Here is a 72089-nt window from a genome sequence, read left to right as displayed (position 1 = left end):
GATGCAGGGAGGCAGAGGCTGAGATTTATCCGGAATCCCTGTTCATAAATGAAAACCTGTTCACAGTGAAACAAATTTCCCATCTATGGTATCTCCGCATCTCATTCGACATCTCCCGTCTCTTGATTATCACCGCGGGTTGTAATGTACACTCTATTAAATGGGCAATAAACACAGCAAGGGTTATTGCTGCACGTAATAGCTAACAGAGATCTTGTCTTTTACCCCATTTCAGAGCCTTCCACGCCTTCCTCCTACACCCTTCCCATCTCTGCACGAAAAGAGAAGAGCCAGAAATATGCCTTGATCTACGGCATAAAGTCTCATTATTCATTCAACAAACTGAACACGTCATCACAGCCCCCAAAACATGATCTCCCTCCAGTCTCCTCATCTCAGAAACTGCATCTCCATCCACCCAGCTCCTCAAGCCAGAAACCTAGGAAGAATCCCTGGCTCCTCAAGCATCACTGATCCCATTAAGTCCATCTCAAAATCAAAATCTACCTCCTGAATATTTTTCAAATCCATCTTCACTGTCACCATCCAAACTATCAGTGTTTCTCCCTTGGACAGAGACCTACAACAGGTCTCTCTCTCTCCCACCCCACCATTCTTTTCCTCCCCCTACCACCATCCCCCATCCATTGTCCATTTATCTTTGAAAAAACACAAATCTGATTGTACTGCTTTCCGTCCTTACCATTCAGTGTGGGCCACTGTGGACACTGGGCCAGGTGTTTTTCATTGATTATTCATTAAAGTGTCCCCAGATCTCCTCTTTTTTGTAGGGGGAACATCTCCTGTACCCTCATGTCTTTACCCTTATGCCATGCCCTCCAGTACTCACATCATCCTGTTTGACCTGTCCAAGGTAACTTCCAGGCTGTGTTCCTTTGACCTGAAACATGGTTAGTCTTTGCTCCGAATCAGATCTGCCCTCTAATGTATGAAAGTGGGTAGATGCCCAGATGATGGGATTTCAGGGATTCCTGTCCTAAGGTATCTCCCTCATTCCAAATTAGATCATGTCCACACCTACACCACCAGTGAATGTTTACTGAGTGTTTGTTCTGTGTCAGGTACTCTGCTAAGCCTTTACATATTTTGTCACATTAAGCATCACAAGGTCAAATGGCTGATGATCACAGAGCTGGATTTGAACCAAGAGCCTAGAATATTAACTATTATTCCCTTCCTTTATTACTTGTAGCTCCTTAAATGTCCTAGGGTGCTTTCTCCTTGCCCCCCAGCCCCACCCCACCAGCTGCTTTCTAAATTCTATGTTTGGCATCTGCTGTTCTTTTTGCCTGTTGTGCACTTCCACTTTGTTTTCCTTGCAAATCCCATTTATCCTTTAACATTCTCTGGGAATCTCTCCTTGAACCCTTCAGAGTCCTCTGTGTTCTTCTGATTTGTTTATATTCTTCTATCATAACACTGACCACACCTATCATACTTAACTCTTTATCTGATTGTTTCATTCATACCTATAACCACTGGGTGTGAAGTAGAGTGTGGGCCCCATCATAAAACTGCTATCTGACCCTAGGCGACTCAATGAACACTCGGAGTTTTATTGTCTGACTCATGGGATTAGCGAGAGATTAAAAGTACGAATACATGTAAAGTGCTTAGAATAGTTCATGGTATATTCATGGTATATGGTAAGTCCTCAATAAATGTGTGTGTGGTGTGTGTGTGTGTGTGTGTGTGTGTGTGTGTGTGTGTGTGCACGCGTGCATATATATATTGTTTGTTTGTTTGCTTTTTCTTTTTTTTTCCCCACTAAATAAGGAATGTCTCAGGAATGAGTCTTGGTAACTGTGTTTCATTCAATATATGACAGTAAGGAAGATAAGTACAAACATATTAGTAACTAAGTTATCCTTTAAAAAAAACAGGTTTCAGAATTTACGAGCGCCTGCCATATACTGGAAATTGGTACTGCCCCTTTAGAAAGCAATTCGGTAATATATATCAAGAGTCTGGCAATATTTACATAACTTGATCTAATAACTTTCACTTTTGGAAATTTGTTCAAAAGAAATGATAGAAATGTGCAAAGATTGATTTGCTCATTCATAAAATACACAGAAATGTCTATTAGATGTCATGCACTGTGCTAGGCTCAATAATTACTGAATTTTTAATTATAAGGAAATATTTGGAAACAGCCTAAATACTGATCTATAGGGACTATATACCATGAACTATTATGTAATTATTAAAAAATATTTTTCAGGGAACATTAATGCCATCAAATAATGCTGTTTTTAGAAAATTAGGATACCAAAGAGTCATAAAATACAATCCCAATATTGTGTTACATTTACATGGAACCGAATCCTTGGAGAAAATGCAAGCAGAAAGTTGACAGTGATTTATTTGGATGGCAGAATTATGGGTGATTTTTTTTAAATAAATAAATTTATTTATTTATTTAATTTATATTTGGCTGCGTTGGGTCTTTGTTGCTGCGTGCGGGCTTTCTCTAGCTGCTGTGAGTGAGAGCTTCTCATTGCGGTGGCTTCTCTTGTTGCGGAGCACGGGCTTTAGGTACGCGGGCTTCAGTAGTTGTGGCACGTGGACTCAGTAATTGCGGCTCGCGGGCTCTAGAGTGCAGTCTCAGTAGTTACGGTGCACGGGCTTAGTTGCTCGGCGGCATGTGGGATCTTCCCAGACCAGGGCTCAAACCCATGTCCCCTGCACTGGCAGGCGATTCTTTTTTTTTTTTTTTTTTTTATTTATTTATTTATTTATTTTTGGCTGTGTTGGGTCTTCGTTTCTGTGCTAGGGCTTTCTCTAGTTGCGGCGAGCAGGGGCCACTCTTCATCGCGGTGCGCGGGCCTCTCACTGTCGCGGCCTCTCTTGTTGCGGAGCACAGGCTCCAGATGCGCACGCTCAGTAGTTGTGGCTCACGGGCCTAGTTGCTCCGCGGCATGTGGGATCTTCCCAGGCCAGGGCTCGAACCCGTGTCCCCTGCATTGGCAGGCGGACCCTCAACCACTGCGCCACCAGGGAAGCCCTGGCAGGCGATTCTTAACCACTGCGCCACCAGGGAAGTCCTGGTGATTTTAATTTTCATCTTGAGTTTTTAAAAATATCTAAAATTTAGATCATGATTATATATTACCCACGTGCAAAGAAAAAAATAACTGGTATGACTGAGAGATATAGAACTTAGAGAAATATATTCTTTCAAAGGGTATGAATCTCCCTTCTATGCCCCACAAAAGGCTCAGGAACAAATAAGAGTTGTAATAAGATTTGGGGAAAAGAGCATGGGCTTTGGAGTTCCACAGCTGGCTCTATGGCTTTGCCACTTACCAACTATGACACCTCAGGCAAAATACTTCATCTCTCTGTGTCTCAGGTTTCTCACTAAAGAAAAAAAAAAAGATAACCTGTCTCATTGCAGAAGCTTAACAAAAACATGAGCTCCGGGCTTCCCTGGTGGCGCAGTGGTTAAGAATCTGCCTGCCAATGCAGGGGACACGGGTTCGAGCCCTGGTCTGGGAAGATCCCACGTGCCGCGGAGCAACTAAGCCCGTGAGCCACAACTACTGAACCTGCGCGTCTGGAGCCTGTGCTCTGCGACAGTGAGAGGCCCGCGCACCGCGATGAAGAGTGGCCCCCACTCGCCGCAACTGGAGAAAGCCCTCGCACAGAAACGAAGACCCAACACAGCCAAAAATAAATAAATAAATTTATTAAAAAAAAAAAAAATGAGCTCCTTTTCTTAAGAACCAGTCTGTTTCCAAGATGCTCTGGGGGATGTCTCTGCAATTCTCCCAAATGCAAACCAAGTGTTAGAAACCTTAGGACTAGAAAATGAGTAAGTTAAAACAAACCCCACCAACTTAAGTGGGTGACTTAGGCCCCAGACTCTGGCTCCATCCCCACAAGATGGAAATGAAACCCAGCATTTCACTAAGTGACCTTGACAGTTCTCAACCATGACACCAGGGGAAGAGATCAGTGACCACACCACAGTCCCCAGTGACCTGAAGTACCCCGGGTCCCCTATCCTTCTCTGATCTTCCATCCCCACTGAAGGATACATAGAACAACTGCATTTATAATTAGCATTTTTGTCATTTAAGGTTCACAAGATTTGTAGTCAATTATTGGCTAAAAAACATTTATTATTTGCAATATATTATTAGTTTATTATGGCTCATTGCTCTAAAATACTTTGTTTAATCCTTTGCAGGTCCTTAAACATAAATATGGCAGCTATTAGCAACCTCTTCAGTCAGGCATAAAATTGTACCCAGAGGCCTCATAAACAATAGAGTGCTTTGCAAAGATTAAATCAGTGTACACAGCTGTGAAGGAGGCCATTAGGAAATGCATTATCATTTGGTTTTACTGTTACTTTGTGTGCCACCGTGCTTGCGTCAGTCCATCAGCTAGCCCTGCCCTCTGCCCCATGAAGTGGAAGGGCCACCACATCTTACCAGGTAAGAGGCAACCACCAGGAGCCATAGGGCCCCGGCCGCTCCGTGTGAGGTTAAGGGGACCTGGGACCTGTCGGACAGAGTCAGCCCAGAAAAAGCACAGCATTCCAGGTCTCTTTCCTTCAAGGAGGGAGGCTGTCCTTATTCCCAAGCTTCCTGAAAGATGCTCATTTCAAATAAAATAATTGTTTTCCTGTTTGCCTTTGATTATTAAAAATGTCTGCTGCCTCCAGAAAAAGAAGGGGGAAAAAAAGGGAAACTATTATTTATGGAGCCCCTGTTATGCTGTAGGCCCTCTCAGATGGCTATTTATTCATTCACCAGGACACACTTTGTAGACGGTTCTGAAGCCACGTGGAAGAGTAAGCCGGGGGCTCAGCATCAGGTCAGGGAGGCAAACAAACAACTTGGGTACATCCAATGCTATGTGATGAGCGTAAGGCTTCCTAGTGAAAGGATTAGCTAAGCCAAGTTAAGAAAGACAAAGGGAAAACAGGCAGCAAGAGATAAGGGGAGCTGTGGGGATGGGAGAGAGGATATTCCAGGCTGTGAGATCACCATACGCAAAGGCAAAGAAGTATGAACAAGAGCGTATCTTATTTCATGAAGTCCTCCCAACAACCTTGCTAGGTGGATAGCATCCCTTTAACAGAAGAAAAGCCTCTTTCTGCCCTAATCCTTCTACCCCTGACTGTCCTGTCCTTTAGTGGCCCACATAGCACAATGGCAAGAATAATTTGGATTCATGTCCAGTTAAGTCTGAATTCAGCTTTGGTTATTACCCATTTGGGTGATCTTAGACAAGTCACTTCTCTGAGCCTCAGTTTCCTATCTGCAAAATGGGGGTAATAATACCCACTTCATAAGATTACCATAAAACTTCTATAAAATAATACATCAAAAGCACCCAGTGTATTATTTGTCACATAGCAGAGACTCAAAAAATTGTTGGTTTCCTTTCTTCTATACTTAGGTTATCAGTTCAAAATTTGTCTCTCCTAGGAAGCCTTTCAAGATTCACCAATTTAGAAACTACCTAAGGGAAGGGACATATTCTGTATTGATATTTTCCAGAAAAACTTTGCACACAGAAAGCTATGGAGAAAGGTCAGTCAAATTGAATGAACTTGGCTTTGTAGTCTGCTCACCTAAGAGCCTCTCCAGTGTACCTTCAAGCTCTTTTGTCCCGACAGGTGAACACCCTGGGCCCTGGGACACCCTTCCCTTTTGCCTTCTCTTAGAAGGCTGTGGAAGGAAACAGGCAGGAACAGCAGGGCTTGACCTTTTGGGACATATTTCCTCCTGACTTGCTATATTGGAAGAAGAAAGAATTCGACCAGGTTTTAACTCCCAGGAAGCTCTGTAGCCCCATGAGCTGGTAGCTCCATCCACAATTACTCTCTAGCTGTTCCCTGAACACACCATCTCTTTCCAATCTTACACAACACGCCATGTGCCATGCCGTCTTCCAGGAACGGTCCTGCCCTCTCCTGCCACTCTAAAACTCCAAGTCATCCTTTAAGACCCAAGCATCACTTTTCTAAATTCTCTCAGGGAGGGTTACTCACTCTACCTACGACCCCACAGACCAGCATTCATACTTTCATCTTATATCTAAAACCCTGAAATAATTGATTCCCAGATCTGTTTCCTTTCGTGTCCTGTGACGTGCTGAAGGACAAGAGTCCTACCTTTCTCATCTCTGTATTCCCAGTATATAGGATAAAGGATGGCACATCGTAAATCTCTGGTGAATGAATGAGTGAATCCTAACATCCAGGAGTAATCCTGCGAGAGACTCAGACACACTGAAACCAGCCTGGCGTTTGGCAGGGGCTGCAGTGTGAATGGCGGCTGCCTCAAGAAGAAATCATTACAGAATTCGCTAACCCCTTCCTTTCTGAAGGTTGGGCCTGGAGAAGCAGAGTCCCTGCTATGATGATTCAATGCGGGCTTTCCCCCTCAATTCAGCCCACCAGATCACTCATCCAATCTCCCCTCATGAGCTGGTTATTTTCTGTTTGGCCCCTGCCCCATCCATTCTTCACCCATCTCTGCCCTGCTTTGTGACCCAGGATTCCTGTGGACAGCTTCATGGGAGCTCCTTTGACTCACGGCTCTTTGCTGGGTTCTGCCAATGGGAAGCTCTGAGGGGAGGTCAAGGGGCAGTAAGGAAAAGAGGCTGGGGTATTTCTTCCCCTCTCCTGCTCTGCTTTACAGCCTCATCCGCAGCAGCTGTGCCCACCCAGGAACACTTAGAGAATTGGTCTTGACAACATTCACCATCTGATGGTTAGAACCGTGAAGTGTCTAATTTTGTGCAGCACGTTGGGGCTGGTTTGGGGGTTGGCAGAGATGGATGGATAGACAGGAGGAAGGGAAAAGGGAAAGAACAATGAGGGAAAGGTGGGCTGATGGATTTTTCAGTCTTGCATCCAATTTCTGGTGGTCATACCGATCTGATCCTCTATCTGTTTTGGCAGACACCACAGTCAAGTGGAAAGAGAGTGAGTTCTGCAGAGAACAGAGAGGTTGGCATTTAAGCCATACTCAGTCAGGCTGTTGTTCAACTTGGGCAAGCGACCACCTCTTTGAGCCTCAGTTTTTGATATCTATATAATGGGATAATATGCCTCCTTACACAGTAAAGAGAATGTCATGATGTTAAAGTTTGTGAGAGAGTTGACCACAGTATCCCAGACACAGCAAGAGCCAGATCAAAGGCAGTTTTCTCTTCTCTGGCTCCTGAGTGATGAATAGATTGATTGAGTGAATGAATGAACAAACAAATCCTCTTTCAACAAACCTTTTGTTCTATCTTAGGTTGAGGTAAAATCTGCCCTCCTTTAACTTTTACCCATTGGACTTAGACTTGCCTTCTGGAGCCAAACAGAATAAATCAACTCGCTCTTCTAAATGAAAACCCTTCAAATATTCCTGTTTAATAAATTGAATAAATAGACTCCACTTTAATAAATTCTCCCTAGGCCTGCAGCCCTTTGCAAGGCAGGCAATATAAATGAAGAAGATGTCTGCACATGAAGTGCTTTGCAGACCACATGACTGCTACCCTACTAGAGATGGAGGGGAAGTAAGGGAGGCTCATTTAAAATGAACCAGCGGTGGTAGTCACACACACAAGCTTTGGCTTTTCTAAAGAGAGCCTAGATATCGTACACCTTGATTTTAAAAAGGACATCATGCATATTTAAAAATCAATCTGTCCTCTCCCCCTTGTGTATTTCTTCTTTGTTTGTTTATTTCAAATACACAGAATACCTACTCTGCGTCATGTACTCTGCTAAGCTCTTCCAATGCTTCTCTCATTATCTCATTGGGTCCTTACTCTAAGGGAGATATAATGTCAGCATCCCTATTGTACAAATGAGGGAACTTTGGCTCTAAGTCAGCAATTGTATCCAGGGCACACAGAGCTACAAGGAAGGGAGCTGAAACTCAAAGCCAGGTAGGTTTATCCAGTGAGTTCTGCTACCTAATGGTATCTATGGAAGAATGGGGCAGTATAATGAGAAGGCAACACACACATACTCACACACACTGCATTGCATCAGGTCTTGAAGGGTGTTTTCAGGCAAAAAGGAAGCAGCCTGAACCAACATGTGGAGATGTTTAAGAATCGGTCTGATTTGGGGGATGGTTAGTAGTAGATCTGTCTGAAGCACAGAGTACTTAGCTAAGGCTGGCAGGAGATAGGGCCAGATAGGTAGGCTGGGACTTAAGTGTGAAGCACAAGAATGTGACACAGATTTAAGGAGCCTGGGCTTCATACAGCTGCGATAAGGTGGCTCAGGGAACAACCATCACTATTCCTCTGAGGTTTAGGACCGATTTTATTGACTTCCATGCTCAGTGGCCTGGCTACTCAACCACCATTACACTTCTGTCACTATTGGAGCTCAGAGATCATTTTTTAGGTTCACCCAGGACTGGCTAAAATCAGACATTCAGCTTTTAAATCACTAGAAGGGGAAAAAAAGTAGGAAGGTGAGCTAGCCCATATAAAAAAAGACAGGAAACAAAGGAAGCCCCAAGAAAGTATAAAGAAGAGAAAGCATAAAACAAAAAGACAGGAATAGGACCAAACCTATCAGTTATGACAGTAAATATAAATGGTTTAAATCTCCCCTAATAAAAGATAAAGTCTTTCACATTGGGTTAAAAGCAAAATCCAACCATATGCTGCTTACAAGAGATGAACAGTAAAATAAAAACAAGAAAGAAAAGGGGGGAAAAGCTGGGCAGATATTTATCAAGCATAGAACGCGAACAAACAGAAAGCAGCAACTGGCAACATTTCAAAGTAGAATTCAGGGCAAAAAGCATTATATGAGACAAAGAAGGTTATTTTATATTGATAAATGGCTCATTTTACAATAAAGCAATAAGAGGCGTGCTGTTACATAATGGCAAAATATATAAAGCAAAAACTCTTAGAAATATGAGATAGTGATAGAAATAACCTTCTTGAAATTGACTTTAACAACAAGAAAGACAAAACTAGAATATCATTTTTATTAAATTATGTATCCATCTCTAAAAATTGCTAAAAACTAATTTAATTGAGTACTTACAATGTTCCAGGCGCTGTTCTAAATATCCACATATACTATTATCTCATTTAATCCTCTCAATAACCCTGTGAGTTAGAAAATTATTATCCCTGTATTAAAGATAAGAAAACTGAAGCACAAGGTTAACTAATTTACCCAAGATTATAACACAACTGCATTGTCATAAGAGATTAAGTCTCGTTCTAAACTGAAGCAGGTATTCCCAGAGACTGCCCTTTCAGCTAGTATGTTAATCTGAAAGAAAAAATGCATGTCTTTTGAAAGCAAACTAGGACATTGATCATTCAAAGTAAGAGTATGCCAAGATACAAAGAAAACCTCAACAAAATCAGAATGGACAGAAAGTATAGTCTAAATAATCTGACAGAATAATGTAGATTAGTAATGTAGTATATCAAGACATTATAACACCAAAACCTGACCAAGATAGAACATGTGTGTATGTACATGTATACACAAACACACACATGTAGGTTAATCACAGGAATGTGATACCAAAATTCCACATCAAACATTTGCAAACCTACTTCACCCACTTATTAAAGAAGTATCATGACCAAATGTGACTTTTTCCTGGACTACAGGGATAAATACATTAATATAATGCCTCTTACCAGTAATTCAAAGGAAAAAAACACATGGTCATCTTGATAGATCACTTGTTCCTATTGAGTTGTAGCCTTATAACATGGTGAGCAGGGCTGGAGGTGTTCAGAGGCCAGACAGAAAGGGCTGTTATACCACATGAGTTACCAAAAACAACCACTCAAACACAAGCAACAGTGCAGAAGTGATCAGGAGTGGCTAAGCCAGACTAGTTGCCAAACAATCTAAGGTTGAAGGAACCTTCTCAGTTGGTTCTTGACTGTCCCACATCAAGGTCAAGGCCTTGCTCTGGATCTGAAGCTCTACGTGGTCATCACAGGCAGGGTGGTGCTGGTGGGTGTGTCTGTGTGTATGTAGGTAGTGGGGGCAACTATATGATCCGGTTTTGTGAAGGGGGTGCCCATGAGGTTAGACACTTAACAGGGCCTGGAAATCCCAGGAGCGTCCGTTCCAAGACGCAATCCTCACACCTGAAGGAAGAGAAGGCCACATCAAGATTGGAGGTTATGCCTGAAGATATTCCTAGAAAGTTAGATGTTACCTCCAGGCACTCTTTGAATTTTCTACAAAAGGGGCTTCGGTTTCTACAATACTGTAAATTTAAGCTGCTATTCTCCTGAAATTGAGCTTGCTTCTTGTGCAGCTAAAACTTGAGACAGGACAATAGAGATGGTCAGAGGAACTTATGTTTCTCTCAAATACCAGTCCTGGAGGACCGTGCCACCAGGAGTGCCCTCACAAGGGACAGGACACAGGCTGCAAAAAGCAGGGTTGAGACCCAGGTTAACTGACTTCCCAGGCAAATACAGTCATGTTTTTAATGTTGATTTTTTTTTTAATTAAAAATAATATATCCGTTGTGGACAGTTTTGGAAAATCCCAACAATGACCAGAATTCACATCTGGTAACATTTTGGCTTTTTTCCTTCCAGTAATTTATTTTCTCTGTGTACAGAGATGTGTATGCATGCATATGTACATAATTATAAAAGCAAAACGGAAAATATCTTTCATGTTTTATATCCTACTTCATGCTCTATTTCATCATCGTTTGTGTGGAAGGGGGAGATTTTAGGGAAGAATTGAGCATGGAAGGTGAGATGCAGACAGCAAAGCTGATGCTGGATTTAGCTAGAACGTCCCTGTTGACGAGGTGAGGGCACACAGGTGGGGCAGACTACACCTCTGGACACAACTCAGAGAGCTTCTCTGAAGAGAAGGGGAGAAGCAGGGTGGAGGGCAAGGGGATTAAGGCAGAAACATGTAACACAACCAGGAGCCACAGTCTGCACCTCAGCTCAACCACTTACAAACCACAGGACCGAACAAGAACATGAGGTATGGACTGATCAGTGCCCGGGGGTGTAGCACCTTTCTATCAGCACATCACATTGGATCTGTACTATCAAATCTGGTAAAGGAACTGAGGCTTCAAGATGTGAAGGTCACGTTGTACAAAGGGGCACAGCTGGCGTTGAAGCTCAAGATCACCTAACTCCAGACAATGTAGGTGTTTTGAAATAAGAAAATTAAACCATGTATTATAAAATACAATTCGATAGCTTACATAATTAGGTCTTAATAAAGACAGAAGAAGACATACATCATAGCTGAAATCCTTTGTTTTTAACCATTAGGCGCCCTAGGTGCTTGTACGGAGCCTGGTGGCCTGGCCTGGTCCTCATCAGTCTAATGCGACTGTGTGTTCAGTGTGATACACTCCCACACAAGGATGCCTCCTGCCCCTCTGTATCTCACACAATCTTGCTTCCCAACATCATTTTTTTTTCCCATTTGACTGAGTGGCCTGACCTAGAACAGCTATGCGTGATTTGAAATGTAAGCATTCCTCTTTCAACTCTGATAAGAATCTTTCCCCTTTAATAATGCTCCCAGTGGTTCCTCGCCCATTCCTTTTCATTTCTGCTAGGTGCTTTCAAGTTTGGTTTTCTTTCTACCCCCTGCAAACTCCCCAAGGCTTAGCTTCAGAGACTGGCCTCTCTCCAGACCCAATCAATCCCAACATTCAGTTAAGCTAATTAAGTTCCGGTTGCCATCAATATATTTCTTAATTATGGTTTAAATATAGGTAAAACCTAGAATTGTTCATCAACAGCCCTTAGCCTCAGCTGAAAGCTACCATCTACCGTTATGAATTCCCATGGGTCAGATCGAGGTTCTGACAATAGTTAGAAAGACCACATGTGTATTTGCATAGGATTTGCATATATCTACACAGGTTAGTCTCTTCACAGATTTCCAATTAAAATGTTATTATTTCAGGCTTGAAGTTGTTGTTTCCTGATTTTCCTAGTCTCTCGTACCATTAGCAACACCTGTTCACTTTGACATTGACTTTTGCCTGAGGACAACAGGATAGGGAAGAGATGGGGCAGCTGCCATGATCTACGGCGCGTAGTGAAAGCCCCAACTACCGGTGCACACCTCTGAGGTGGGCTGACCCTAGCAACTGGGAAGTTTTGTCTGGTGGAAAGAAGACCCCAGGCAAGTCTTGGAATAGCTGCTGAGCAGAAGAGGACTGCGATTGTTCTGGATGGCTGGGCTGGTCTCCGCCTCTCCTTCCCTACTACCTGCCCTCTGCCCTTGCTTCTGGCTCATTTCTTTCCTCTCAATGAGTCTTTTTTTCCCTGCAAACCATGGATACCAGAAGAGCCTTTCTGAAACACAAGATCTGGTCATCTCATTCTTCAGTTTGGAATGTTCCCCCAATGCTGGAGGTGTGAAAGCTACAATCTTAGCATGATATGTGAATTCCTTCATCATAGCTCTTCCTTCACGCTGTAGCTCTTGACTCCACTTTGCATCCTGGGCTCCAGACAAGGCGAACCACATGCAGTTTTTTAAACCTACCAGATGCCTTCATCCCTGCAGGTCTTTGCAGGTATGGCTCCCTCTGGCCATCAGAATGTATTTTGCCCTGACATCCCACAAATGGCTAACTCCTATGCTGTCTCCTACCTTGAAGCATCCTTCCTAATTGCCTCCTCCTACCTCTATGTTCCAAATACTTTCATATGTATTTCCATAGCGCCCCATGTTTCCCTCTTCCCTCTGCTGGTAAAAATCATGAGGGATCCAAGGATTTCTGTGAGATCCAAAGAGGACCAACTCTTCACCAGCCCCTGTATCACCACTGGCAGGAAAAAAGATGGCTCACCCATGGACCCCACCTCTCTCCCTGCCCCATCACTCATCATCTCACCACTGCCATCTTGCTTGAGGCCATCAGAAATAATCTCTCTCTCACACACTCACACACACACACACACACACACACACACACACACACACACACACACACACACACAGGCCATCCCTCACGCAGGTTCTAATCATCATGGGGTTTTATAGGCAATGATGTAACCGCAACCTCTCTTTATTTTTCTCCATTGCATTTATTATATTTATTATCATCTGACACACTGATGCATTTTTTACCTATTTATTTTTTTTAATCAGTCTATCTCCCTCCTCCAGAATGTAAGCTCCGTGACAGCAGGGAATGTTGTCTGTTTTATTCATAGTAGTATCCCCAGCACCTAGAAAAGTGAATGACACGTAGTATGTGCTCAATAAATATTTGTTGAATGGACAGACTACCAGCAGGAACTTCTGCATGGCTGGTTGGGATGACAGATGTGGCAGAAGCTTTCCAAAGGGCTATTAGATAGCAGTACATATGCAAGTGTTTGGCGCTACCTGGAGAAAAGCCACTTTGAATAACAAATGAGAAAAGAGAGGTAAAAATCCAGGTGGCTGGCAGGAGGGGGTGGTTACTTGAGCTGCTGATTTATTGTATAGGTTTATTAAGGTAGATATTTGGAAAGTAGATTTTCAGAAGTTCTAGCTGCATACTGTGATGGGAATCTCTCTTTGCTCGAGAAAACCTTGAGTAAAAATCCACATTGATTTTCACTGAATGTGACACATAATAATGAAGAACTTAAAAAGGAAAAAGAAAGGCCATCTGTATATCCCAACAGTGAAGATTCAGACAAGACATAGAATTGAGGCTCAATACATGTAGTGAATGAATGGATGAATGAATGAAATGAACCACAACCAACCGGTAGAAACTTAAGGGTGTGGATTTTGTCTCAATATGAAAAACTTCTTAAAATCCCCTAATGTCCAGAACTAGAATGAACTGTTCCCTTTTTATTTTTTCAATCAGCAACAGGAAAATCATCTCATCAAAAATGTTGGAGGAGAAATGTCTATAGTAGAAATGGCATTAGACCAGATTACTGGTTTCCAAAATGTTATGAAGTCTAGAAGATTCTAGGGGTTGTGCTTCAAAGGTTATTTCCTGGGATGGGGGAGGGCCTAGAATGCAGGCTTCTCAGACCTCAATGTCTGTTTTAACCAGAGCAGCTATTTTTTAATTGTATTACATATTCATTCATTCATTCAACATACATGTTAATACTAAATGCCTACTATGTGCCAAATACTGCACTGGTTCTCTGCAAGTCTTTTTTTTCTTTTTTTTTTTTAAATTGAAGTATAGTTGATTTATAATGTTTCAGGTGTATAGCAAAGTGATTCATATATATATATATATATATATATATATATATATGTATATGTATATTCTTTTTCAGATTCTTTTCCATTATAGGTTATTACAAGATATTGAATATAGTTCCCTGTGCTCTGCAACTCTGTTTATGAAAATAGTTTTCAGCTTAAAAAAATTTCAAATGATACTGGAACCCTAAGACTCCAACTCTAAGACTGATGCTTCCACAAGCTGAGTAAAAATTATTACCCAGTATACTACTGTAGGGTGTCTACAAGGTCCCATGAGTGGGCCTATGCCCCTTTATCTGGGAAAAAAAAGGGAGTGTGAAGTCACCATGGTCCAAGCAAGAGCCCATCGTGGGAAGGAGGAGAGGCTTGCATTCATCAAGTCCCTCTGAGCGATGCACTGTTTGAATGCTTATTTATTCTAATCTTCATGACAACCCTGAGGAGGAGATTTTACAGATGATGAAGGGTCCCAGACATTTATTCAAGATCATAAACGTGATACACTTGGATCTGAACCCAAGTCTCTGCAGCCGGTGCCCTTCTCTTTTCACCACACTGGGGAACAGTCAGGGGGTTGCAAGCTGGTGGCCTGGTTGCCTTTTGGTCCCTAACATACAGACTACACTTGGTGTGCAAGTGAATGCAATGAGCTCCACTAGAAGATGAGAGCAGAAGATTGATGTGTTGGGTTACCTGGAGAAGGTCTGGCCAGGGCGGCCATGATGCTGAGACCAGGAATTCCAACAATAAGACCCTGAAGGTGGCCGTTTATGTGCATTCTTCACGCGGGATAGTTATGTTCAAGCCTTGGATACAAATCTCCAGAGACATGAAGAAATGAAAGGAAAGCCGATGACTTGTCGACTCACTGTAAAATGTAATGATCACTACATTTTTCTGTACTTTTTCTTTCTTAAGCTCAGAGGAATAAATGTCACAGCCTCGACAAAACAGAGGAGCAGGGGATTTCAGAGTGAATGAGCCTGAGGAGAGGAATAACAGGAGGCTGGATTTTAATTACTTCCTCATGAAATGGAAAGAAGGTTGTGAGGCATCTGTGAATGCACAGTACCCTTAGCCGGGCCTGGGGGCGGGAGAGGGGGTGGTGGCGGTGACTGAAAGGGGACAGAAAGGGGTGAAGTGAGGCAGGAGCAAAAAGCAACCAGTGCTATAAACGCAAAACTTGAAGCTTGGCATTTCACAAATATGCTCTTATTTCATCCACATTCGTTCATTTATTCATTAAGCAGATACTTACTGAGTGCCCACCATATTGCCATATCTTCCTGGGGACACATGAATGAACAAGGCTGACAACGTCCCTGTCCTCATGGAGCTTATATTCTAGCTGAGGGTCATTTAATAAACAAATAAACAACTACTGTAATGGATGACAGCCATAGATGCTGTAAGTGAGTTTATGAAACGTGATGGGGGTACTAGTCAGGGAAGGTACTAGGCTCTGAGAACGTGACAAGGGTGCAGAGACTGAAATGGAGTAAAGGAGGGCCGGACAAATAGGTGGAGGGGAAGTGAGGGAGGAAGAGAGAAAAGGTGTGCACACCTGAGGGGACATGTGTCAGGAAGATTAAGGAAAAAAGGAGAAAAGTGGTAGGTGGAGTCCAGACCACGTGGGCCCTGTAGGGCCTTTTACAATGTGTTGGGTTCTCTCCTGGGCATAATATGGCGACCACAAGGAAATCTGAGAAGGGGATGATGCCATCTGACTTCAGTCTTGAAGTTACCTCTCTGCTGTGTAGGGAGCTGACAGGAGGTGGGCAAGGACATACGGATGGAGACTCCGGAGGTACGGCAATAATCTCATGAAGGTGGATGAGAATGTCAGATGTACAGTAAGAATCAGGAGAGTGAGCAGAATTTGCTGTTGGATTGATGTGCGGTGTGGAAGGAAGAGAAGCATTAGAAATGACTACAAGGACCTGGGCCTGAACGGGGGCTGGGCTGGAGGCATCCACAGAGGGTTGGTATCCACAGCCATGGGCCCGCATGAGATCCCCTAGACAGGAAGTGTAGGCAGAGAAGAGCAAAAGCCGAGGGTTGCCTCACAAGAATCGAGGAGATGAGTAAGATTACGCCCACTTTATCGATTAAAGAAGGTGACCTCAGATAAGCATGATGCTTCTGTTCAGCCATGAAAATTGTTCCTCCGGAAGCACCTTGCACCTCAAGACGCTTACCATGGCATGCTGCAATCCTTCCACAAATCTGTCCCCGCCCCATGAGACAAAGAGCTACTCAAGGGCGACCAGCATGCTGTATAGTGTTTTATTTCCAGCACCTCGCCCCTGTCAACGAAGTAGCTACTGTACATACAAAAAGTTTATGACCAACATCTATAGAAGTGATTATTATACCTCTCACAGAATGGTCTCAGTGGGGATGTGTTCATCTGAGGACTGGGTCTATGAGGGGCTTTGGATGATACACTCGGGGTGTAAAGCTAATAATCAGCACTTAGAACAGAGCCTGCACAAAGAAGATGCTCCATAAATGCACTTTCACTGACTGAATGAAAGCTGCTGTGTTCACGTGACCCATGCAGATATTTGATGGGAGCCCCACTCAGCTAAAACAAAAGCGTCTCTAAAGGTGTTCACTGGTGTCACTGATGTTGTCTCAGAAGTTAGAGGGAGTAAGGAAGGGCCTTGTCTAAGCCAAAGAAAGAAGTTGGTAAGAGTATAGAAGGCATAGGGCTTCTCTGGTGGCGCAGTGGTTAAGAATCTGCCTGCCAATGCAGGGGACACGGGTTTGATCCCTGGTCCAGGAAGATCCCACGTGCTGTGGAACAATTAAGCCTGTGTGCCACAACTACTGAAGCCTGCGCTCCTAGAGCCTGTGCTCTGCAACAAGAGAAGCCACCGCAATGAGAAGCCCGCGCACTGCAATGAAAAGTAGCCCCCGCTCGCCGCAACTAGAGAAAGCCGCACACAGCAACAGAGAACCAAAGCAGCCAAAAGTAAATTAAAAAAAAAAGTACAGAAGGCATGAGAAACTTGAGAGTAAAGCAACTATGTGACACTGTAATTGGAAATAATTTAAGAAAAGCAAGAAAGGCAAGTAGGTATTATCAGACAAAGAAAAATTCACTTCCAAAAGTGCTGAGAAAAAATCTTAGGTTTAATTCTTAATATGGCTAAAGAGGGTTAACCATAAAAGTGAAACACTGACCATAGCATCGTGAGGAGTCTCAGGAAAGTAACATCTGGATTAACTCAATAACACTGACATCTGGAGAAGGGTTCTGAAGGCAATGGAAATATATGAGGAATAACAGAATAAGTATGTGATGATGGTGACAATGATGATAGTTAACACTTATATAGGGCTTTCTGTGTGCCAGGCGCAGTTGTAAGCACTTTACATATAATAACTCATTTTATCCTCATAACAATCCTTTGATACAGGTAATATTATGACCTCCATTTTATAGATGATGAATCTGAGTTTAAAAGTTAAGCAATCTGTTAGCAATCCACAGAGCTAGAAAGTGGAAGCAAGTGAAAAATATAAGATGGATGTAGGTGGGAATTATCCATTCACCCAACTACCATTTACTCAGTACTAGCTGTGTACCAGGCACTATGCTAAAGGTTGGACTTGGGATTTATAGAGAAAGGTTTAAGGTGTGATAAAAGTCATTAATCAAGATAAAAGTATTTTAAAAGTATTACAATTTTGTCAACGTGGAGCCACAGAAGTTCACGTAGGAAAAGATCTCAGACATTACCTGGTCCAAGGTTCTTATATTACCAATGCGGAAACTGAAGCCCAGAGAGTGGAGGTGACTTACCTCACTGGCACAGCTGATTAGCGACAGAACAAGATCATTCAACTCTATAATCATGCAGGATGTTTCATTTGTTCTCAGTTTGGAAAGGTAACATGAGTTGTCAAGAGGGAACTCTTTTCCACAGTAGTTGTACCATTTCATATTCCTACCAGCAGTGTATGTGAGTCCCATTTGTTCTTTATTCTTGCCAACACTTAGTACGATTAGTCTGTCTACTCTCTTTACTCTTAGTCTAGTGGGTTATAATGGTATCTTATTGTGCTTTTAACTTGTAGCTCCCTATTAATGATTTTTAGCATCTCTTCATGTGTTTGTCATCTTTATCTTTTCTTTGGTGGAGTTTATGGGATTATCATATTTTTGAGTGGTAAGAATTTCTTTACTTATTCCAGATACAAGGTCTTTGTCAGATAAACCTTTTACTGATATTATCTATTTTTTTATGTACTTATGTATTTATATTTTCCCTTTTATTTTATGATATTTTTCAGCTTTTTCAATTTTATATTGGAGCATAGTTGATTTACAATCTCCAGAGGCAGATGGCTGTGTTAGTTTCAGGTGTAGAGCAAAGTGATTGTTATACATACGCATATATCTATTCTTTTTCAGATTCTTTTCCATTACAGGTTATTACAGAGTATTGAGTTCCCTGTGCTATACAGTAGGTCCTTGTTGATAATCTATTTTATATATAGTAGTGTGTATATGTTAATCCTAAACTCCTAATTTATCCCTCCCTCCCACCTTTCCCCTTTGGTAACCATAAGTTTGCTTTTCTTCTAGTCTGTGACTTGCCTTTTCAATCTCTTTTCCAAGTTCCCTGAGTGGAGCAGTTTTCTTGCATTCCCTTCCATATTGCTAGAAACTAGAACACAACAATCTTACATATTGAAAATATTCAGTAAATTTCAGTTCAATGAATGAAACAAGCTCTAACTTTAAATACTTCAAGCCAAGCACGTGAAAGGTGACTTTGTTTCCTCAATTTTCCAATCTGTAAAATCAAGATAACTAATTCAGTGGATTGTTGTCAGAGTTAAGTGAGTGAATGTGAATAGATTTCTTTGACCGATGCTAGGAATAGTGCATGAGTTTAATAAGTATTAGCACTATTTTATTCTGTTATCTGAGGGAGGAGAAGTGGGCCCAAAGGGTTGAAATCATAGGGAGGCAGATTGTCTCAGTTTAGTGAATTATTTTCCATTGCTGTCCAATAAATGGAATGAAATAAATGGCCACATGAGCTTCTGGGCTGCCCATCAATGGGAGCATTTAAGCAGAGAGAAAATAACCATTTGGTCAAGTTCTAGAAGAGATTATTGCTCCCTTGAGAAAAATCCCGGACTTCTGTGTCTCTCCTGTTCCTAAAAAATGTTTGACTTCTGGTAAGAAATGATGGTAATAATAATAACAATATATTGTTATTATTAATATTAATAATGGTAATAATAACATGTGTATATATCTTACAGCACATATAACACATTATAACACGTAAGATAGTGTTTATAATATATGGTATATCATACATAATATATAATGTATATTATATGTAATATAATAAATTATTATTATTAAGGATATACTGTTGTGCTGAGACTTAAAAAGTATTATTTAAATCTTGCAACAATCACCTAAGGTATCATCTCTATTCAATAGATGAGAAAAATAGGCTCAGACGTGGTAAATAACCTGCCCAATAACAAACAGCTTGGAGGAGCAGATCTCTGAGCACAGGAGCGTTTGCGTTAAGTCCATGCTTGCAACCCGGGTACTCTGTGGCCAGCCTCCTTCTGCTTAGTCGTAGCCAAGTGCTGCTGAAACAAACGAGTCCCCAACACCTGTGCCCCAGCCCCACTGCAGCATGTCTCTGAGCCAGTGGGCATAAGTATTTAGGTCTTGGTCCACAGCTGCAGGATTCCTCTTCTGTTGGCTCAGCAGGTCACCCAGTGAAGTGGCCAAAGACCAGGACTAGGGCAGCCATGCCGGAGGTTAGCCACCTGGATTGCTTTCCACCAGGCACAACCAGCTTCCTGGGGGAATGACGTTCACCAACTCCAGTTGGAACAGGCCTTTCCTGGGCTTTTTCTTCTGGCACATGGGGTGTTTATTTGTTTTGGAAGTCCTCACTAGTGGCAGCTTTCTCACAAGGCAGTAGGGAATATCCCCATTTGGTGCTTGTCCGTCCAGCCTACAATATTTATGCTGTCATTGTAAAGCTGTGGGACCCTGGATCTTAATCACCCAAAGATACTTCTGTGGCTTTTCAAAACCAGGCCCGGTCTTCTGAAAACAATTGCCTGCTTAACCACCATCCTGATTACCCACACCTGTTGGCAAGATAACTATGAGGATATTTACCGGGTGGAGCCAAACAGACGTTACCTAGCAACCAGAGGGATAGGCTGGGGTGCGCCCTTGTGTTCTGAGTGCAATTCTTTAGGCATCTTGGATACTATGGAGAATAAAAGCATGCCACGCCATGAGGAAGCCTTGAGGCTTTGGAGTCGGACATTCCTCTGTGTAACCCTGACTCTCTGACTCCTATGACCTTGGGCAAGTTGCCTAAACTTTCTGAGCCTCAGTTTCCTGACCTAGAAAATGAAGAACATAACAGTACCTACTTCATGCTAATGCTCTGAACATAATGGATGAATGTAATGCATGAAAATAAAATACAAGTGACAACATTCTGTATTAAGTAGGTATTCAATGAATACTAGTTCCCTTCAAAATACTTTTTCTTTTTTTCTGTGCTACATTTGACAAAAACACAAATCTAAGCATCTGAAGGACCAGGATCTAGTTACTTCTACACTTTACTTGACTACACAGTAAACTGTTGTGTCCTTAAGGAAGTCTTTTAACTTCTCTTTGAAATATTTTCCTTGTTTGAATTATGGGGACCATAATAAGTGTTGTTCTGGAGCCCACTTGAAATTAGGGATATGAAAAAGCTCTGAATATCAGAATATGAATGCAAGAGGTAAACTAAATATATTGCTGGTGTTATATTTAGTTGAAGGGACGTTAGCATACTAGGATGCTAACTAGAGACCTTTATTTAATAGTAGTTTTTACCTTCATCTAGGTATGGCCCTGGTGTTCATATTGGTGAAATGGATATTTGAAATCACGTTGAAGTTTATCTACCCACACCCCCTTATTTATTTTCACTTTAATCTCTATGTTGGTTTCAGGAAATGTTTCCCATTCCTAATACCAACAGAGCTCATTGTCAGGGCAGGTAAAAGTGTTCCAGGGGTTGTAGTTGTACTAGTTAGCTTGGAGAAACCAAGAGCAGAATGACCCAAAGGATGAATGTGAATTATACAGCATTATGCAAAGTTTTGGAGCAAAGCAGACATGGCTTGAAGGCCCCCTGGTCTACTGCCTCCTAGCTCTGAGGACTTGAATAAATCATTTACCTCAATAAGCTTCAGTTTTCACATCTGCAAAGTGGGTGTTTTACAGCTTATCTTGCAAGGTTGTTGAAAGGATGAGAGCAGTGAATATAAAGTACCTATTAAATTGGTTGGCAAATAGAATATTCTTAATATATAATACGTATTAAATACAATATTAAAATGGCAATAATAACTATAGTTGAGAAGGAAAGTAGAGCCCAAGCAGAGGAATGGTTCCACATGTTTGGTCTAAGCAGCAAATTTGAACAATTAAGAGGAAATAAATGTGGGAGTCAAGAGGCAGGGAGATGAGAAATATGTCAGCAGGTGAACTGGTGGAGATAAATAATTTGGAGCCCAGGCCAGGAAGTAGGTCCAAGTTTTGGAATCCCAGTTAAAAGGCACAGAGCAGGACAGACGTGTCAGCCACTTAGGGAAGCTCTGTCCTCATGTCTTTGCCTTTACAGGCCATCTCTTTCTCCGTCAGGACTCAAATGACAACCCCCTGCAGAAGTGCCTGATGGAAAATAGGTTGTTAGCTAGAGAGGAGGCTGGGGTGCTCTGGGCACAGGGTTCTGAGCAATGACAGGTCTGCATTCCGCACTTGGAATCACAATCCCTGAATGTCAGGGAACGGGAATTCCCTTAAGAACTGCCCGCGTGACTAAGTACCCCTCAGGTTAGTGGAGTGACCAGTTTCCCCGAATTCAGTTTATTCTTAATCAGGTAACACTAAGATGCCTTTTGGCCATTGTCTCCCTGACTTCTTACCTCAGGGAGCCTGATTCGAAGGAGTTGCTCGAAGCAAAGAGAGAGAGAACTTGAAATGAATTCCATCAGTCATTCAATCCTAAGTCTCAGCTTCCTGGCTGGGTTGGCTACTGCAGCCAGACCCCGAGAATCATTCACTTATCCACATCACAGAGCTTAGGGAACTCATGGAGCAGCTAAGACCAATAGTGCACGTAAGTGCCTTACTTTGCAATAGCTGGACTAAGAAAAGTGGTTCGGAGTTCATGTGTACAGATAGTTGTCTTTTTACTGCTACTAAGTCAAGCAGATTATTGAATCCACTATGGGAATGGAGGTTCTCTAAGCTACCAGGAAACTGGGGCAGGTTATTTAAACGTGTTGAGCCATAGTTTCCCAATCTTTTAAACAGGGATGTAAACAAATAATTCCTAAAGCTCCCTTAGCGTCTAAATACACACACACACACACACACACACACACACACACACACACACACACACACACACACACATATATATATATATATATATATACATACTTCCAAGTGAAATATTTGTCAACCAGACTTGAATGGAGGGACCAGTGACAGATCGTGACACTTCCATAAGAGCAACCCACATTCAACATACACCTATCACACAACCCAGCAATCCCATTTTTAGGTTATTTGCCTGAGGAAAATGAAAACATATGCCTACACAAAGACATTATACAAATGTTCATAGGAACTTTATGGGTTATAACCGGAAACTAGAAACTGCCCAAGCATCCAACAGTTGAGCGTATGAACTAACATGGTGAATCCATATAATGGAATACTAATCAACAATAAAAAGGAACAAACCATTGATACACTTGATGGCATGAATGAATGTCAAAGTAACTATGGTGAAAGAAAGAATCCAAAGATTTTATAACACGAGATTCAAATTTTATAAAATTCTAGAAAAGGCACAGTAACTGGAGGGACAGCTATCAAACCTGTGGTTGCCTGGGTATGGGGGCTGTGCGTGTGGGGTGGTGGGAGGTTGAAATGAGGGGAGTTAGATTATAAAGGAGCATAAGGTAAATCTGGGCTTTGACGGAAATGCTGATTATCTTAATTGTGGTAATGGTTTCACAGGTGGATGCATATGTCAAAACTCATCAAATTGTACGCTTTAAATATGTATATTTATTATATGCCAATTATACCTCAATAAAACTGTTAACATTTTTTTGGTGGAAGCATGTGATCACATAACAAGATGGCCCTGTGGTCCAGGGCAGTTTTCTGAGCCATAATTCTAATCTGCAGGCTTTGATAACCTGGATGGTGTGGAAGCACGTAAATTCCACAGCACCAGCATGGAATGCCACAGGGACCTGCCAGGCACTCAAGACAGGGTCTGTCACCCCTTCTGGTAAGGCTGCAGATCCTTTGTCTCAGGCACGGGGTTTCTGTGGAAGCAGATTAGGAACTGGAGATGGTGGGGGGTGTAGCTTTCAGAGAAGAGAAAAAGAATAAATTTGTACACAGGCTTTGGGTTGATAAGTGATCCACTAGGGCACCACAGAGGAAAAAGGAAACAGGAAGATCTGAAGTAAAGCTAGGACTTGGAACATAGTGCACATGTGATAAAATCATCATTAATTCTTCTCTGTATTCATCAAATCTGTACTGGGCTCCTACTCTATGGCAGACACTATTCTAGATGCTGGAGATACAGCTGCGAGCAAGAGATAAAATCCCTGCTTTCACAGAGCTCACATTCCAGTGGAATGAGACAGAACATCAATACGTCAAGGAAGACGTATAAAATCAGGAGCGACATTTGCTTGGAAGAAAAAGTGAAGCAGGGCAGGGGGCGGTGGTGGTACCAGGCACTGTTTGAGGTCGGTAGAAACCAGAATGAGCCAGAGCAAGCCAGGTGGGGATTGAGGAAGAAGACTCCCTTCTGGAGAAGAAGGGATAAGGGCTATAATTCATAAGAGACTGAAGGTGAAGCCAGGGCTCAGTAAGTCTTTCCATAATGGAATACTGATAACAATAACATAATGATTGCTTCTGCTTATTGAGTCTTTCCTATGCACCATGATGACTAAATGCTTTCATCCTTACAGCAACCCCACAAGGCAGGTGCTCGTGTTACTCTCATTTCGCCGCTGATGAAACTGAGACTGAGACCACGTAAGGTGCAGAAAATGCACCCACAGGTGATGATCAGCTGAGGAAGGGACTCAGATCCGGCAGATCTGTCTGACCTTCAACCCTGAGCTCATAATCACCTAGTAGCCACGTCAGGGTGCATCGGTTCGTGAAGCCCCAGCAGTGGACTTGGGATGAGTCATTTTTACTTCACAGTTAACTGCCCCGTATCCAGTTCCTTCCTTGCTCGTTTCTGATGAAACGTTGCTCTGTCATGGTTTCATGTTCCACTGCTTTCATGTGAATCATGAAAGTACATACTACATAAAGATAAAATACCTAGAATTACTCTGGAAAAATTGAATTTGACATTTTTGCAAGTCACTCCCTCTGCTTCATGTACCATCAGGCTGGAGAATTTAAAGAAGTCTTGCTGTGGAGCGCAGGGCTGCTGGACTCTTAGGAATGGCCTAAGCTACCATCACTGCTCGCCTGGACCACGGGTCTTCCAATCCTCTCTTGCTCTTCTCCATTCTTTCTACTGTGTCAGAGTAATCCCTTTAAAATACAAATCAAGTCCCCGTAATTAGTTATCCTCATGCTACCTACTGTATCAAATACAGTTCAACACTTCAGTGGCTTAAGCCTGTAGAAGTTTTTTTTTTTTTTTTTTTTTAAATAACTTTATTTATTTATTTTTGGCTGTATTGGGTCTTCGTTTCTGTGCAAGGGCTTTCTCTAGTTGTGGCGAGTGGGGGCCACTCTTCATCGCGGTGCGCGGGCCTCTCACCGTCGCGGCCTCTCCCATTGCGGAGCACAAGCTCCAGACGCACAGGCTCAGTAGTTGTGGCTCACGGGCCTAGTTGCTCCGCGGCATGTGGGATCTTCCCAGACCAGGGCTCGAACCCGTGTCCCCTGCATTGGCAGGCGGATTCTCAACCACTGCACCACCAGGGAAGCCCAAGCCTGTAGAAGTTTATTTCTCATTCACAAAGCAATCCCATCCTCACGGAGCTACGAGCCCCATGGTGAGTTAGGGACCCAGGCTGCTTCTACCTTGTGACTCAGAGTTGCCTTCTTCGAGAAGTGGAAACATCAAGAGAGCCCAGAGAAGGCATACCTGCCTCTTCAAACCCCCAGCCTGGATATACATCACTTCCATTCACATTCCTTGTCAGCCAATAATCATGTGCCCACGTCTTGAAAGCAAGGCGGTGGGGCAGAAAAGGCAGTCCCTGTTTAGACAGCTGCCCACAGGGCCAAGCCCATATTATGGAGTGAGGACCACACAGTTTTGGTGGCTTACTAGATGCTCTCACACAGCCCCTCCCGCTTTGGCTTAAGCTCTATATGATGAAATTCAAAAATCTTTAACACAGCCTACTAGGCCTATGTAAGTTGCCTCCTGACCCACATACCCAGCTTTACATCAGGCTGTCCCCATGGTCTCAACACTCCCGTGACAGTGGTCTCGCTAGGCCTAAAAACTGTCACGCTCTTCAAGGCTCACTGAGCATGATAAACTCTCCCTTTTCCTCAGTTCCCATTCTTCACGGGATTTCCTTTCACTCCCTTGCACTTTGGGCTCTCTCCTTGTACCCCCAGACAAGGCTACTTCCTCCTGTCCTAAGCACTCATCACCTCCATCTCCATACCCCTCTATCTGCCCCCTGCCATGCTCTCAGGGAATCTCAACACACTTGCAATGACTTATTCCGTTTCTGAAAACACAGCTAGAATCAGGCCGTGGATTCAAAGCATCCATCTACAATCAACCGGTGGGGTCTTAATACTTGGCCAGGTTATGTATAACTTTCTTTGCCACCATCTCCTCATTTGAAATATATGGATAATTATAATGCATCCTTCATTGATTATAGTGAAGATTGAACAAGACGAGGTAGGTAAAATACTTAGTGTAGCCCAAGGTGTATAATAAACCATAACTAGTGGCTGTCGTTGTTACTGCCATGAGGGTGAGCTCTGTAACCGTTCATCTTATTCGCTGTTATATTCTCAGAACTTACACAGTGCCTGGCCATAGTGGGCATTCCCTAAATAACTGTGAAATAAAGTAATGCTCTCCTTTTCCTTGTGTATGGTGGGTTCCCTTAAAGAAACACGTAACTGTGGTTTGTCACTCTTCCTGCACTGCCCCATGTTCATCTATGAATGAGACAGAATTGCAGGATAGCCGAGGGGTGAAGTGTACAGCTTTGGAACGAGGCTGTGAGGCCCAACTTGGTTATTTCCTAGGGGTCCAACACAGAGGAATTTTCTTCTCATTTCTACACCTCAGTTTCCCTGATTGTACACTGGAGATAATAATCGGGCATGCCTGGTAGAGCTCTTATGAGGGGGGAACAGTGCCTGACACAGAGGAGGCCCCCCAGAAATCATAGTTGCTATTTAAAACAATTAGTTGTGAGGGTTTCTTTTGACACCAGGAAATGAGCATGGGATTCATTTCACATGCTTTGCCCTTCCTTCTTTCCCTTGGGTGGATTTTAAAGCCATGATATTTGCGGACTCGCTGGGTTGTATGCTCCTTTGAAAAGAGGTAGCTGAGAGCAGGCAAAAGCTCCTGGACCGTATTTATCTGAGGTCATGAAATAGCACCTGATACAGTCTCCATCTCAGACTTGTCCCAGGCCTTGTCTTCCCTCTCCGCCACTGAGTGTGGGACAGAGGCATGGGGGCAGTAATGGAGGAATTATCACGTCTAATCTGAAAGAAGGCATTTACCTAATTGCAAAAGAACACATCCTGGCCGCAGACAATAAATGGTGTGTGATGCTTCCATGAAGTGAGATGGATGGAGCTCTCCGTTGCTAACCGGCCCGTAACCAGGGTCATTAATCACACGTGGCACACCCATTGCCAGTAATGGACTTCACCCCGGAAAACTCCAACTCACGGTGCCAGTGGGTTAAAGGGAAAGCCTCGCCTGTTATGGAAATATAGATCTCCCATCAGGATTAACCCTGGGCGTTTGCCACCCCTCATTCCCTGAAAGCCCCTTTTAATTGATTTTCTTTCTTATTCTCTCCGACCTGGCGGAGAGCTTACCTGCCAGCCTCTGCCTGGACCCAGAGACTTGGCCTGAACTGTATGAATTGCTAAGAAGCCTCTAGTGCACAAGAAATCTCCCCTCTCTCCTGCCCTTGACAAGAAAAGTAACTTAACCTCAAGAGCAGATCCTCATTTTTTCTGCCAGACCCCACAGCCCTGCAGACAAATCTGGATGGGAAAATGATCTGACATCATCAGTTACAATTTACCGAGGGCTTGCTCTGGGCTAGGCATGGTGCTTCGTGCCCATTTCCTCACCACAATTATCCTAACAACAATTCTAAGAGGAATTTGGCTCTCCGTTTTTCTTGGTAAAGAGACTAGGGTTCAGAGAGGTTAAGAGACTTGTCCACGGTTGCAGAGTAAAAGGCAAAGCTGGTGTCCGAATGGGCATGCCAGATTGCAGAGCCTGTGCTGTTTCTGAGATGCCCACCTCGAAGTGCCTGATAGCTATCTTGTCTTTCTTGGACTGCCATCTGAAGTTTCCTCGAAGCCACAACTAAATCCCTGTTTCCCTCTTAACCAGCAGTAGAGAAGCAAAATAGCACTGGATACTCGAGATGATCATGAAAAGTAGACTTTCATTTTAAAAGGCAGTTAAGTTCCACCATATTGACACTCACAAGCTAGATCCAGTAAATATTGCTTAACTTAATAAATAGACTCTGGCCCAGCTCCAGTACTTCAAAATGTTCAGGGTGAAGAGGGTTAGACATGGTTTAGTCTATTTCCTTTTCAGGGGAGAACCATGAGATTGGGTCATTTGTAATAAATTCCTTAGCTGTGCAGCAGAGATACTATTTACTTAATTTGATTAAGAAGGAAGAAGCCATCCCTTTGGGGGTGAGGGAGTGCGAGCGTATATTCTCATAAGCCCTGAGTAGTCCTGAACCAGAGGTGGTAGAATTGCATTTTCAGGTCATCCCAGGCCTGTAATAAAATAGCTGAGGCAACTGGAATGATGTCTTTTGTGCTGGGAGGTCATCTGCAATGGAAAGGGTTTGCTATTGTCATTTCTGCTGTTATGTTTGGTTGCATGAGGTCACCTGATCTGGAAAAAGCATGGGCAAATTCTTCAACCTGGCCTGCAAGGTTCTTCATGAGCTGTCCCCAGCCTGTCATTCCACTAGGGCTACTGACATTTTAAAAGGACCAATAATTATTTGTTGTGGGGGACTGTTCTATGCATTGTAGGATATTTTGCAACACCGCTGGCTTCTACTCACTAGATGCCAGTGATACCATCCCAGTTGTCACAAACAAAACTAACTCCAGACATTGCCAAATGTCACCTGGGGGCAAAACTGCCCTCAGTTGAGGACCCCCGCACTAGAGTATTGGAATTTGTATTGTTCATTGTGTCCTTCCCAGAGGCTGTAACCGTGCCTGACACATAGTAGGCACTCAACAACAATTCGCCATTGAATGAATGCAGCACAGCACCCAGTCTTATGATCCACTAGGCTCTCTTTCACACAGCATCCTCTTCCTCACCCATGCCCACTCTTTGTCTTTTCTACCTCTATTTCCTTATTCTTCCACCTAAAATATTTCCTCCTCCATCTTGACAGATTAAAAACCCATCTTTCCCTCAAGATTCCATTCAAACACCATCCTAACTAAAGCTATTCTGGATCACCCACATGGAATATATCTCCCCATCCCATGGCCTCCTTATGATCTGCTGTCTCTTACTTTTATGACTTCTAACACTTTCTGAAAGAGATGATCTAATCCAGTGGTTAAGAGACCAGGCTCTGAATTGAAATTAGAGTTCCATTCATACTGGCAGTGAAGCTGTGGAAAAGTGACTTAATGTCTCAGAGACTATTTTTCCATCTCTAAAAGACAGATAATACTATCTCAAAGGTCTCTTGTAGGAATTGAATGAGATAACATATTTGATGGGCATGGCCAAGTCCCTGGTACATAGGAATAAGTAGCGGTTATTATTTTTCTCCCTACTAGAATGAGAGTTCCTTAAAAACAGAGACCAACGGACAAAGGATTCATCTCCAAAATATATAAACAGCTCATGCAGCTCAATATTAAAAAAACAAACAACCCAATCAAAAAATGGGCAGAAGACCTAAAAAGATATTTCTCCAAAGAAGACATACAGATGGCCAAGAAGCACATGAAAAGCTACTCATCATCACTAATTATTAGAGAAATGCAAATCAAAACTACAATGAGGTATCACCTCACACCAGTCAGAATGGCCATCATCAAAAAATCTACAAACAATAAATGCTGGAGAGGGTGTGGAGAAAAGGGAACCCTCTTGCACTGTTGGTGGGAATGTAAACTGATACAGCCACTATGGAGAACAGTATGGAGGTTCCTTAAAAAACTAAAAATAGAACAACCATATGACCCAGCAATCCCACTACTGGGCATATACCCAGAGAAAACTATAATTCAAAAAGACACATGCACTCCAATGTTCATTGCAGCACTATTTAGAATAGCCAGGTCATGGAAGCAACCTAAATGCCCATCGACAGACGAATGGATAAAGAAGATGTGGTACATATATACAATGGAATATTACTCAGCCATAAAAAGGAGCAAAATTGGGTCATTTGTAGAGACATGGATGGACCTAGAGTCTGTCATACAGAGTGAAGTAAGTCAGAAAGAGAAAAACAAATATCGTATATTAACGCATATATGTGGAATCTAGAAAAATGGTACAGATGAACCAGTTTGCAAGGCAGAAATAGAGACACTGATGTAGAGAACAAACGTTTGGACACCAAGGGGGGAAAGCGGGGGGGGTGGGTGGTAGTGGGATGAACTGGGAAATTGGGATTGACATATATACACTAATATGTATAAAATAGATAACTAATAAGAGCCTGCTGTATAAAAAATAAATAAAATAAAATTCAAAAAAAAAATAAATAAAATCATGAGATAGGTTCTGCCACGGTCAAAAAAAAAAAAAAAAAAAAAGACAAAGACCAGTTCTTACTCATCTTTATACCTCCAGTATCTAGGTCAATGCCTGATAAACAGTGGATACTCAATAACTGTACTGCATATACAAAAGCAGTTGGTGCTTCAAGCTGGGAAATCCTCCAGGACAGTAGATTCATGGACTCTTACTGTGTAAGAGAAGAAAGAATCTAGTCTGAGCTCCTCATTTTACAAGAGGGAAAAACCAAAGGCCAGGAAGTGCAAAAAGCTTGTGCACAGCAGCACAGGGTGATACAGAACCGAAAGCCATGTGCCAAACCCGCTACCACCATCCCCTTGCAGATCATTTTCCTTAGGAGAAGCCCAGCAGAGTCCCTCTCTCTCCCGTTTGCAAAGCGGCAACAGGAGAAACGTGCCTCGATGCACGGGAAAGCTAATTAGAGCTAATTTATTATCTTTCCTCAGAACTACGATGCCGGCTGGAATCTGCTGGAGGTCTGCGCTGCAGAGAGAAATGTTTCTGATTATATTTACACATCTGATTTGAGAAACACATGGAAACCTAATCACAAGTGTAATAGCAGGCTCATTGGCCCTCAGCAGACTTATCTTGTCTGCATGATACGTTTTCCAAGGTACAGCTCAGGCTTCACCTTTTTCATAAAGTTTTCCTAGACAGTGTTCTATATAATTCAAACCCTCTCTGAGGCATCTGAGAGAGTAAATAGTGCTTTGGAGTTGGGCAGACTAAATGACTTTGGGAAAGGTACTTCTCCCTTCTTAGCCTCTGTTTCCTCCTCTGTAAAATGGGGCAATAGTATCAACCTTGTAAGTTTGATGTGAGGTTGCAATGCAATACTGTATGTAAATGGCACGCCCAATGCTAGATGCATACAGGAGGTGCTCAGTGTTAGCCTATACCTATGTATAGGTCTAGGCGTTTGGCACAGAAAACGCTGACCCTGCCTGTGAGTACTGACACATCTTCAGCCTCGATTCCAGGCTCTGTGCTTGGGTCTGGAAAGAGCTCTGGGTCCAGCATAATGGGAAGATGACTGGAGTACAGCTGAAAGGCCATCTTGTAGGAGGAAGACGAAGGAAGTAGCATGATAGAATGGAAAGACCATGGGCTTAGGCATTACAAAGACTTGTGTTTGAATCTCAGCTCTGGCACCATCCAACTGCAGGACTTTGGGAAATTCACTTAACCTCTCTGAGCTCAATTTTCTCATTGGCAGCACTAGCAAGGGTCTCTACCTCATGCGGCAACTGTGAAAATGAATTTATATCGTGTATATCAAAATGCACAGCACACAGTCAGATCAAAATCAATGAGTATGCAGCAGAGACTGGTCCAAGACTCTTAGGCACTTAGCACAGACTCAGTAAATGTGGTCAATGAGTAAATGATCTGGATGGAGCTACTTATAATCTGGGATGTCTGGGGAAAGGAAACAGAACACTGGATTAGGAGACAGAACCATATTAGTTTATATCGCAACTTGGCCAATTCAGCAAATACTCATGTTGCCAAGTCTCAGTCTTCTCATCTATAAAAAGGTGATCCTAATGAAGATAAAAGAGTTGATATTGGTGAAAAGGATTTTTAAACAATAAAGTGGAATTGCATGATATTTGGAAAACATTTAGTATAGCACCAGCAAACAGCAAACCATTCAAATAAATGGCTGACAATACCATTAACGAATGTTTACAAAGCACCACTTAAGGGCCAGTCATGGGGATTCCATTGTGAAGGAGACAACCCCTGCCTCCTTGGAGGACCATCAGCAATACAACCCCTTCTCCTCCTCCTCCTCCTCGTCACCGATGGAGGGATTGGAAAGGCTAGGGTACGTAGTACCAATCCAGCTTCCGATGAAACAGCACACATGCAAAATGCATGTTTGTCTGTATGCCAGTCTGTGGCAAACGCCCTCATTTCCCCTTCATTGTAGGATTTATTTTTCATTTTATCATAGTTTTTCATGTTTTGTCTTTTGTCATTTTTCCCTTTTTTGTTGCCAGGGGACTTGTCTCTGGAAACAATTCCATCTCTCAAACATTCTTCTGATTTCTTGTGTGAAGCGTATACTAACACTTGGTTACAATGTTGTAGAAAATGAGGAACGTGTTCTGAGGGGAGGGCCTGAGGGCTCTTCCGAGAGTAGAATAGGTGAGTGTCAATGTGCAAAATTACTGATATCCATTTCGCCTCTTTAATACCCACTGACACCAACTCAGATCTATAGCCCATGTCACCTCTTCTATTAATGCTGTGACAGGCTACCCCTTTGTGGCCCCTGATGAATCTCTCCTCCTGCATTTAGACCCCTACTTCGTCCCCTCCACAGCCCTGAATCTGGGCTTGTTCTGCAATTTTAACCAAGAGAATATGGCGGAAGTGACATAGTACCAGTTCTGAGCCTAAGCTTTAGAAGTCTAGATGCTTCATGAATGTATTAAACGTTTAATTCTCACTGCATCCCTCTGAAATAGATGTAATTATCTAAGAGCTAATTATAGTTTTCTGGGTGTCAGGTACTATTTTAAAGGCTTCAGATGAACTGACTCATTTAATTCTCACATCAGCTTTATGAGGGAAATGATATTATTATAACCATTTTACAGGTAGGGAAACTGAAGCACAGAGAAGTTAAGTATCCTTCCCAAGATCCCACAGATAGTAAACTTAGAGCCAGGCCACCTGATTCTCACACATTAATCACTATGTTGAACTTCAGAGGGGTTAAGTGGCCCAAAGTCACACAGAGGCCATGGCAAGGCTGGAATTAATACCGGCTTTATTGACTACAAAGTCTGACCCTTCTGGACTGCAAACATCTAAAAGACTGTTCTGGATCTGCCAGCAACTTCACCTAAACCCAAAGGCAACTGCTACAAAAAATAAAAACATACAGCTTGCAGCCAGTGGTCATCTTATCAGAATTTTACAGAATCCTTCTCTGGCTTCCGTGTGTCCGTGTGTGTGTGTGTGTGTGTGTGTGTGTGTGTGTGTGTGTAAGACTATATATGAAAGTGAAAGCACTTCTAAGATCCCCACTTTACTCCAGACTCAAGATATAAGTTCACTGTTCATTCCACCAACATCAAAGGGTACTGGCTACAGAACATTCATTCATCCAGTCTACAGGGTTTGATCGAGTGTCCTCAGGGTTACTGTGCTCGGTGCTGGGGCAACAACGGGGAGCAGAGAGCAAGCAGACTCCGCTCTCATAAGCCGTACAGCAAGTCCCCGCGGGATCTAGACAGGCTCTGCTGCTTAGAGGCGTGCGACCTGGGCAGGTACCATACTCTCTCTGAGCCTTAGTCTCTCATCTGTAAACTGGAGCTTCTCTATCATAATCTACATTATAAGATTCTTATGATTGAAAAATGTAATAAAACAAGTGAAATGCTTAGCAGAGTGTCAGATACAGATGGCAATCAGGTGCTTTCAAAGTTACTATTATTAATAATAGTTTAATTAAAAAAAAAATAGAAGTCCAGTATCTACCAGGCACTGTCCTAGGTTCTTCAAATACAGCAAGCAATAAGGCCTGTTCCTCACCGTCAAGGGGTCTGCAGTCCTAGTCAGGAGAACAAACGTGCACATGGACCGCTGGGCTTGGAGTCATAGACGCTGTCACAGAGGGGTGTGTCCAGTGTCCCTGGAGCACAGAGGACATACTGACCGATTCCTTGTTGGTGGGAATGTGGGTAAGGGGATGTTGGAGCAGTTCCACGGAGAACAGTGCTGGAACCTGGCCTTAGTGTTTGGAAAGGACTTGAATAAGGAGAAATGTGAGAAGGGAAAAGTGAAAAGGGAACTTGAGGCAGAGAAAAAAGGCTGAGCTAAAACACGGTGCTGTGATTGTGCTTGGATGGTTTCCAATGAGGAAACATTTTCTGGGAGATGGGGTCTGGAGGGGGTCACTGGAGAACAGGAAGCAGGAACTGGTAGGAGATAAGCCAGGAAAGTTATCTGAGGCCAGATCATGGAAGATCTTAAATGTGAGGCTCTGGAAGCGAGCTTTTTCATGAAAAGAGGCAGAAGAAATTGATTGGAAAAAAACCTTAATATCAGTGGATTGATTCATCAATAGATAAAGAGGCTTATAAATGTAGATCCATAGATATAATTTATAGATATGTATATATATAGCTATCTCTGACTCCTTCTGTCTTTCTATCTGCCTATCTTCTGGCTTATTTTTCTTTTCTCAAAAATAAGTAGGGAATGGACCTAGAGTCTGTCATACAGAGCGAAGTAAGTCAGAAAAAGAAAAACAAATGCCGTATGCTAACACATATATATGGAATCTAAAACAAACAAACAAACAAACAAACAAACGGTTATGAAGAACCTCGGGGCAGGACAGGAATAAAGATACAGATGTAGAGAATGGACTTGAGGACACGGGGAGGGGGAAGGGTAAGCTGGGACAAAGTGAGAGAGTGGCATGGACTTATATATACTTCCAAATGTAAAATAGATGGCTAGTGGGAAGCAACCGCATAGCACAGGGAGACCAGCTCAGTGCTTTGTGACCACCTAGAGGGGTGGGATAGGGAGGGTGGGAGGGAGATGAAAGAGGGAGGGGATATGGGGATATATGTATATGTATAGCTGATTCACTTTGTTATACAGCAGAAACTAACACACCATTGTAAAGCAATTATAATCCAATAAAGACGTTAAGAAAAAAAAAATAAGTAGGATGAGAGCAGGATCTGCTTGCTCTTTGCTCACCATTGTAGCCATAATGCCTAGCACAGTAACACGGAAGGCACCTGATAAAATCTTGTTGAATGGATGAATGAATGGGCTATAACCACTATGTTTGATGTTTGTCAAATGAACAAATGAACTTATATCGTGCATGTGGAGGAAGTTGGGTAGTTTCACAGAGCAGGTGACATTTAATCCTGACATTGTTGATGAGTACAACTTAGCTTTGCAGAAATGGGCCATTTCTGGGAACGTGTGTACAGAGATCAACAGTCACTGCCCAATGTATGGTATGGTGGTGAAGAGCATGGATTCTGAGGCCAGGGTTCAAGTCCTAGCTCTGCCATTTAACAGCTGGGAGCCCTAGGGCATGTTCCTTAACTTTCTGTGTCTCAGTTTCCTCATCTGTAAAATGCAGACAATAAGAGTACTTACCTTACAGGATTATTGTGAAGACATAGGTGATTATTACCACACTGCCTGGCACATAACCAGCTGTACATAAACACTCGCAATTACCAGTAGTATTATTGTTGAACCCTGAATGCAATCAGCAGAACGAACACTCTAGAGTCCTATTACACATAAATCAGTTCTTTCTCCATATATTATAACTGAACAGTCTACATGAGTCTCTTTGACACAAATCTCTTTGGTACAGATGAAGACCAAACAGCCTGGGAGTCATTTCTGAAAAGATGAGTAAAAGAGTATAAACAAAAAGAAATGAGGGAAAAAAGAACATGTTGAATGCCAGGATTCAGAGGGATTGTTGCAAGACATTAATGAGCAAAGAGATCTGGAGAAACTGTGTTAAAGCTTTCTGAGAGAGAGTGAGAACAATACCTGGGGAATGCCAAAAAGAGAGATGATAAAGGAGAGATGACAGCTCCCTGCAGGCCTGGACCAAGTGTGACACAGAATAAGCAACAAGGCCAGAGGAAAGCAGTGTGTCTTGTTAAGATCCTTTGAGAGGCTTTAAATCAGCAGTGGCTTCCTGGCAGGGTGAGGCAGGGCTCCAACCATTACAGGTTACCCAGAAGCCACCAGAGAAAAATGGAGAAGGAAAGCCTTGAAGAATGAGCATGGTCCCCAATGTGATGTGGTTTCCATAGAGACCACTCTCTCCATGGTAGCCAGGAAGGGCAGTGCCTGTCCTCAGAACAGTTAACAAGCTATTAGACCAAACATGAAGATGCCAGCAGGTGAGTAAAATGAAGCTGCTCTATAACAGCTGTCTGTTTGCTAAGATCAAACATGGAAAGAAACGGCCGTAAATCAGCCCGGCCACTGCAGCCATTGAATCAAGTTCAGGGGAGTGCGACAGAATTTCTAACCTGTAAGTCAAGGCCCAGGGACCACATCCCAGAGGTACACGCTCAGAAGAGTGATATTCAAGATTACCCAGACTGGCCTGACGATCCAAACAAGATTAAAACAAAAGAAAACAAGATGGCAACACCAATGAACAGGAAGACAGTAACAAGAATGTGGGAAAGACGAGCTGAGGAAGGCAGCAAACAGAGGGAGATTTCACATTGTTTTGCCCAACATTCAGTCAGAACTGAAGACAGAGGCTGCCTTTGCAACAAGCAGCAGTATCTGCTCAGCGTAGGATGGCAGGACCAGGATTTGAAACTAGATCTTTCTCAGAGCAGGCACTTTGGTTCTAGGGCTGTGCCTCTTCAGGAAAGTGTCCAAAGGAACCCATGGGCAACTACCTCCTTCACGTACGATCTACTCTCTAAACACAGAAAATAATGTAGGGGCTTCCCTGGTGGCGCAGTGGTTAAGAATCTGCCTGCCAATGCAGGGGGCACGGGTTTGAGCCCTGGTCCAGGAAGATCCCACACGCTGCAGAGCAACTGAGCCCATGCGGCACAACTGCTGAGCCTGCGCTCTGGAGCCTGAGAGCCACAACTACTGAGCCCGTGAGCCACAACTACTGAAGCCTGCACGCCTAGAGCCCATGCTCCCCAACAAGAGAAGCCACCGCAATGAGAGGCCCGTGCACCGCGGCGAAGAGTGGCCCCCGCTCGCCGCGACTGGAGAGGGCCCGCACGCAGCGACGAAGACCCAACGCAGCCAAAACTAAATAATAAAATAAAATAAATAAATTTATTAAAAAAAAGAAAGAAAATAATGTAGCAGGACGAGGAATCTGCTGTGTGGTGAGACCTGTCCTCTGAAGGGGTGGCAAGGCCCCTTGGGTCCACTCTGCCTTCTATGAGGATGTCTGTTTGCACAGGTCATGGCTCAACACCCAAGGTCCTTATGTCCAGTTCTTGACTCCCTGGAGCCCACCTCTGCTTCCTTTCACAGCTGCGCTATGTTTAAAACATCACACCCCCCTGTCTTGGCAAATGCTTTTCCTCAGCCCCAAACGCCCTTTACCTCTTTTTCCATTTCTACTTCTCTTCAAATCTCAGCTTGAGGGTCATCTGATTCACTCACTCACTCACTCATTCATTCACTCACTCATTCATTCATTCAATCAACAAGAGCTAAGTACTCACCAAGTACACAGGATGCCTCTGATTCAGTCCTCATTACTTCCACATACCTTGCACTTACGTCTAACAAAACACATCACACTAGGCCAGGCTTATTTATCGATGTGTCTGTCAAGCTCATTAGATTTTAGATTCCTTGAGGGCAGATTGGGTCTTGCTCACTGTCTAGCGTAGTTTCTAGAACTGAGCACGTAGCGGGTGCTCAATAAATATTTATTAAAGGATGAATAAAAGAGTAAATGAATGAATTGCTTTTCTAATTCTCTCCAGGTTGCCGTACTCTGAAGGGGATTCTCCAAGCCATCAAGTTGGCCTGGGATGAAATGTTTTTGTGCACATTACTTAATAAAAAGGGCTCTGGGTCAATCGAAAAATTTAAAGTCAATATGAAATTGATCCTCATCAGCACTTTCTCCTCCAAACATATAGACAAAAGGACATTTCTGAAACATACGTATTAGTGTTGCATTTTCTGCTCCAGAGACTCAGTGATCATTGTCACCTCCAAGTCCAGCCCTCATTAATTCATGGAGCAGCCAGCATAATCAGCCACAGGCTTCTTGGCAGCGTAACTCACAGACCAGCCTAGAATTTGGGGGAGTCACTAAGCTGCAAACAGAGCAATTTCCTTTCACGCTCTTTTCTCTTAGAAGTCACTGAGCACCATTTAAGTTAAGCTGAAAATCTTTGGGCTGAATTTCAAGGGCATCCCAGCAAACTAGTCCTCCTCAACTATGCAGGGAAAGAGGGTGTAGACACCCAAAATAACACATCCCATAGCACCTTCAGGAATTCCCATCCCACCTTTGCTCAGTTTAGTAGCCATATAACTAAAGATGCGCCTAGGAGGGGGAAAAAAGCAGTCAGCAGAGGAGAAAAACAAAACTCTTCTTGCTGGAGGAAACACAATACAATGAGAGCCAGATGTACCGCGTGTGACGATGCTTGGGCACAGTATCTGGCACATAGATGTCTTCATCACTAGAGGAGATGGTTGTGACTATCCACTTAGACTGGCTTCAGACAGAAGTGGGAAAATGATGCAGGACCCCTTGCTTAAGCAGCAGGGATGCTGATATGGACTGCATGCTTGTGTCTCCCCAGAACTGATATGTTGAAATCCTAATCCCTAATGTGATGGGTTTAGGAGGTGGGGTCTTTGGGAGGTAATTAGGTCATTAGGGTGGAGTGCTCATGAATGGGATTAGTGCCTTTAAAAAAAAGAGACAGGGAATTTCCCTGGTGGTCCAGTGGTAAAGAATCCACCTTCCAATGCAGGGGACTCAGGTTTGATCCCTGGTTGGGGAACTAAGATCCCACACGCCGTGGGGCGCCTAAGCCCGCATGCCACAACTACTGAGCGCGCGCGCCTCAACAAGAGAGCCCGCGTGCCACAAACTACAGGGTCCACAAGCCCTGGAGCCCCCATGCCACAACTAGAGAGAAAAAAAACACCCGCACGCCACAACTAGAGAGAAGACCGCGCGCCGCAACAAAAGATCCCGTGTGCCGCAAGCCGCTCCTAAGACCCAACGCAGCCAAAAAAAAAAAGAAAGAAAAGAAGAGACAGGACAGCTGGCTTCCTCTCTCTGCTCTCTCTGCCAGGTGAGGATACAAGGAAAGGATGGCTGCCTAAAAGCCAGGAAATGGGCCCTCAAGACACTGGACCTGCCAGCACACTCATCTTGGGCTTCCCAGCCTATAGAACTGTGAGGAATAAATAATTGTTGTCTAAGCCACCCGGTCTATGGTGTTTTTGGTACAGCAGCTTGAGCTAAGATAAAGGTGAAGTCACGGCTTCCGGGGCTGGCTGACTTTCCTCTCCTTCGATTCTGTAGAATGGTGCAGTGTCGCAGCCCGAGTGCCCCCTTACCCAGAATCACCTGGTGAGAACCGATAAGGCCTTAGAACGTTTCATTCAGGACGCTTCACCTTTCTCCTGGTTGAGGTGCCAGCTGGACATGAAGTGGGCCCTGACTGCCTGCATGCCAAGTTGAACACGCAAAGAAAAGATCGGGGAGACTTCCCAGGATGAACACCCCCAAATTTCAGGTGAGGGTCACAGTGACAGAGACTCCTTCAGACTAAGGCTCCAGGTGGTCCTGGTGACGGTCCTGTGGGGGCAGGGACAGGGTGGGGAATGAAGGCAGGAGAGGACTATGAAAAGCTGCCATGAGGAAAGGGCTTTATCCCAAGGTGCGCCCCTTTGAGCGCGGTGGGAGATGCCAGGCTCTAGCTTCCACGGTGTCACAGATAATCTGCCCCAAGCTTCTGTAAGCCAGGCTAGATTCTGTCTCTTCTGTTTCCCCAGAGGCCAAAAGGATCGCAGCTAATAACAGGTGTCGGTCAATGCTGTCAATAACACCACACCGCAATTCCATCCTTACCTCCTTGTTTTCTAGTTATTTGAAGAGAGTGTGTTCGTAGGTCCAACCACTGAAGCCCCTCATATTCTGACCCCGGGCCCTACTTGGCATATATATATGTACGATGTGTGTATATATATAGTATTGTGCAGCTTCACAGCCCAAGTGCCCCCTTACCCCATATGGTATTTGAAAATAACGGTCACATTTAATGTCACAGCAATACTGTAAAGAATGTGGTTTTATTTGCATTCTAAAAATGAGGTTCAGAGTGGTTAAGGCACATGCCCAAAGCCATACAGCTAGTAAGCAGTAGAGCCAGGACTTGAACCCACTGTCCTAATCTTAAATTTTTAAATCGGTTCAGTTTTCCCATTTTGAATACCAGTTAAGAGATGACATTTATGCTCTCTAGCCCAGTTGTGGGCCCCTTAGTTTGCAGAAATCCTGACCTTTATGATGTCCTCTGGTCTCCAGCCCACTGTTCCCTCTCTGGACTTGACACAGTTCTAGAACACGGCTTGCACACGCCCTTTGGCTCTTCCCTCCTGAGATACTTGAGATCTCCCCTACATGAGTCAGTCCTGATCCAAAGCCATTCTTCTTCCACGTTAAAATTCTTTTTAATGATTTACTTTTTTATATTCATAAAAGTGATGCATACTCAATCATAGTATCAGATTTAGAAGAAAAAATATAAAGAGGGAAATAAAAGTCCTCCTTATCCTACTACACAGAGAAATTCACTCCTAATATCTTAATGCCTTGTCTTCAGCCTTTTTAGGGGCCTATGCCTATACACCTAGAGATATGTTTGCACCAAAATTGGAATTGTGTTGTCCATAAAGTCCTGAAGCTTACTTTCATGTCCATATGCCATTAAGAACAATAAAAAATTCTTTAGAATGTTTTATTTAATGACTACATTATTTGAATATGAAAAACTTCGGTGAAGCATTTTCCTCCTTTTTGGAAATTTTGGTTGTTTTCCCTTTTTCAAAACTACAAGTAATGTCGAAATAAACTTGTTTGTTCATACATCTTTGTAATTTCTATTTTTAGGATGGAATACTGACAGAGGAATTCTGAGGTCAAAAGTTATGAAGACATTTCAGGCTCTTCCAGATGATTTTTATTAATTAAATCCTCACCAGTAGAATTCCATTTTACACTGGAAGATAATTTTTCCTGGAAGGTCCCCTCAAAGTGGTAGCAAAGGGCAATCTTTCAGATGATCTTGCATTTGTTTGAGTAGGAACTGAGTTTAAGGGAATGTCAAGACAAGACTCTGTTCATCTAGGCTGGGAGGGGTTACGGTTAATGCAGCTAGCATTACTTATCCTAACTAATCCACAGGGAGTGTCTGATTTACTCAGTAGTCCCCAAATCAAAAAGCCTCAGCTGGTTCTCTGTGTATCCATCCACGAATCTGCTTTTGACCAGCATGGCTTTTCAGAGAGGCATGGGTGATGTGTAGCCCCTAGCATCTAACCTACTGTTCAGCATCTAGTAAGGTTTACCTGGGTGTGGGTTCATGTGTGTTCAAGGAATGAATGAAAACATACAAGAACCTCACAATTCCAACTGGCTGATATGTAAGCAAGGTGCACTCTGCCAGCTGAAGTGGATCATCATCTGGTCTCTGTGTAAAGAGCTTCACCCCCAGAATAACCCCATTTTAGCTACACAGGGCATCTGTACACTGCCTCTCAACAAGAAAAACCCAATGCTGGGGACCACCCTTAGGAACAGAGGCTGTTGTGCAGAGGAAAGTGGTATTTCCCAACACAGTTGTTTCTCTTCTCCCGCTGATGCTAATTACAGTTCGCTAAATGTAAACTGGGGAAACATCTCGCCCACCCAAAAGAGTTCCAGAAATGGGCCCGCTGTCTTCACAGTAACCTGGGAGCAGAAAACTCTGCCTCCTTCTAAGTCTTGTATCTGTTTTTCCTCCCAGTACGACACAGACAGGTAAACACAAAGAGGTCCACTCACAGACAAGGTGAGTTTGAAATTGCAAATCATCCCAACCTCAGGGCCTTTCTTTTGGTCACTTGCTCTGATGCAAAGCTGGGGCATGAAGTGGAGGCATGAGGAAGACACTGCCTGGCTGGCCAGGGGTTTAATTACACGTGTGTGTGGAGCTACGGTGGCACTCCGGCAATGCAAGTTACACAACTAATTATACTGAAACAACAAACTCGAGCTTTCTTGAAGGGGCCCTGCCCATGGGACCACCATATTGTCATTTTCCCACACAATCATTCCTTTCTTCCATTTTAGCATCACTTGTTGAATTTTCACCCTCTATTAAAATCCTCCTCATTTTAGGACATTATCAAGGGTCACCACCTCAGGGCAGCCCTCCCTGGTTTTACACTCCATATGAATACATTCACCTTTCTTCAGTGTTATCATGACACATTGCTTGGGCCTCTTTTATACTATTTTCAGTGTCTGCGCCTCTGTTGTCAAATCTGGAAAACAAGACTGATGGGTCTCTACGGTCTTTTCATGCTTTTCTTTTCAAAACTTTATTTTTTGCATTCTTAGGAATAATAATCAAATGCTTTAAAAATGGTACAGTATAGCAGTGAGATTGTGGCTTTGGCACCAGAAAAACAAAGTTGGAGCATCAACTGAGTTGCTTCTAGCTGAGTGACCTAGGCAGGACTAACCATGTCTTTGGCCCTCCGTTCTCCCATCTGTAAAATGGCAAAAATGCTGATGTGACATCACAAGGCTGCAGAGTAGATTAAATCAGGTTGTGCATGTAAAAGCACTTTATAAATAAATAGGTGTTTGTATTAGCTATTTTAATAAAAAGCCCTGAATGGCTCTTTCCCTACTCTAAGGAAACTACCACCATTTCTGGATTAAACATCTTAAAATCTAACACCTCTGATTCTCAGAATCATGCCCAATAATCTACACTGTCTCTCTGTCTGTAGAACAAAGATTCTTCATTAAAAACCAACTTTGGGGACCCTCTCGTGTGTGCCTACTTTGTATTAAGCATTTGCCAAGCTCATGCCACATAAACAGAGTGAAAGAATTAGAGAGGCTTAGTTTAGGGTCAAGTCCCAGGTCTGCAAATGAATATTTGCGTGATCGTGTGAAAATGGCTTCGCTTTTTGAATCTTCGTTTCCTTGTCTATATATCAGTGGTGATACTGCCTGCTATAAAGGACTGCTGTGAAAATGACCACGTGACAACACTCAAAGCACACAGACACGACACCTGGCATAGAGCAGGCACTCCACAAAGACCAGTCCCTTTCTCCTTCTTTCCTTTCCCTTTGAGCACCGAGGTTCTAGAATTCCACAATATAAAACATTCATACACATAGATGAGGGGTAGATGATGGGTGGTCTCTAGGAGAGTGATGTCAGAGAAAGATTTTACCAGAAACTTCATTCCAGTATCAAAAACGGGCCCCTGCTTGAGGCTGTCACCCACTGTGCTCATCACCACAATAGTTTACAGTGAGCATTTAACTTTTTTTTTTTTTACAAAAAAAGAAAGATTATTCTCAATGATGCATGTGATAAATATGCAGACTTTAAACCTTTTAGAAATATTAAAGGTTTCACAGCTCAATGTTTGACAGACTTGATTAATCCCTTCCACACAAATATATTCAGGAGGATAGCTGCAGTTGGGTTTTAAAGCTCCAAGAGTGTTCTTTGATAAAGGTAAAGAAAAGGTAAAGAGCTTTTAAAAAGAGAGAGGTTCTTGTGCTGCACGGAATAGACAAAGAATACGAAGACCCAGAAGGCTGCACGGGAGGATGGAGAGCTGGAAGCTGGGGGCGGTGGGGGAGAACAGCGCTTTAAAAGCTCTCTTCCTTGGAGGAGTTTTCAAATGAAAGGCACACATTCTGCCTGACCACAGGCCATTCGTCCAAGAGTTTTCTTCTCTGCTGGGTTCCAAAATGGATGATGTGGGAGAGGGTGGGGGGGGGCATGGCAGACCAAGGGCAGAGCAAGCTTCAGAAGGGAGTAAAATGGAATTTACCATCACCCCCTTTCATAGTCCTGGACCACTCAACAGCAGCCTGCTTGCTCTTTCAGTCACCAAGGCTACTAGCCTATTTCCCACACCAACCTCTCCAATTCCCAATAGGATTTTGAGCTCCTCGAAAGAACAGGGAATAATTTTTGGCTATTTTTCCCCCTCAGCACCTACTTTACCTACTTTACTTTTTGTTATAATAAGTGCCTAATAAACATTTGTTAAATGGACAGAGTTGGTGTTTAAGAAATCCTTGACAAAAGGGTCGAATGACAAAAGTGGGGGCAAAAAACCCCTACTTAAGAACAATGCTTTAAAAATTACTATCAGATTCCACGTCCTTCTGATTTCCAGTCTACAAAAGAAGACTGAGTTTAGAACCTAACCACTGAAGCTTCCAAGTAAAGCCTCATTCAACAGATACTGACTGAGTACTACGACCATGCTACGTGAGTTGGACACAGTTCCCCGCTCAGCCACATGGCCTGGTAAAGGAGACTTGTCATCACTGTGGGAGGCGCTCTGATGGAAGGGTGTATGGGAAAACATGGGGGACAAAGGAAGCTATACCAAACCCAGCATCTTTGTTCATGGGAGATGTTAAAAAAAAGCCTTGAGAATGAGCGATACACGCTTAGGCTGAAGGTTGAAGGACAACGCAAAGGGAGACTGGGGAAAGCATACTTCCCCGTGTTATCATGTACAGAGTTTTGACCTGCGAACTTCCATTTAAACTTCAAATGGAACACTTGCTCTGCTAATCAACCTCCCGCACAAAATCTCAAAATGTCAGCCCACCCTGCCCCTAGGTTTCCTTTGACACCCAGGTCAACCTCCAACCCCAACCCCTATTTTACTTTTATGGAAGCATTTTCCCAGAACGAAATACCAACATATTTGCCACAAGATATTATGGGGGGCAAAGGTGTAATTCAATTATGTGACTTAATCAATTCAAATGGCTGATGTACAAGGATCTCGGGATGCCATCCAGCTTTCAACTCAAGGCATATAATTGTTCCATAATTTCTTAATTCTCCCACAAGACAGTTTAAATTAAAGGATGTCAATTTGCAAAGCCAGACCGCATTGTATTCTTAAATTGGGCCTGAAATAGCCACAAGATGAAGGGTAATAAGGCAGAGAGCAGAGCCCAGGGTGCCTGGTGCTGTGCAAAATTGTTTAATACGCTCAGACCCTTTAATCTTCATATCTACTGATGCAGAAAGCAGCATATTTCTGTCACTTATGATAAGAAACATTACTTTTTAAATTCCTTGGTGAGGCCTCCAGATCTTCCAGGCAGCCAAGATAGCAGGAATCTCTATTTCTGTGTCTGTGAACGTTTCTTTTTTTCCCTTAAATTGGTTTTATTTTAATCCATTTAGTCTCCAATCTAAGTCAGAGACAAGTAACCTGAATGGAACCACACAGGAGGAGAACAAAGGCTTCTGCCTTTCAGTTCTCAGATTCTACTGCCTACCTGCTCCTTGAATAATCAGTGATTAAACAAATGCTGAACCTGAGGGTATAAACTTTAGGACAGGCAGTTAGTTCCAGAATGGGAGAGAGTTGGAACAGCATCTGAGAGAAACAAAATCATGCTCCAAAGTGGAGTGTACAGTGGAGGGGAGGGGATGATTTAAACTGTTTTCATGGAAGAGTCAAGTATTTTACTCACACGTGTCCTAGGAAACGCTTGGGTCAACGCGTCCAGGCTGGGTGGGGGTGATGCTGGGGAAATGGAGGCCCCAGGATGTGGATCCAAAAAACTGGATGATGTTTTCCCAAGATTGCCGGGGCCACGAGTCAGGAATAGTCATGGAGAGAAGCCAAGGGCATCGCTATAATGAGAGAAGTGTATGTCAATTTTGAAAGCAAACCAGAGTCAGCAGTCACAACGGTGTTTAGAGTTGAGTGGCTCAGGATGAAGCATCATCTAAAGTGTACGTGGTGCATGTAGGTGGGCTTGGGGCACAGGGATCCGAAGGAATTGTACCAGGCTAAACAAAAGGACATTTGTCAGTGTCTCTGTGCCAAGTGTTGTGTCAGACTACGTGGAGGGTACAAACAAAGCATAACATATTCATCGACCTGTATTTAAAAAATTTGGACTAGGTTATACACACACAGGTTAAAATTCAAAAGGTACAAATTCCACATTTCTCACTTCTATGAATCTATCTGTAGGATAAATACCTGGAAGTGGAATTATTGGGTAAAGAAAACATGTATTATAATATTTGATAGATATTGTCAAATTACCATCTACAAAGGCTGTGCAATTTTACATTCTCTTCAGCAATATATGAAACGACAACTTTCCCATGTCCTCCCCAACAGAGCTGGTCACAGGTCTTTATTTGGGGAGACACAAGATATAAGGCATAATAATGACAACAATAATGCTAATATTTAACGAACGATCATAGCATTTTAAGAGCAGTTTTTAGTCTTTATATGGAATAATCCATTTATTTCCAGCAGTAACCCACTGACATAGGTACCATACTGTCACAATTAAATAGATAAGGAAACAAACAGAGAGAAAGTAAGTATCTTGTTCTTGACCACAGCTATGAAGGGTGGGGCTGGGCTTCTAACCCTGGCACCTGGCAGTACTTCAACACCCAAACTTTTAACCATTAGCTGTTATGCTAGGAGGTGGGGTGTTTATCTATGGTACCTGTTGTAAGAGGTACACACAAATAGGAAACCGGAGTGGGGGTATGTGTCAAGGGAATCAGGGAGACCGGTTCTTTCCATCTTAATAGAAGTAGACACAGCCTATTAAGTGGGAAAATGTTGGGCTATAGTGGTTGATAAGCAAAATTCTAAGAAGAACACGTTGACACATTATTCTTACTTTTTTCTCCTACCCTTTTCACTAGAAAAATTATTCTATCAGTATTCATGATGCGTAGAAAGGTCAGAGCTACAAAGATGAAAGCGTGGTGTAGTCAAATGAACATGGTACTTTAAGTTACCCATAGACTTAAGAACCCAACCCATAGACTTGGGTTCGAGTTCAAGTTCTACCACTTCTTAGCTGGATGATGGTAAGCAAATTATGTAACTTCTCTGAACCTCATTTTCTTCAAATGAAAACAATGAGTCTATAACCCCAGGAAGATGTTTACGATGACTCAATAATACAAAATATAAACAGTGCCAAACATTCAACAAACATCATTAGTTATAAGCAATTTCTAACTACCTGTTTGATTTTATTCTCCCTCTCTTTACAGACCCTCTGCTTTCAGAAAATTATTCACTTTTCTCAAGCATGATGGAATTTTCCAGTCTGCTTGCATTTCTGCATTCCGTTCTCTCTTGCTGAAATACTTCCCTGTCCCAAGGTCCTACCTATAGGAATTCTACCATTAAGCCATCCAGGTTTCTATCAAATGCCACCAACTCCACAGTGTCTCTTGAATAATGACCTCTGCAGTAATCTACCCCTAAGTGGTTTAATCCCTGAGTACTATTGAATTCCTATTTATTGGGCTCTACTACTTTTAAGACATTAATCATCATACTAGTTTAAAAATGCTTTCCTATGTACCAGGCACTGTTCTAAACACTTTCTATATCTCACTTAGTCCTGCCCACAGGTGACAGATAGGTACTGCTATTATCCCCCCTAGACAGTCCTGTCAGTCACTATTAGCATGTCTTATCTGCACAGCTGGACTGAAGGCCCTAAAGGGCAAAGAGGCCATGAGCATAATACTTAAACTTGTAGGCTTTGGAGTCAAAGAACATGGGTTCCAGTCTTGGTCCTGACCCTATCAGCTGTGTGATATTTAGCAAATTACCAAATCTCTCCAGGCATTGATTTGGATTTGTAAAGGGGATGCTGATAATACCAACTTCAAAGAGTCATTGTAAGGCTTAACTGAGTTTGCAGATATAAGAATTTGAAACAGTGTGTGACATATGGTGAGCACTTAAATATCAGCTCCTATTATTATTATTTAAATAAATAGCAGGTAGCTGGTTTCCAATAAAAGGCGCGCAGTCACCACTTCGAATTTCCTATTCCCTCTGCCTGTACTGCCTTTTCCCACCCTCACCCATCATTTCACTGCCAACCTGAAGAACTCAAGGCCCAGGTCACTGGAATCTTGCTCTAGCATCTCCTACTCTGTAAAGCCTCCCTTGATAGCCCCCTCTGCAGAGAGAGAGCTCCCTCCATCCCACCCTCTATTACCATATGCCCAGCTCACCTGTACCACTCAACTCACTGTATTGCAATTCCTTGTTGCCAGTCCTGCTCAGAACTATGCGCTCCTGGAAGATGGGGATGATGCCTTATTTATTTATTTATTTTTATAAATGTATTTATTTATTTATTTTTGGCTGCGTTGGGTCTTTGTTGCTGTGCGTGGGCTTTCTCTAGCAGTGGTAAGCGGGGGCTACTCTGTTGCGGTGCGCGTGCTTCTCATTGCGGCGGCTTCCCTTGTTGTGGAGCATGGGCTCTAGGCGTGCGGGATTCAGTAGTTGTGGCACACATGCTCAGTAGTTGTGGCTCCAAGCGCTAGAGCGCAGGCTCAGTAGTTGTGGCACACGGGCTTAGTTGCTCTGCGGCATGTGGGATCTTCCTGGACCAGGGCTTGAACCCGTGTCCCCGGCGTTGGCAAGCGGATTCTTAACCACTGTGCCACCAGGGAAGCCCACTTTAGTTATTTTTAATCCCCAATACTTAGCACACTACTTGCATAACTGGCTGCTCTGTGTCTATTAAATGAAGAAATAGATGAATTAAAAATGTAAAAAAAAAAAAAGATACAAATGAACTTATTTACAAAGCACAAATAGACTCACAGACATAGAAAACAAACTTATGGTTACCAAAGGGAAAGGAGGGGGGATAAATTAGGAGTTTGGGATTAAAATATATACACTACTACATATAAAAGAGATAACCAACAAGGACCTACTATATAGCACAAGGAACAAGATACAAGATTATTACAAGATATTGAGGATCTTAATATCTTGTAATATCTTGTAATAACCCATAATGGAAAAGAATCTAAAAAAGAATAGATATATATATATAAAGAATTAGATACATATTTGTTGTACTCCTGAAACTAACACAACACTGTAAATCAACTATATTTCAGTAAAAATTAAAAATTTTTTTAATTTAAAGAAGTTAAAAAAATCTTAAGACAAACAAAAAAACCCTGAATGATAAACAAGGGAAAGTTACCAAATTCTTAACTCACTACTACATAATTCACTGAAAAGTCACTCAATCTCCCAATCAAAGCATAGAAAAGAAACTCTGCTAAAAGTAAATGTTTTATATAAATAGATGAGAAGTTCTGTAAAGGGACCCATCGCATCCCTACCACCTGCATCTTCACTCACCACACTGCCAAGCTATTGATATTTTAGTGACAGACACAGCAAAATGATAGATTCACCAGCAATTCATAAACTCAAGACATTAATAGACACACTGGCTGCTCAGATATAAGTAGAGCATTACGGAAGGAAAATAATAATTAACTCATAAGGAGAGGGGCAAGTAAACATTCTATTAAAAGGGAAAAAATCCCAAATGAATATAATCTCTTTCCACTACATTATGAGCATTAAAATTAATGGTGTTGGCTTTTCTGTGGTTTGGATCATCATTGTATTTAACAGGCTGAAGTTAACTTCACAGCGAAAAAAAATAAATTAAATGTGCCAGTGTCTCAGGAAACTTCATTTTCTGAGTGAATAGCCAAGTTGATGCACATCACCAGAATGACTGACAATCAGCTTTCCATACTGGTGTGTTCTAAATGGGAAAAGAAACTGACTCTTCATTTAAATTATATTGCAAATTACTTCTTGCCTGCTGAATGGCAGTCAGCTGCAGTAGGTGGCTTTCACATAGGGCCCCAAATACAACATTGGTTGATTAATGTTAATTTCAAATGTGTGTTTTTTGGGGGATGGGCATGCTACCGTAGTGCACATGATGCTGAGGAAATTTTACAGTGGGTGACTGACTCAAAGGTCAACGGCATATTTGCCATCAGATAAAAATGCACATTCACAAACATACCAAGACAAGTCAATTATTCCCTGATTCACTATTCCCTGGGTCCCTTTGTGCAAAGAAAACTATTTATACTCCCCATCAGATGGATATACAGAATCATGGTAAACAAGCCCCTGATTCCACTATTCTATATTATATTTCCCAGGGCACCTTCCACTGTGGAAGTCATTAGTTTTGGTCTTTTTGTTCCCGATTTATCAAAACAGACATTTTGCTACTGAGCTCAGTTTTACCCCCGGATGCAGAACAGTTAGGAGACACAATTTTTGACCAACCGAACGAAACAAACAAAACATGCTTTGTAATCTTTTGGTGAGGGTGCCTGGGAATTTCTACTTCTCTACCTTGATGACTGGTATGTTGATAAATACTAAAATCAGTGCTCGAAATCTTGCGATTCTTTTCCCCTTCCTCGGTTAATAGTTCAAAGAAACAAACCAACACATCCTTGCCCTCTGAATTACTTTCAATACAATGTACTCGAGTCCGATCATTCAAAATTAAGGAAACTGATCAGAACCAACATCTGAAAAAAAATTAACATGAGCCATCATATTCCATGGGTCAAATCAATAATACTCTTTTAAAAAATAATACACAGTGTGGGCAAGGGTTCTGGGGACAGTTTCCCCTGCACTGGAGGTAGCCCTGCTCCCGGGATGACGGGTCACACGCAGCGTACCCCCAGCACACTGTTGTCACTGACGATCAGGAACTGATCAGGAACGTGTGGCACAGACGGGAGCGTTTTTTTGCTCAGATGGTCTGGCATGGAATCCTAGCTCTTGCACTTGTAACTGTATTATTATTCTAGGTAAATTCCTTTTTTTTTAAATAAGACTGAGTTTCCTATTTGCAGGGCTGTTGTGAGGATTTGGGGTAAACACCTTGCAGTGCAGTGCCTGTCATAAAGTAGACGCTCCATCAATGAGAGCTATTATTACAATAGCCTTTAAACAGAATCCCTTTCTTCATTTACGAGTGTTTCTCACCATACTACCAGGATCATCAGTGAGTACTTGAGATATCAGGATCCATATAACTAATGGACTAATAATTTACAGATGTGTAAATACCCGGTGTGCCCCGAGACCACATTTTCTGTTGTGTGTAAGTCAATGTATTTCAATAGCTGAAAGCTAATTTCCACGTGGGTCTTTGACCTTTAAAATTACTGAATGCCTTGCTCTCAAGTGACAGGATCTTTTCTGTACCTGACACTGATTTGCAAAATTAGATGTCCGGAAGGCTAAAACATAATTTTTTATGAACAAGACCATAGCGTAACAAGCCTGGGACTAGCTTATTAAACCTAACTACAGTAAAGTCTTGGTGACCATCGAGGGACCAGGCTTCTGCCGTGGCAGGATCTTTAGGCAGGGGAGCCACAGAGAGGCTTCTGTGAGAAAGTTCCAAAGCTCCTGTGAGGGCATGAGGCACTGTGCACATAGAGTGAAGCAGTGGTTCTCAAATTGCATATTTGAGCCACCTGGGGAACTTTACAAATTACTGATATCAGGCTCCACCTGACCTAGTGAATCAGTCTCTGGGGGTAGAGCCTGTACATTAGAAAAATTTTACAAGCTTTCCAGGTTATTGTAATGGGGAGCCCAGGTTGCAAAAATTCACTGGAGTAAAGAAATGTTCTGACTGGCTGATGGTCTTTAAAATTGGTGGTCTTTCTTTACGTAAGAAGGTTGCAAAGTGTGGAAGCAACAAGAGGAAAAACAGAACACACGAAAGAAGAAGAGATGGAGAGCAGGAAGAATGGTCTGGATCTCGTGGTTAGGGGAGGAGGGGAAAACGGTAACTAAAGCAGGGGGTGGTGCTGCCCTGAGGATGGGGGAGATGGGGGCCAGGGCAGGTCTGCAGTCTGGGGGAGGAGAGGCTGGACAGTAGCCATGGACTGACACACCATCTCTCCAGCTCTTGAGAAAGTAACACCACTCTCAGGACCAGGGAGGAGCACCAGCAAGGGGTGAATGGGGAAGGGAGCGTACGGGTAAACTGAGGGAAGAGAGTCACTTCTGCTGCCAGGTCTATAGCCCCAGCTTTTCACCTCCGACTGCCCCAGCCTCTTTCATACTTCCATACTTTTCCATGTTCTGTTCCTTCCACCTGAGATCACTTTTCTCCTCCACCACGCAAATGCCATCAAATATCACCTCCTGCGTGAAGTCTTTCCTGATTTCCTCCAGCACAGTTTACTGTTCATCTATTCAGTCCAGAGCATTTCTCCCAGAACACTTCATGTGTTCCCCTCAGACACAACTCATCACATTATAATAGTCTGTGGTTTATGCGTATGCCTTGCTTGCTCAATTCTGGGTGTTTTTCTGTTTCATCCTTGGTCTCTGCCACAGGACCCAGTACGAATCCAGTATTTTTTTTAAAGGAGCCTACAGCACAGTAGTAGACTTATATTGCTGTCATCTGCCCAGCATCCTTTTTATAGCTGGCCCACCCTATGGGATTCTAGAACAACTGTCAATCACGATGACTTACCTGACCACTGGCCTTACAGGTCAGCATGTGACCCAGGCAGGGTAATTGAGTGCTCCCACAAGAACTGCTACATGGATATTGAGGAAGAGGGTTTCTGTTCTGAGACCTAGAAGGATTTTACCTGAGTCTAACAAAATTATCTTGTTTGCAGGAAGTCTGGAGCTCCCTTTGGCAGGAGTGAATATTGCTAAATGTTGACACATTTAGAAACAGAGAGAGGTCGAAATCGATAGATGAAGAGAGAGGATGAACCCTGATGAAGGTATTTTATTTAGCACCTGGATACAGCCAGGCCAGATATACAACCATCACTCAAGTCTTCCCAGTTACATGTGCCAAAAAATTCATCATTTTGCCGGTGTTAAGAGTCGGATTCCTATCTCTTGCAATGGAAGTTATCTGTACCAACTCAATCATATCACATTAATGATATTGAAGACAAAGTCCCCAGTCATACAAAAACATTACATTTAATTCTTTTGTTTAAGAAATCAGTAGAGAATAAGTTCATTTTAAAACAAAGGTGTTCAAACTGTTTGACAGGGTCCAAGGTATGTGTGGAGGACTCTCAGGAAACAAATTATGGAGAAATTAGAAAGCACGTGCCAGGGGCTTGGCCTGCTCCTTACTTCTTTAAAGTAACTCTTTATTCTGTTTTATATGCTGAGATTCTGTAACTCTACTTGAAAAAAAAGGCCCCATTGCTTTAAGAAAGAGTATGAAAACGAATGCATTAAAATATATCCTCAAAAACAGTATAATATTTTAAATAAAATTTTCCCACACATTAAAGATTAGTCCTCAGCTACGTGAAAACTTTGCTTACATGAAATGATTCATTCTGTAAGGGGCCTGGGGAACTGAAGTTTTGCTATAATTGAACAGATGGCTAGAGACATGAGACAAAGATGGAAGGATCCCACCATCATTCCTGGGATCCAATAGGACATTTTGTCCCAAACCCTCGTATGGCAGGAGGCAATGCCAAATGCTTGTTGAATGTGTTGCAAGAAATCCCTAGGTGGCTAGGAATAGAAGGTTCTGCACTGGGCAGTCTTTGGGAAACTGAACTAGAGAGAAACCCTGGAAAGGAGTTAGGAAAAAAAACTTCCAAAGAGCAGCTTTTTAAACTTAGTCACGTGAGTTCAGAGCCTGAGTCACGCTTGACTCCTCTGCCTTTCTTATTTCCCATGCTTAGTCCTGCGTGCCTGCGTCATCTTCTCATACCCCTCAACCTCATTTCCTCCTCTCCACCTTCACCGCCTCCGAGTCTCATCTTTTCTTTCAGGGCAGCTTTAAGGCCCTCCTTCCTCTAGCCTTTGCAGGGTCGCCATGTTGAGCTTCTCAGATAAAAAGGGACCACAGCCCTGGCCTCACTGCTGCAAACCTGCCCATGGATGAGGTCCAACCCTCCCGCCCTGGCCTTGCTCGTGTACACCTCCTCTCCCCGCCACCACTTCCTGTCGCACAACACAGACCTGTAGGCGTTTCTGTCCCAGGAGTCTGCCTTTGCCTGTATATTCCCTCTTCAGGTATGTGCAGCCAGGGCTCAGAATCACTCTTCTACACCAGTGGTTCTCCATTTTTAAAATTTGCTTTAAAAAAAAATTACTTAGGGGGACTTCCCTGGTGGCACAGTGGTTGAGAATCCGCCTGCCAATGCAGGGCACACGGGTTCGGGTTCGAGCCCGGGTCCGGGAAGATCCCACATGCCGCGGAGCAACTAAGCCCGTGCGTCACAGCTACTGAGCCTGCGCGCCTAGGGCCCGCCCTCCGCAACAAGAAGCCACCGCAATGAGCAGCCCGCGCACCGCAACGAAGAGCAGCGCCCGCTCGCCGCAACGAGAGGAAGCCCGCGCGCAGCAGCGAAGACCCAACGCAGCCAAAAATAAATAAATAAAATAAATGAATTTTTTAAAAAATTACTTGGGGATCTTGTTAAAAGGCAGGTTGTGATTCAGGAGGTCCAGAGTGGGGCCTGAGATTCCGCATTCCTAGCAAGCCCACAAATGCTGCTGACGCTGCTGGTGAAGGGATCACACTTTGAGTAGCAAGATCTGCCAACAATTACAGTGGAGACCTTCCCTAAATAACCTCCCCTCACGCACCGCCCTGATGATTAGGTACATCTGATAGCCTTTGCTTGCAAGCCGATGATGTTGAAATGTCAATTAATACTTATTGAGTACTCACAATGAACCAGGCACTGTTTGAAGTGCTTTTCATTTATTAACTCATTTAATCAGCACAACAACACTATGAAGTAGGTTACTCTTAGTATTATCACTTTCATTTTTAAGCTAGGAAACTGAAGCACAGAGAGGTTAAGTAACTTACTCAGGATCACACAGCTGGTAAATAATGGACGTTGGCTTAAACTCAGGCCAGTTGTCTCTGAAGCGCACACTTTTGTACCCTTATCCTATGCTACTCTCAAAGATTCTCAGCTGAAAGAGTCCTGCCCCCGCCTCCTCAGCTCTTTCTGCTTTCCTCCATCCCAACACGCACAATAATATATTGCAATAGACTGTTTATTTGCCATTCTCTCCACATCAGGCCCTCTCTGGTTTAACTCTGAATCCCAGGCACCCCAGGCAATTCCTGGCGTACAGTAGATGTTAATTACATGCTTTTAAACTATTGACCTGCATAAACATTCATAGAACTTAGCAACTTTTCCACTTCTCTCTGACAAAAGTTACTTTATTTCACTGGTTCTCAAACTAGCTACCATCAGAATCACGTGGAGGGCTTGTTAAAACACTCACTGCCGGACCCCACCCCCAGAGTTTGCATCAGTAGGTTTCGGGTGGCAGCTGAAAGCCTGCACTTCTAACAAGTTCCCAGGCGACGCTGCTGCTGCCCGTCTGATGACCACACTTTGAAAACCACTGTTTTATTTACTCCTCATAAATTCTTAAGTTTTCTTTCACAAAAGATCCTAAAGCACTCAACAGGAGTTTCAGAAATAGATGATCAAAAAACCCTGCGACCAAAGGGAATCTTGACCTCTCCTATTCAGGAGCATGAAAAAAGTATAAAATAAATATCATAGCATTTTACTAACAACACAGCTAGAAACAGGTTTTATTCTCTATTTGAAAAAAAAAGAAATCAGGTGGATTAGCAAGTGACATTTAAAGCAGAAGTCAAAAGCAAGTGGAGAATTTGGTTTTAGATGATCCAGAGGCAATTAAATCAACTTTGGTGTACTGTGTACTTTGGACTTGGATTCTCTGCACCAGACACTCGGGATACAGCGAGAGCCAGGCAGGCCTGGTCCTTGCCCTCGGGAAGTGTGAAGTCTAGCAGGAAAGGCAGCAAGAAACAAGCAAGTGTATAAAGAAATGAAATAATTATACAGACTGAGGAATGTTCTAGTAAGGTAAGCAGTGTGCTAAGAGAGAATACTGGGGGGAGGGCGGTGCTCACTTTAGGTAGGGTGATTGTACAGGCCTCTCTAAGGAAGTGATATCTTATTACTTGAGCCCATAAGAATGAGAAAATCCAGCCTTGTGAATAGCCAGGAAAGAATATTCCAGACAGAGGAAATCACAAAGGTGAACACCCTGGGTATTAGAAGGAGCTCAGTAAAGGCCAGGGTGCCTGGAGCATAGGCATGAGGTGGACCTTGTATCGCACAGGGAAGATTCCGAATTGCATTCTCAGTGTAATAGGAAGAAGCTAGAAGGATTTCAGCAGAAGAAAGTCATGTCTGACTTGCATTTGAAAGAGATCACTCTGGCTGCCCTGTGGAGAAAGGTTTGTAAGGGGCCACAGCAAAAGGGAAAGGATGAGTCAGGAGTTAATTTTTCTATGCAATGTGCTACCTGAAACACCTAACAGCTGGTGGAGGGTGGGCGTGGGGAGAGGTTTATCAGCTGCATCAGTATAAAGTTTTACATCCTATTCAAATAATCTACTTGCATTGCACTGTTTAAAGACAACCTGCTAAACTGGTCTAGGCTAATTGTAGCAAGTTGCTGCAATGCAGACCTCCAGCTCGCTGAAAAGTCCATAGAAGACTTGCTTTGAGAGCATCCTCAACAGAATGGCTGTGTATAATCCCCAGAAGGGACGATTTAAAGAATACAGTGGGCCCTTGAGAGCTGAAAAAAGCAGATAGTGAAGTGATATTTTCCTTTCTTACAAAATAAGTCCTTTTCAAATTATAATGAAATTCAAGTCTGTGGATGGCCATCAATAACAATAGCCAACACTTACATATGCCCATGCACCAAGCCCTATTGTCCTAAGTGATGATGCATATTTACTTATTCAATTCACCCATGAAGTAGCCACTATGATTCCACTGTTCTTATTTAATAGATGAGGAAGCTGAGGCACAGAAAGGGTAAGTAATTTGCCCAAGGCCACACAGCTGAACTGACCTTAACTATTGAAACTGAGGCTTGACACTGGGCTGTCTGGCTCCAGAGTTGTGGGCTTAACCATCATCATACTATTGCTTCTAGAGAATCTGCAAAATAAGGAGACATAACTTTATTTATTGAAAGGGAGACCCCACATTTTAAATTTTGTTGTATTCCTAGCATAATTCCTGACAGAATAATCTAGCTCTGAAGATGAGCTGAACCTGAATACTGAGCTTCACTGCCCATTATTAAAGAAAAGACACAAAATCAGAGACAGGAACTGAGTTCTACGATAACATCCTCATACCAGTGACATATGCAAACACAAAAATGCACACTGATGTTGTTAAAAGACTCCGCAGAATCTCAACAAAATTATATGTAACTTTAGATCCTGTGGAAGAGATACCAAAACTCAGTTTTTCTAAAATAAGTGAGAGAACATTCCAGAGGAAAGCATGCATGTAGCTGCACCAACTGTTGACCCCCAAACATAGTGGGTGTTGAGCCAACCAAGCCCTGCCTGGCATCAGGGATGAGGCCTAATTCACAATGGTATTGCCAGAGTCAAGGACAGTACCTGGCACACAATCCGTGGGATAAAACTGGCTGAGTGGGATGGGCAGATCCCTTGAAGTCCCTGCCATACAGTTGACTAGCTGTGTGACCTTGGTCATGTCACTTACTCTCCTGGGCCTCAGTTTACCTGTGTGTAGACCAAGGATGATATTATCTTCCCTGTATCTTTGTTGTGTATATGAGGGAAGGGACAGAATGGAAGTGAAGATCTTAGTGCTTAGCCCAGGATATATAATCAGTAAGTGATATCTGCTGCTTAAAGAATTATTATTACTACTGCTACTACTACTATCACATGCTTACAGATTTGAAAACTAGCAGTAAGGCCAAACAAGTTACAAAAATAAAACCTTTAACATAAAAGCATGATTGCAGTCTGGATTTTGAGAAATATTTTATAGGAAATATATTCTTTGTCAGTTAAAAGAAAATACTGGACCAAAATGACTTGATAGAGAAGTCTGAGAGATATTTTAGTATAGTGGTTAAAGGCATAGACTTTAGACCAAACCCCAGCTTCACCACTTACTAGCTGTGTGACCTTAGGCAAGTTACTTAACATCTCTTGGCCTCACTTCTCTCATCTGTAAGATGGGAGTGTTCATAGTAACCTGCTTCATGGAATTATTGTGAGCATTAAATGAGATAGTATACATAAAGCATTTAGACTCGCCTAACAGGATGTGAGCACTCAGTAAGTGTTAACTACTGCGATTATTACGTTGTCGTTTCCACTGTGTGAGTATTTAATGCAAAATCAGGAAACTAGTGACAACATGAAACGCTGGGCTCCTGGTTTGTGTCTGCCTGTGGCTCACAAGGAAACCGACTCCGAAGAAAAGTGAGACGTTGCCACTCTCATTATATCACAGCACTGGGGCAGTTAGAGATGCTGTCGGGCCATCCTAATAGCTACAGGCTGGCTATTTCATGACTTACAAAAGCAACAAGAAAAAGGAACCGTTATTTGATGCCTAAAAGTTACAGAAAATGAAAGAGAAGGTTGGGATGCGTAAAAAGTTATTGTTCCGATCCTTAGGGCAATTAGCGTAATCAGGACAGATACAGCACAGTGCACTGGCGAATCCAGAAACTCCTTTTTCCCTTCCATCAAAGGATAATATATATTTTCACCTTCAGAAAGGTTAGGTAATTATAAATGTATCCTCCTTACTCATATAATATTTGAAGCAAGTAATTGTTGCCCATGGGAAAATGTTTAATTATTTCTGATGAACAGTTGTGGCACTGAAACACAAGAACATGACAGGCAGAGTGTGGAAACCACGGCCCAGTTCTTAATTGTGTGGGAATCTTGTCTTTTCATCGTGGAAAAAAAAAAATCCCATATTGATTTTTCTCTCAATTGATTTCACAAAATTTTCAGTTTAGCAACAGTGAGTCTCTCCAATTATAGCCTCTTCTCGATTCCCTAGGCTAGAGGCTGCCTCATGCCTTCATGATGGAAACCTCACACTGCCCAGCTAGTGCCCTTTCCCGGACAATACAGCCTCATAACTGTACCCCCTCCTCCCCTAAGCCAATTTTTAAAAATTGAAGTATAGTTGATTTACAAGATTGTGTTAGCTTCAGATGTACAGTAAAATGATTCGGATATATATATGTATTCTTTTTCAGATTCTTTTCCATTATAGGTTATTATAAGATAATATAGCTCCCTGTGCTATTCAGTAAATCCTTGTTGTTTGCCTATTTTATACATAGTAGTATTTATCTGTTAATCCCATACTCCTAATTTATTCCTCCCGCCTTCCTCTTTGGTAACCATAAATTTGTTTTCCATGTCTGTGAGTCTTTTTCTATTTTGTAAATAAATTCATTTGTATCATCTTTTTATATTCCACATATAAGTGATATATAATATTTGTCTTTCTCTGTCTGACTTACTTCACTTAGTATGATAATCTCTAGGTCCATCCATTGCTGCAAATGGCAATGTTTCATTTCTTATGGCTGAGTAGTATTCCATTGTGTGTGTGTGTGTGTGTGTGTGTGTGCCATATTTTCTTTATCCAGTGTCTGTTGATGGACACTTAGGTTGCTTCCACATCTTGGCTATTGTAAATAGTGCTGCTCTGAACATTGGGGTGCATGTATCTTTTCAAATTAGAGTTTTTATCTTTTCTGGATATATACCCAGGAGTGGGATGGCTGGATCATATGGTAACTCTATTTTCAGGTTTTTTAAACACCTCCATATTGTTCTCCATAGTGGCTGCACCAGTTTACATTCCCACCAACAGTATAGGAGGGTTCCCTTTTCTCCACAGCCTCTCCAGCATTTATTATTTATAGACTTTTTGATGATGGCCATTCTGACCAGTGTGAGGTGATACCTCATTGTAGTTTCGATTTGCATTTCTCTAATAATTAGCAATGTTGATCATCTTTTCATGTGCCCTAGGCACAATATTTTTAAAGGCGGTAGGGAAATGGCAAGGGAGTGCAGCTTTGGGATTGCACATAGAGATGGAGGAGCCATTTCTCATTCCTCGTGTGGAGTAAAGGACTGAGTGGAGGAGGGGCTTTGGCGCCCTGTTATGGATGCTTCATGTTATGGGTGGGAAACCTGAGACCCAGCTAGGGAAGTGGCTTGCCAGAAGCTACCCAGCAAAAGTAGGTCTTAAACTGAGATCTTCTGACTCCAAATCCAGAAAGAGAAGCAAGTTGAACTGGGAAGATTCAGTGCAGTTGACGTGACAATCTGAGGTCAGGCCTGGCAGAAAGGAATGGGTTCTGGGGAAACTGGTAGATGAAAGGGGCTGAAGGGGTAACTGTCAGGGGCTACAGACACGCCCCATTAGGCCCTCTTCCCTGCAGCTGGTGCCCACTGCCCCTCCTCTCAGGGTGGCACGGAGTGGCTAAGAGCAAGCGACTCCGGATTCAGACAAACCTGACTTCAAATCTGCCTTTTCCTAACAATGCAATGAAGTAGGCATCACTATCCCATTTTACACATTTAGGAAACAGGCCCAGACAAGTCAAGGAGCTTTCCCAAGACAAAGTTTGACTGGGATTTTGACCCATGTCTGATTTTCAAGCCTACCACCACCAACGGCTGGGATATTTACATAAAATATTTCTTTACATTTACAAGCTGATTTTAAATCTAAAATTGGTAGTTTTGTACCTTAAATTTTAATCCACTTGCCCATTAGAAACTGCTTAGAGACATGTATGGTGCTAGTCAACTCTTCTTAAATGGAATTTTTATTGCGATAATTGTAGATTCACATGAAGTTGTAAGAAATAATAGTGAGGTCCCATATACGTGACAGTCAACTTTTTGATAAAAGTTTTATGAAAGACTCTGGACCAAGGGGACTTAATAAAAAGAAAAATGTCAGGCAGCAAATATAGTGGTCCAGATTTATAAGACCTTATAAGTCTTCACAAGTCTTAAATTTGTAAGTAGTTCATATTTCTTTTTTAAGTTTGGAGGCATTAAAGCTCTGTTGCCTGGGTTCAAATCCAGCACCACCACTTCTCAGCTTTATGATCCCCAGTGAGTTACTGGGTCTCGCTGCTTCCACACTTGTGGAAAAAGGGGTGATCATAGTCACCTTGCTTATAGGATTGTTGTGGGATTAAATGGGTTAATGCACATAAAGTGTTTAGAATATATATTCAGCTGATCGTTGATATTCTTGGCATGTATCTACATTTTTGTTTTTTTGCCTGTGTGCTAACTCAGGAAACAAAAACTCAATCATTTTCCACCTATTCCTTGCCCTTTGGGGGTAGGGTGGGGGAGGGGAATGGTTTGTTTCAGAGACTCAGAATAAGGGTGCAGTTTTTTTGTTTAAACCTATACAACATTTACTTAATGATTGTATTCATCCATATCAATTATAAACATTTTCTTTCATACGTGGAAAATTCAACTTTTTTTGTTTTTAATACCAGATTTCCCTGCTTATGGGAAGATATTCAAAGACACCAGCAGTTTCTTGCAAATGTGTGAATTTTATTCCTTTCTTTTTTTGAAGTCTTGAATAGAGAGCACATGATTTTTAAAAAATCCTCATGAAATAGAAGCTATTTCCTAATTCCATCTATGTGCATAATTTATGTGTTCCAAATTAACAGGGATGGGGATTGCTTCTGGATCCTGGAGGCAAAATAAAAAGTGATTTGATCCCATTGTTAGATATGGAAGTCCTTAGAAAATTCTCTCATTTTGTCCTGTTCAAGAAATATCTCTTTAAAGAACACAAGCAGTACTTGTACCTATATTATAGACTGGTAAATAATTACGTTTAACAGAATAAAGGTCAAAGCCGTTGAAGGTGTCTTAGGTGTTATTGGGCTCAACTCCCCCCACTCCAACCCGTTCCCTACCCCAAAACCACACACATGCACAGACTACCACCACCACCTCCACCACCCCCATCATCACTGCCACCACATCCACCACCCCCATCATCATTGCCACCACCTCCATCATTACCACCACCTCCACCACCCCCATCATCATTACCACCACCTCCACCACCCCCATCATCATTGCCACCACCTCCATCATTGCCACCACCTCCATCATTACCACCACCTCCATCATTACCACTCCCATCATCATTGCCACCACCTCCATCATTGCCACCACCTCCATCATTACCACCACCTCCATCATTACCACTCCCATCATCATTGCCACCACCTCCATCATTACCACCACCTCCACCACCCCCATCATCATTACCACCACCTCCACCACCCCCATCATCATTACCACCACCTCCATCATTACCACCACCTCCACCACCCCCATCATCATTACCACCACCTCCACCACCCCCATCATCATTACCACCTCCTCCATCATTACCACCACTTCCATCATTACCAACACCTCCATCATTATCACCATCTCCACTACCACCATCATCATTGCCACCACCTCTATCATTACCACAAGCTCTACCACCTCCAGCATTACCACCACCTCCAGCATTACCACCAGCACCAAAGTCCATAAAACGGCAATTATGTGCTGATTTTCACAAAGTCACCCACAGAGTGAATGGCAGGCAAAAAAGTTTTTTCAGAACTCTCATGATACTTTCATCCAACCTTTATTTAAACTCTTGCACAACGCACAACATTTGTTTCACAGTCCTGCTCCCTAACTGGACTAGAAGTATATTTACCTCTGAATGATCCGTGCCCAGCACTGGGTTTCTCCCTCAGCAGTTGCTCAGGAAGTATATCCCCAATGTAATTGAATGCAGAGCTCCAATCTTCTGATACCAGCTTTCTATCCCAGACTACCCTGCCAGCTTCCAAAAGTCCTGTTTTTCAAGGGTGGTTTTATAAAAGCCAGTGTTGAGCTAGAATTAGAGATAAATACTACAAGTGCCATGGGGCACAGGCTCACGGCAGAGCTATTAGGGAAAACTGCAGGCACTGAGTTAGTGGGATGGGGGCAGTCTCCCATAGAGGCTGTGCACTGTGGGATGTTGGGTGGACCCGAGAAGACATCAGTTCCCTGCTGCCTCTTTATTTGGGAGCAGGGAGACATTCCCTGGCCACTTATGGAAAGCTTGAGCTTTGCTATCAGGGTATCAGCCTCACAAGAATGAGGAACACCCTGTTCTAGGATGCCAGCCAGTGCCCGGGGAGTTTGCACAGCAGACAAGGCGAAGCAAGCTTAGCAGGACGGTAGGGGCCACTCTTGAGGACACACTGGCTTGTCTCTCCTCAATGGAGAAATTGAAATCAATCCATCCTTCATAAGGTTTCACACCATTGTCCATCTGGCCAACCTGGGTCAGCATTTAAGTCTCTGGCCCTGCTCCATGGGGAGGGAAAGTAGTATCACTGTTTATGACAGGTCTCTGTAATGATGTTCCTTTCTTCAGAGGCCTTCCCTGACTTCCTGGGTCAGTCTGTTTTAAGCTTCCTATTGGAATAGCAACTGGTATATCTTAGTGCATTTGTAATCACTTGGTCAATTCCCCTCTTCCTTGCTAGATCACTAGTTCTACAGGGAGAGGGACTATATTTTCCAATTCATTGCCATATTCCTTGAACCTAGCACAAACTAGATTCATTTAAAAAGTATTTATTAAGCACCTACTGTGTACACACTGGTACACAGTAGGTGCTTAATAAACACTTTTAAAATCAATCAATCAATCAATCACTTTAAAAATAAATGAACAGGGCTTTCCTAGTGGTGCAGTGGTTGAGAATCTGTCTGCCAATGCAGGGGACACGGGTTCGAGCCCTGGTCCCAGAAGATTCCACACGCCGTGGAGCAACTAAGCCCGTGCGCCACAACTACTGAGCCTGCGCTCTAGAGCCCGAGAGCCGCAACTACTGAAGCCCACGTGCAACAACTACTGGAGCCCGTATGCGCCTAGAGCTCGCGCTCCGCAACAAGAGAAGTCACTGCGATGAGAAGCCCGCGCACCACGACGAAGAGCAGCCCTCGCGCACCGCAACTAGAGAAAGCCCGCGCGCAGCAACGAAGACCCAACGCAGACAAAAATAATAAATAAATATATAAATAAATAAACAAGAAAAACAAACAGTACATAGTCCTGGAAAGCTTGCAAAGTACTTTTTACATGTATTAACTATGTTGTTTAGTTCTCACATGATCCATGTGAAGGAAGAGTATTATTCTAATTTTTACCAAAGAGGAAAACGACAGGTTAAAGCAGTTAAACTGGCCAGTAGCAAGGTTGAGAGTTAATCAAGTTGGGACCACACAGCCCAGCTCTTTTCTCCTTGCTCTTTAAATTCTCTTTCTCTTAGCCTAACCCCCAAAGATAGACTTAGAATCACCAGCGCCTTCCATCCCCCGCACCTGCTGTGGGATCCCAATTAATAACTGCAAAAAACATTTGCTATTGTTCTGAGGAGCTGGGAAATCAATGTGTTCATTAGCAAGCTCCCCCTCCCCACCATCAGCCAGGAAGACGAGGTGCTGGGGCCTGTTCTCTCTATTTCTCCTCAACCATCTGTGACTAAAAATGTTCTTTGAAATGCACTCTTCCCCAACTCTCACGGTTAGAATTCCATCTCATCTTTATCTCTCTTCCCCATACTAACACCCCCATCCCCGAAAATAAAACCCCAGAACCCCATTCCATCCTGTTGATCTGCTCCTCTTTCGCAGACCCTCTCTAGTCAGCCAAGATCCAGTGGCAGCTTTAGGTCTCAATTTTTGTTTAAAAGGAAAGCAGGCTTTCATCCTCCATGCTTCCCCGTCTGCCAGGTGCTGTACGCATAGCTTGTTAGTTACAGACCCTCCAAAGAGAAGGAAGAGGATGTAAGATTCAGAGACAGAGGCTAAATCTGAGCCCGCAGAACCCCAGCTCCTCCAGTCCTTCCTGCTCAGAGCCAACCCCATTTCCTGGTGTGCAGGCTGATGGGCCAGTGGCCAGACTAAGCCGAATCTCAAATGATGTGAGTTTGGGGAATCCATTGTATATAGTACTGAACTTGATTTATATAGGATCAGCCACCGAGGACAGTAAAACACTCTTTTAAAACAAAATTTAAAGCTACCTAAAAGTTGCAGTTATAGCACAAGGAATAACTGAGTACCCATTACCTAGACTCACCCACTCTTAATATCTTGCCACATTTGTTGTATCTCTTTCTCTATATACTTTTTCTTTTTTCCTTAAACCCTTTGAGAATAAGTTGGCAATATTATGAATCTTTACCCCTAAATTCTTCAGCATGTTTCTTCTAAGAACAAGAGGATATTCCTGCATAACCACAATACTATGATCTCACTCGGTACATTAGAGAACTGTTATCTAATGTACAGTCTATATTCAGATGTCCCCAGTTGTCCCAATAATGTCCTTCAAACCTTTCTTTCCCATGTAGGGTCCAGTCAAAGACCATGTGCTGCATTTAATTGTCATTTCTTGTTAGCCTATAGTCTGAAACTGGTCCTCAGCCTTTTCTTTTTTTCCCATGATATTGACACTTCTGAACAGCATAAGCCAGGTTTTTTTTTTGTTTTGTTTTTGTTTTTTCAGAATGATCTTCAACTTGAGTCACATGATTCCAGCTCACCCCATCATTGGAGACATTAAATTTATCATATGATTAATAGGTATGTATCAGATTTCTTCACTGTAAAAGTACCTTTTCCCTTTTGTTAAAAACAAAACAGCAGGCCCAAAATGGAGTCACTTATGCTAAGCCCCACATCATCAAACAGAGACTTAATTACAGTTTTGGCTCTCCCAGAAATGGAATCTTAAATCTGTCAATAAGCAATTGCCAGATCAGCACTAGGTAGGTAATCTGCCTGATAGACCCCTGCCATCCCCTAAAGACAATAACCTTGTAATAACCAATGTGCTTTTTTTGCCTAGTATAACTTCTTTGTCATGGCTCCCTTCTGTCTATAAAATTCTTTCATTTTGTATAGCTCCTCAGAGTTCCTTTCTATCTGCTAGATGGGATGCTGCCTGATTCATGAGTCATTGAATAAAGCCAATAAGATGTTTAAAATGTACTCAGTTGAATTTTGTTTTTTACACTGTGTAATTAATTGGTATTCTGTGGGAAGCTATTTGAGAGCATATGAATATCCTTTTCCCAAACAAGTTTTAATACGATGGCTTAAGCATCCATTGATAATACTTACCTAAATCAATTATTATAACAGTGGTTGCAAAATAGTAGCGTTATGATGCTATCATTCCACATACATTAGTTTTTCCTGCAAAAAGAGTTTTCCCTTTCACTCTTCAATTTTTAGTATCACTCTAGACTCATGGATTCCTTTTTGTATTATTCAGTGTGTTAGAATCCCTTGTTGTCATTCTTCTCTCTGTTGCTCTAACTGAGTGTCTTGGAAGGAGAAAATATTAAGTCTTCTAGCTCCTTCTCATCCTCTTTCTCCCCAGTCTCAGTCATGTGAGGGTTCACTTGCTGATCCCTCCTATTCCCTGCTGACATTTATTCCTGACAGGGAAATCTGAGAAGTCACACAGAAGGATCTGGAACTATATCATGATGCCCCTTTCCATGCTGAGCTTCTCGAGGGATGGGGTCACAGCTCCTCATGACTGTGTCCCCAGCACCCAGCATGGTACCTGGCAGGTAGTAGGTGCTCACTGATTATTGTGAAGGCAGCCCAGGAATGATTGCTTCAGCCAAGTACAAAGCAGTGGCTCAAAATCTCAGACAATCTTTATTAGAGGACAGGGAAGGAAAATTCACCTTTACAGAATACTTAGAATGTGCCAGGCCCCTGATGAACTTAGCAAAAAGCTGCCATGTTAGCTCGGACTTTTACGTGAGAAGTGAATAAAAGTATCTGGTGTTTTTAAGCCACTGTCATTCTGGGTCTGTCACATGCAGCTGAACTTATATCCTAGATATCACATTCCCCTTGTACTTTATACTCTAGTCATGATGGCTATTTCTGGTTCCCTGAACACACTACTCCAGTGCTTCTCAAAGGAATCACCTAGGAGTCTTTTTAAAATGCAGATTCTGATTCAGTGGGTCGGAGCTGGGGACTAAGGTTCTGCATTTCTAACAAGCTCCCAGGTGAGGCCGATGCCGCTGCTCTGAGGACCGCACCGCACTTTTGTAACAGCAAGGCACTACTCTGCTTCATATCCATGCATTTGTAAATGCTGTTCTCTTTGCTTCAAATCCTTGCCTCTCCTGGTGTATCTGGAAAATTCCTATTCATTCTTTAAAATCTTGTTCAAGGGTCATCTCCTCTTTCCTTTGCCACTTGTCTGTGAGCACCTACTATGTGCCATTGCTGGTTTAGGTCCTAGGATCCATGAGTGTACAAGAAAAATGTGGTGTGTCCTCTCAGAAACCCCACACTCTAGGGGGGGAGAGAGAGAGACTGTAAGATAAGCAAACACACAAACCAACACGAACAGTGACAACTGCAGTAGGTACCATGGAATATGAAGAGGGAGAATGACCAGGGATGGGTTGTCCTTTAGGCACGTGGCCAGGGAGGAACTTTCAGAGGGGAAAATAATTGAGGTAAGATCTGAAAAAAGAGAATAAGTTGACCCTATGGACAACTGGAGGGAGGGAAGAGCATTTGAAGCAGAGGAAGGAGAACGGGGGCAAGGCCCCAGAGCTTGGAATGTTAAAGGACCTAAAATAAAGCAGTTGTAACTTAAAGGTAGTGAGAGATGGGGAGGGAGCGTGGAGCAGAGATGGGAGGAGTCAAGGGCTAGGTCATATAAGACCTATGGGCATGGTGATGTGTTAGAATTTCATTGCAACTGAAATGGGAAATCACTGGCGAGTTTTAAGCACAAGAACGATAAGATTTAATTTATGTTTTAAGAGATCACTTTGGCTGCTTCATGAAAAATGTATGGTAATAACAGCTAATGATAATAGCTAACATTTACTGATTGTGATTATTATACACCAGGCATTGCTGAGTGCTTACATATATTAACTCATTTAGTGCTCTCAATAACCTTATGAAACAGGTACTGTTATTATTCTCATTTTATGGATGAAATTGAGACAAGAAAAAAGTTAATAAACTTGTCCAAGTCATATAGCTAGTACATGTTGGAGCTAAGATTTGAACCCAGGCAGTCTGGATCCAGAGGTCTGGCACTACATCACTCTGTTCTACCTCAGGAGAAAGCATGAAAGCAGGGTAATTCATTAGGGCAGACTTGCAGCAGTCAAAGTGGAAGATGTTGTAATAGGGAAGAACAAACATGACTCCAAATTAGATCTGTTTTATTGCCTGTGCTAAGTCATCCTGGCTCTGCACCTTTTGTAAAAGAAGTTGCCTATAGCCTGAAATATACAGGATAGGCTATTCTCAGGGCTCTGACCTTTAAGAATCCATTCCTATAAAGATAAAAAGTTGTAGAACAGAGAATAACATTGGTCTTGTTGGAGGTTTACAGGAACATCCTGATCTGACCTATGTGCACAGCTACAAGAACAAAGGATTCCAATACCAAGAAGTTTGCAACAACTAACCATGCCCCTCCCTTACCTTGCCTTTAAAATTCTTTGCTGAAACCCTTCAAGGAGTTCAGGGTTTGGGGGTGTGAACAAATGATCTCCTTGCATAGCCCTGCAATAAACCTTTCTCTGCTCCAAACTCCGATGTTTCAGTTTGTTTGGCCTCACTGTGTGTTGGACACATGAATTTGCATTCGGTAACAATGTTGCTGGCTTGGTCTAGAGCAGCAATAGCCAAGGTGGAAAGAGGGAAACAGATTTAAATATTATTTGGGGAGTTAAAAGACAAGTAGCCATCAAGGATGGCTTCTAAAGTGTTGGACTGCAAGCAGATCGGTGGTGTATCCATGTGCTGAGATGGGGAAGTCTGGGAGAGAAACACTTTCAATGAGAAATCAGAGTTATGTTCCAATGTAATTTTTGAGGTGGCTATTCAATAAACAAGCAGGGAGGAGATGAACAAGTAGGTATGAGTGTAGGGCTCAGAGTAGAAGTCTGGGTTAGAGATGGGAATTTGGGTATCACCAGCATGAGTGGGGTATTCACCACCATGGGATTGAGTGTAGCTGGAGAAGAGAGGAAGGTTCAGTGGTAAAACTAGGGCTCACTCACTTATAGAGATTGGGAAGAAGAGGAGAAGTCAGAAAAATAGATGGAAAAACAGTGACCCAAGAAGAAGTAGGAGGAAAACCAAGAGGGTATGGTATCAGAAGCCAAGATAGATAAGCTCCTGGGCAGTTAAGTGAGAGGAAAGGAGAGAAGAATCCATTAAATGTGGCCTTGTGGATGTAAAAGAGTCTTCTATTACCTACAAATATTCCATTCTCCCTTCTTCCTTAGTCACAGCATCCCCATTGAGGCACATATGGTTTGGAAAAAAGATCTTATTTCCCAGTCTCTCTCACAGTTAAGTGTGACCATGAAGCCAGGCTCTGTAAACAGAAGTGTTGTGAGAACCTTTGGGGAAGGATTCTTAAAGGAGCTGACTCAACAGGCAGAAGCCCTTTTCCCTTCCTTCTGCCTGGAATGTGGTTTAGAGGATTGGTACCACAGCAGCCATTGTGTAGGTAGAGGAGTTGGCACAACAATGTAGAGTGTCGCATAATAATAATGAACACAGGGCTTCCCTGGTGCCGCAGTGGTTAAGAATCCGCCTGCCAACGCAGGGGACACAGGTTCAAGCCCTGGTCCGGGAGGATCCCACATGCCGCAGAGCAACTAGGCCCGTGCGCCGCAACTGCTGAGCCTGCGCTCTAAAGCCCGTGAGCCACAACTACTGAGCCCACGTGCCACAACTACTGAGGCCCGTGTGCCTAGAGCCCATGCTGCACAACAAGAGAAGCCACCGCAATGAGAAGCCCATGCACCGCAATGAAGAGTGGCCCCTGCTTGCCTCAACTAGAGAGAGCCTGCACGCAGCAACAAAGACCCAACGCAGCCAAAAATAAATAAATAAATAAAATAAATTAAAATAATAATAATAATGAGCACATACCAATATAGTCTCAGTTATTGCTCTAAATGCCTTATATGTTTCTAATTATTTAATCCTTAAAACAACCCTATGAAATAAAGATTATTATCCTTATTTTACGTGAGAAAAATAAGGCACAGAGAGGTTAAGTAATTTGCCCATGGTCCCACAGCTAGAACATGGCAGAACTAATATACAAACTCAGGCAATGTGGCTTAGTTGTTCCTAACTACTCTGCCATACTCCCTGAGATGGAGGTTTGGGGGCATGAAGTACAATTAGGCTGACTGACTGTGTGCTTTTATCCAGCTGCATGCAGCTGTTCTGGTGCCAGGCAGAGGGGCAGACAGCTGGGCTCCCCAGAATTGTGGTCTGGACAGCACCGTAGGACAGAGAGGGAGAGGGAAAGCGATTGAGGCCTGTTACTCCCCTGACTATATTGATGGACAATGGACTCTGAGTGAAGACAGGCGAGGAGGGTACCCAGGCGGAGGGTGGGCCTTGTCATGTTAAGATCCCAGGTTCCTCTTCTCTAAGTTGACAGCCCTGGATAGCATGACTGCTTAAGTCCCTTCTAGCTCTAAAATCCTACAATTCATTTGGTGCTCAATAAATATTTGTTGAATGAATAAATGAACAGATGTGTATGCACATAGGCAATACACATTTTCTTAGCAAGCATACATATAAAAATAAGAATGTAATATATGTTACATATTTGCTAAGCAAATGAATATTGTAGGCAAAGAAAATACCTACATCTTTGGGAAACATACAGACACACATACCAATAGCATTATTTCCTAATTATATCACATAAAGCAAAAACACAACTGCTGCATATCATTGGATATTCTGTATCCAAATGACTGAGGCTTTGCAGTAGGTCTTAGAATGCTTTATCAGGGCATAAGCAGGGCTCTCAGTACTGCCACACTGGGCACTAATGCATGATGCATGTACGTATGTGGGAGGCTGCACATAACACAGACATCTGGTGGCCACAACTCCTCCGCCTCTTCCTCACACACCCATGCTGAAAAGGTGGGATAGGGCTGGTGAAGAGAAAACTGACCATGGGGTAATTAGAAACCAGCAGGTCTCCTGACCTGAGGCAAAGACACTCCAGGGTCTGTATGAAATTACACTGAAATTGACTAGCACACAAGCACTCCCGCTATGTTATTATTTTAACCTAATTCATAGTATTTAATAAATGCTCACTTTCAAAACAGTGGTAAGTGTTGCAGTGAGCACCGTTTGTGTATTAGCTCATTTCAGCCTTTCAACGACCCTGTGAGCTAGATGCTCTTCCTAGCCCCATTGTAGTGATGAGAAAGTTGAGGCTTAGAGAAGTTCATCCTTTGCCCTGAGTGACAGCTATTAATGGCAGCACCATAGAGGGACCTCGAGCTGCGTGAAATCTGAGCCCTCTATTCCTCCTCACCATCTGTTGGCAGGTCGTTCACAGGTACAAAGCGCTACTTTCTTCTTCTTTTAACAGAGTTGCCCAAGAAACAGCTTTTCTGGGACTTCTCTGCCAGAAAACCAGGGCCTCAAAAGCTATCTGTGTGTCCTCTGCTCTGATGACTCTCTCAGAGACCTCCAGCCTCCCGCCTTTAGCTATGACGCCTGATGGGGTTACTCATCCTTATGCCCATACATTAGCTAAACCCATTAACCTGACACGACTCCACTGACATGCTATTCAACAAGCAGCCCAACAGCCGATTTAACCGATATAGATTTACTGTTTAACGCTAGAGAGGAGGGAGCCGGGAGGGAGGGAGGCAGGCGCTAGCACCCCACCGCTTCCCGGTGCTGGTGGGCAGCCAGCGATCCTCTCCCCCGGCAATTACTGACACTAATTAGCAGCTTACTACAGATCCGAGGGAAGAGACACCGCGTAATCCCTGCCTACCACATTCTAGGTGCAGAGTCTTCAGGAAAGGCCCTTGTCAAGGGCCTGTCTGGGAAGAACCTGGCAGCTCAGAAACCAAGCAGATTGGAAGGGGTAGAGGGAGGATCTAGAAAATGGCCTCATAACCGGGGGCCATTCTGTTTTCCGCTCCCGGCTTTGGTCTGGCTGCGGCTTCCATCAGCTGCGGCCCTGGGCTTCCATGGTGAACGGCTCTCATTCCGGGCACGCAGCTGGCTGCAAATCATGGAGGCACATGGCT

The 72089-nt window shown here is 42.9% G+C and overlaps 1 protein-coding gene across 2 annotated transcripts; it reads right to left on the bottom strand.

Moving 5' to 3' along the window:
- Window positions 1–43910: 43910 nt before the first annotated feature.
- LOC309612937 (uncharacterized protein) lies at window positions 43911–67369 on the bottom strand. Of its 2 annotated transcripts, none has more exons than XM_082359291.1 (2): window positions 56901–67369; window positions 43911–45781 (listed from the first exon to the last, which is right to left on the bottom strand). In XM_082359291.1, exon 1 carries the CDS (start codon window positions 62437–62439, stop codon window positions 61780–61782), a length of 660 nt encoding a protein of 219 aa, XP_082215417.1. In that variant the 5' UTR covers window positions 62440–67369; the 3' UTR covers window positions 43911–45781; window positions 56901–61779. The 2 variants fall into 2 exon arrangements, with proteins under 2 accessions (XP_082215417.1, XP_082215418.1); XM_082359292.1 differs by lacking the exon at window positions 43911–45781 and having other exon boundaries at window positions 54258–62163; window positions 62224–67369.
- Window positions 67370–72089: the final 4720 nt, after the last annotated feature.

The sequence above is a fragment of the Balaenoptera borealis genome (genome assembly GCF_965194805.1).
Source record: "Balaenoptera borealis genome assembly, chromosome: 1".
NCBI lineage: Eukaryota > Metazoa > Chordata > Mammalia > Artiodactyla > Balaenopteridae > Balaenoptera > Balaenoptera borealis.
Note: the sequence above shows the minus strand (reverse complement) of the source record. Positions and strands in the feature narration are given on the sequence as shown.

Coding starts and splice junctions, on each gene's coding strand:
- LOC309612937 (XM_082359291.1), bottom strand. CDS start 62,439: ATGCTGGAGGTGGTGGTAATGCTGGAGGTGGTAGAGCTTGTGGTAATG.